Source organism: Populus nigra, chromosome 19, assembly GCF_951802175.1.
Source record: "Populus nigra chromosome 19, ddPopNigr1.1, whole genome shotgun sequence".
Classification (NCBI taxonomy): Eukaryota; Viridiplantae; Streptophyta; class Magnoliopsida; order Malpighiales; family Salicaceae; genus Populus; species Populus nigra.
This window is the reverse complement of record NC_084870.1, coordinates 1,381,949-1,444,007: the sequence shown is the minus strand read 5'-3', so window position 1 is coordinate 1,444,007 and position 62,059 is coordinate 1,381,949. Positions and strand designations below refer to the sequence as shown.

At 36.8% G+C, this 62,059-nt stretch overlaps 1 pseudogene; it reads left to right on the top strand.

The window, feature by feature from the left end:
* The first annotated feature begins 33,145 nt into the window (after positions 1-33,145).
* On the top strand, positions 33,146-47,505 carry LOC133680086 (uncharacterized; annotated as a pseudogene).
* The last annotated feature ends 14,554 nt before the right edge of the window (positions 47,506-62,059 follow it).

Genomic DNA, 62,059 nt, shown 5'->3' with positions numbered 1-62,059 from the left:
TAATAAGCACGAATGAGGGAGACGGTTCCTGCTAGGACCCGGACGCGAAGTCTAATCCTTATCTCGCCGGGTTGTGATTATTATGAAGATAAAGATTGCTCTTCTGTGTTTCGATAGGATTAGGATGCTGGTGTTTCACACTTTTCTTTCCTTCTTTGCAAGCGGACGTTCGATGCTTTGAATATGAAGACGACGAACAACGCCTGATTGAAACGATGTTGTTTTGGGGTTGGAAATGGCTACTTCCAATTTGGTCCTTGAAGTTTCTGAATCCTTGCATTCAAACCCCTTGTCTTTTAATTTCAGATTTTTAACCCCTTTATCATTAAATTAAAAAAAAAAACAAAAAGGGTCCAAATTTAAGTTCTTGCCCCCTCTTTACAATAATTACGCTGCAAAGGCATTGGAAAATTTATTTTTTTTGGTTTTGTATAGTAAGTTTGTAAAGAAAAGTAAACTTGAAGACTATTTTTTTTGCAACAGTCTCATTGTAATGTGTGACTTACCCAAGTCAAAATAAATAAGCAAATAAATAAAATACAAAGAAAAGGTCTCATTGTAATGGGCGACCTACCCAAGAAAGGGTCTCATTGTAATGGACAACCTACTCAAATGGAAAAAAAAAGAGTCTTATTGTAATGGGTGACCTACCTAAGTGGAAAAAAAATGGTCTCATTATAATGGGTGACCTACCTAAGAAAGGGTCTCGTTGTAATGAGTGATCTACCCAAGTGGAAAAAGAAAAGGGTCTTATTATAATGGGCGACCTACCCAATAAAGGGTCTCATTGTAATGGGTGACCTACTCAAATGGAAAAAGAAAGGGTCTCATTGTAATGGGTGACCTACCCAAGTGGAAAAAGAAAGGGTCTCATTGTAATGAGTGACCTACCCAAGAAAGGGTCTCATTGTAATGGGTGACCTACTCAAGTGGAAAAAGAAAGGGTATCATTGTAATGAGTAACCTACCCAAGAAAGGGTCTCAAGAAAGGGTCTCGTTGTAATGAGTGATCTACCCAAGTGGAAAAAGAAAGGGTCTCATTATAATGGGTGACCTACCCAAGTGGAAAAAGAAAGGGTCTCATTATAATGGGTCACCTACCCAAGAAAGGATCTCATTGTATGGGTGACCTACCTAAGTGGAAAAAAAAAAGGTCTCATTGTAATGGGCGACCTACCCAAGAAAGGGTCTTATTGTAACGAACAACCTACTCAAATGAAATAAGAAAGGGTCTCATTGTAATGGGTGACCTACCCAAGTGTAAAAAGAAAGGGTCTTATTGTAATGGGCGACCTACCCAAGAAAGGGTCTCATTGTAATGAACGACCTACTCAAATGGAATAAGAAAAGGTCTCATTGTAATGGGTGACTTACCCAAGAAAGGGTCTCCTTGTAATGAGTGACCTACCCAAGTGGAAAAAGAAAAGGTCTCATTATAATGGATGACCTACCCAAGAAAGGGTCTTATTATAATGGGTGACCTACCTAAGTGGAAAAAGAAAGGTGGTGGATAAATACTAAGAGACTTTTTTTTTTGCCTAATTCTTACGGGCGGCCTGCCTCGGTCACAAACTTCTTAAATGCGAGAAACATTCAAAAGAATTTTCAATTCTTGGCCATTTCAGGGCGGGCTTCCATTTTGATGGATCTCATTAGGGATTTCTCCTGTGAAATTTTGCAAAACTCACTATCCAATGTCTCAAAGTTTGGATGATATGCATGCATCTTTACCTGGTTTGAAATATAGGCCCCCATTCCTTCTTAATCTTCTTGTTGCTAGATTGGTGAGGAGTTGCTGCCTCTGATTTGGGTCATCTTTGTCGTTTGGCTTCTAGCCCCTCGAGTTGGCCCATGTAAGTCTCCTCCCAAATTTGTTAACATAACTCAGCCTTCATGGTGTCCATTATGACCCACTTGCTTGCTTACGTCAAATAATTTGAGAGGATCATTTATTACTCTTTGTCTCACTTCTAAAAACATTCAATGTCACTTGCTGAAAGGATTAAACCGCCTTTTATAAACCAAAATGCCCCCTTGTCTTGTTGTAGGAAATGTTCCTCTCTTTTTTCCTATAAGAGATTAATTCTCCTTCTAAACACAATGTTGCCCCCTTGTACTGGTCATTGCCCCTAAGTGTGCTCTGTCCGCGACTTAGACAAATAATGGTTTTCAGAGACTATTCTCTTATTTCTATCCTTTTCAGTTTGGTGGAGGAGTATTTGTCCAGAATAATTATTGAAATATTGATCTTGTATGTTTGATAATTTTATCTTTGGTGAAAGTATCTCATGAGGTAACTTTATGTTTTTATGGGTTTTCAAAGTGAAGGGCTCGAGAAAAAGCTCGAGGTTTTGTTTCAGAAAAAACTTGTCTTTTTTTTAATACTCATTTTATCAGCATGAATAATAATGAGTAGTTTGTTCTCGATGTCATGACTCCTATGAAAAAACTAATTTTGCATTTTGAGAGTATTGTTTATTGTTCAAGATTGCTTGCTTGCTTGATGAGAAAGGACTTCTATAGGCATGTTGACACGATCAAAATATTGATATCTTATTCCAAGTGCATGAGTGTCAAAGTAATAAATAACCCGGTAAGACCGGGGTCGAACCACAAGGAGGTGAACTATATAAAATTATAAACAAGAAATGAAAATGAGTTGAAGAGAACTTGTGAGATGTGATATTGATGTAAGGATTAAATAAGGATAAAATAATTATCAAGGTTAGAGGATTCAGTAATGGTATTTCAAATAAGTAAACTATGAACTCTTTTTATTACTCAACTGGAAACCACACACAAAGGAGGTTCCAATTGGATAATAAATTATTAACATGATTATATTAATTATCTTATTTGAGTAATGTCAATACTTGTAAATATGGCCAGGTATTCATAATGATAACTTATGTTAACAACAAATCAAGTTCCTTTCATAGCACAAGTGTCGATTATACCATACAATAGGCTATGAAAGTGCCAAGTATTTGTTATACCAAGGGTTATACAACACATATCTAGATTAACCATTTAACAAGTAAGGTAGTAAGAGTGAGTAAGATAACAAACACAAAACATGTTAGTATCAAACATTAAAGTCCATGTTGAGTTTATAGTATACTTATTTTTACACTATTAGTGTACCTTTTTCACATTGACAAAATTAACTTAGCTAAATATCATGAAGAAGAAAAACATAAATAAACAATATAAGAACATAAACATGATATAAGTTAACTAAGTATAGTAAAGGAAATGAAAAGCATAAACAAGAGATTAATATAACATAAAATGAAACTTGAACATTACAAAATACAAAGAGAGAGAGAGATCTTGATATGAACACCAAGATGTCTAAATGTATGGCAAATGCCTCTTTTTATATGCTAAAATTCAGAACTATTGATTTGATGACTAATTATTGAGTGGGTGGCTACCTCTTGACTTGGTGACAACCATTATCTTCTTATCTAAACACAACGTCATTGCTAACATCACAATTTGAATAGATAATCCCCATGAAAGTTTTATGCATTTGTCTCAGCTTTCCAACAAAACAAGAATGAGCTCATTTGGACTTCTAGAACTCAAGATATGGGCTGAACACTATACAATGTCTGAGCTACAGGACATATTCCGACTTCTCTTTTGTTGCTACAATCTAAACTTGAAAACGGTCGTTTTGAATCTTGGACCCTTCATGAAAGTTTTAGGCCTATGTCTTAGCTTTCCATCCATATAAACCAGACCTAAATCCATGTTCTACAGCTCCAATTATGATCCAATAACCGAATGATGTTGCAGTTTGAATTGAACCAGGATCTCTTCTTTAAGCTTAGCCCTCTCTTTGTCTTTTCACTTTCAATAGTTAAAAATATCAATCAATCCTTTAAATTGTGAGATATGTCTGCATTCAAAATGAGTATTTACCATAAATTAAAGATATCTTATGTTATTAGACTTGTTATTATAAAACATGCTTAAATTAGGAAATTTAATGATACTTTAAGTGCAATATGATGATATAAAACCTTGATAAAAATACACTTTTAAGTACTAATCACACGTAACGTAGGTTGTGTTTTTTTTTCTATGAAAAAAAAAGGATTTGTAAGGCTAAAAGAGTGTTTCAGGGTTTGAAAAACTGAGGATCACTATCAATAGTTTGACTATTTATGTCTTTCATCTTTTCTTTTACCGCTTTTCTTTAATTCACCCTTTTCCTTTATATATATATATATATATATATTACTTTTCTTAGGGCATACTCACTTTATCTTGGTTATTACTCCTTCTCATGATTTGGGCATGCCCCTTAGCATTTGAGTTTCTTGGGCTCCTTTGTTTTTTCAGCTTTCTCACGGCTGTTTCATCTTTTGAAATTTTTAGTTGCCCCTAGTGTGGGGTGTGATCTTAGTCGGGATTTTTCATGCAAGAAACATTATTCTGGCTAAAAAAGGACCGCAAGGGATATACTTTTTTAGAATGTGAAAGGAATAATAAAGATGACCTTTCCTCATTTCAAGCACAAGCATTTAAGATCAATAAACTTTGACCTCATCCAGTGTGATGATTTGGAATTTCACAAAGAAATGCATTTCATGAGTTTATGAACAACAAGTCTACTACATGCCATTATGTATACATTTAAAACACAGGGTTCAAGGGTCATGGTATAAGGGTGAAAGTTCATATTTTATTCGTGCACTTTTGGTTCAGAGTTTAGTCACCTCAATGAAAGAGTTGCTTGATTCATGTATCATTCTACAAATAGAATATCAAAAATATCATTTCAAATAAACATCAAATTACTTTTGAAATCAAAACGCAAGTTCAATTATTTTTTTAAAAAAACTCCAATGTGGAAAGGATTTTGGGTAGAAGAAATGATTTGAATCTATGAGATCATGCGAGGTTACAAGGGTAAATTTATAGGTTCTTTGGTACTTGCAGGCACTTTCTATGAAAAAACATGCAAAGAGAATTTATTGGCCCAACCTTTTTTTCATTGATTTGATAAGAACTTATACATCATGGATAATATTTCTTTACAGAATCAGAGTTCACAGTCCTGACTACATCTTCTCCATCCATTCTTGTCAGTATCAATGCTTCTCCTGAAAATACCTTATTCACTATGTAGGGACCTTCATAATTGGGCATCCATTTACTACGATCTTCTCCTAGTAGTAGTAGGATTTTCCTCAACATGAGATCTCCTTCTTTAAACTCCACTGGTCGAACTTTCTTATCATATGCTTTAGCCATCTTTCTTTGATACAACTAGTGGTGACAAATTACAGCTAACCTTCTCTCGCTGATCATGTTTAGCTGCTCATATTGTTTCTTGGCCCACTCAGCCTCATCGAGCCTTGATTCCATGAGGACCTTTAAAGAGGGAATCTCTACTTCCAATGGTATCACTGCCTCCATTTCGTATACTAAAGAGTATGGCGTAGCCCCCGTTGAGGTCCTCACTACTATTTGATATGCATAGAAAGCGTAAGGAAGCCATTCATGCCAATCTTTGTAAGTAATCGCCATTTTCTGAACAATCTTCTTTATATTTTTATTAATAGCTTCTACGACGCCATTCATCTTAGGTCTGTAAGGGGACAAATTGGAATGCTTGATCCTCCACTAGGTGCATAACTTTGCTATCATCTTTCCATTGAAGTTTTGGGCATTACCGGTCACTACTCTTTCGGGTACCCCATATCTACAGATTAGATCTTTCTTGATGAATCTTTTGACTACCTTCTGAGTCACATGGGTGTTTGAGCAGGTCTCTACCCATTTAGTGAAGTAATCAATCGCTAGTAAGGAGTAAGTTAGAGAGAGAGGGTCTCGGTTGTAGTGAGAGAAAGCTCACTAGCGTTTTGCTTATGTGCGTCTGTTCTTCTCCCACTATGCAACATCTTATTCTCTTGCTCTCTATACTCTAATGGTCTCTTCTTCAGAATGAGCTTCTCATCATGCAGTTTAGTTGCGGTGGTGCTTTCAAACCCTAGGTGCACGAGTAGCTCCCGACTGACCTTTGCGTCTAGCAATATCCCGATTGTCCGGTCCTTGAAGGTTTTCTCTTGGTTCAATCATAGGGAAATCTAAAAAGAAAATGATGATGTTTCGCGATGCCTAATTTCATGATCCCTGTCTTACACCATGAGCTTCCCCTACTGGACATCGTTGCTTTCGATCTCTTCAACGGGATCCCCCTGCCCCCCAGGTGTCCTAGATGTTGGGTTGGTTTGTTCTACTTCTCCATCTTTTGCTTCACAGGTACCAGATTCTGAAGCGGCTATGTTGGCAGAAACCCTAGCTCTCCCAGCAACAACCAATGTCGTGCTAGCAACTTCCTCCGCTACTGGACTAGGCAGGTACTAGGACCTTATAGCTGATGGAAATTTAAAAGCTTTGACAAGTGCTGGGTTGTCAAAGGATAAAGATATGGTCACGCATCCCCCCGTTGTGACATCCCCTGGTGGCTTTGATGGTGGCTCGTTCGTGACCCTGACACCCACCCGTTCCCCCTACCAGGTATCTCTTTGTCCATTATTGATGATGATCATCCTAAGGTTTCTACGCTGCCTGCTGCTAAAGGCCCTGATCTTATGTATGTTCACCCCTCTAGTAGTATTGATTCCTGCTCTCTGTTATCTAAGGATTTTGGTGAACTTAAAGATATCTGGAAACTGTGTTTGATTGGCTATTCTTTTGGTAAAACTCCTGGATACACCATTATTGGGAAATTTATGGCCCATGTATGGAAATGTAATGTCACCTTGCATCTTCATGATTCGGGCTGGCTGATTTTTCGCTTCTCATCAGAAGCGGATATGTTACATGTCTTGCACAAAGGTCTTTACTCTGTCCAAGGTCAGCTGCTGGTGTTAAAACATATGCCTCTTTTTTTTAACTTTGGTAAGCCAGACCTGTCATCTGCATCGGTCTGGATGCACTTTCCAAATCTTCCTTTGGAATGTTAGTCGCAGACATGTCTGTCAAAGATTAGTAGTGTCATTGGCAAGCCTATCCGCGATGATGATCCAACAAATTCCATGTCTCGGGTGTCCTTTGCCAGATTCTTGATAGAGGTTGATCTATTTTGCAGACTTGCTACGCCTTGTAAAGATATCTATGTCAGATGGAACAACAATCAACCAAAGGGTTGTCTATGAATTCCTATCGAAGCTCTGTTCCTACTGCCACATGCCTGGGCACTCTAGTTCTGCCTGTCTGAACCTTGATATTGGCACTGAAGACTTGCCCACCCCTGCGCTGGCTAAGAGAGCAGATGTATCTCCTAGCCCTTCAGAGGATGTAGTTGAAGTGAAACATTTCTTAAGCCCTTCCCAGTGTTTCCTGTCCCATTGCTGGGGCTGTAACTAGGAATCGGGAAGTTGATAGAAGGAGGAAAAAGGAAAAACTTCCTCCTCGGGATGCAACGTCCGACCTGCCTGTTTTGTCCTCTCCTAGCAATTCTGAAGATTCATCTGGGTCTGACTCTTCTAGGAATGGGAAACCTAGGAATGTACCTCCTGATCCTCGCTTTAACAAGAGCAAGGGGCGTTATCCGTCTCATCGTACAGGCTTGTTGCTACAGGACACTTCTTCTATTCTGTCAAGTATTGCTCTAGGTGTATCTGCTGGACAAAGACCAGGAAACTCCTGTCTGTGGACAGCTGGTCAACCTCCCGGCCTTTCTTGATTGTTGTAGATAATCTGCCAGTTTAGCTATTGTGCAGCTGGTGGTTGCTGTTATTTTGTTAGGGTTACCTCTATGGTTTGGAAGTGCTCCTTGTGTTATGGTCTTGTTGGTTGTTGGTATTTGGAATTTCCTTTTGGTGCTATGCTTGGTTGGTTGTTGGTGGTGATGCCTTTGCGCTTGTGCAGGGTATGTTTTGGGTCTCTTCTGTTCTCAATATTGGTTGTTTGGTTGTGCTGTAGCTAGGGCTGTTTGCTTTGCAAAGGCTTTGTTGCGGTTCAGGGGACGTGGATCTGGGTCGCCTTGTTTTGTGCTGCTGTTATTTGTTGTTCTGGTGTTTTGTGCTGCCTTGGTGGCTTTGTGTTTTTTCGGCTCAGTAAGCTCCTGTTAGCGCTTGCTTTCTAATATTGTTGCTGGTTTTGCTTTTGTTTCTGGATAGCTTAGCTAGCTAGTTTGTTTCAGGGAGTATGTTTCCATCTGTTCAAGAGAGTTTGTTTCCTTTTTGTATATGCCTGTACATATTATTTGCTGGTCTCCAACTATGTTTTTTGATCTATATAATTTTTTACATTTGATAAAAAAAAAGTAATCAATCGCTACAAGGATAAAACGATGCCCATTACTAGCTTTCGAATTACTAGGCCCAATCATATCTATTCCCCATATTATGAAGGGCCAAGGGGACACCATGTTGAATAATAGTGCGGGTGGTGCATTGACTTTGTCACTATACACTTGACATTCATGGCACCTCTGGACAAAATTTATGCAATCTTTCTCCATAGACAACAAAAAATATCCCACTCTTTGCATTTGCCTAGCCATCATGTGTCTGTTTGTGTGGGTAGCACAAATTCCCTCGTGCACTTCTTACAAGGCTTTGTTGGCTTCCAAATTGCTCAGACACCTTAGCAAAGTCCCATTAAATGACCTTTTATACAAAATCTCCCCGTTTATGTAGTATTCCATAGCCATTCTTCTCAAAGCCCTTTTATCTATCTTCAAGGCTCCCGATGGGTACTCTTGATGTTGGATGAACCTTTTTATATCCGTGTACCATGAGTTAACGCTCTCTTCTTCTTCTATTGAACAATAGTGAGCGAGATAATTTCTTATCTCTATGCCTATAGGTTGAATTTTTGCACCACCACCAATTGTAGCCATAGAAGCTAGGGTATTTAAAGCATCAGCGAACTGATTTTTGTCCCTCCCCAAATGAGTAAATTCTATTTCATCGAAGCTTTCAGCTAATTTGGAGAGGTATTCCTGGTATGGTCTCAATTTTTCATCTTTTTTCTGTCATTCACTATTTACTTGACAGATTATCAACATCAAGTCTCCATATACTTCTAATTTCCCTACCCTCATCTCTAATGCTCCTTCCAGTTCGTGTATACAAGCCTCATACTCAGCTGTGCTGTTTGTGCAACTAAAATGCAGCTTTATTGAGATGGGATATTGCTTTCCTTCTAGGGAAATTATCACAGCATCTGCCTCGTTGCCAGATACATTCACTACGCCATCAAAATACATTGTCCACCAATCACTCTTCTTTTCTCTTTCTTTTACTAGCACATCTTCATCAGGGAAGTCGAAGTTCAATGGTTCATAATCCTCAATGGCATTATTGGCTAAATGATCGGTGATTGCGCTACCCTTTACTGATTTTCTTGTCATGTAGATGGTATCATATTCAGCTAGCAGTACTTGCCATCTGGCTATTCTGCTTAACATGTATGGCATTTCAAAGATATACTTCAACAGGTCTATATTTGAGATCAACCAGGTGGTGTAGTATAACATATATCGCCGCAGTCTTTTCGCACTCCCCACCAGACTACAACATAATTTCTCTACCATATTGTAACGGGATTCACACTCCGTGAACTTTTTACTCAAATAGTAGATGGCTTGCTCTTTTCTTCCTGACTCGTCCTGTTGTCCAAGCACACAACCCATGACCAATTCGGTCACAGTTAAATACAAGATGAGAGGTCTTCCGTGCATGGGTGGTACCAATAATGGTGGTTTTTGCAAGTATTGCTTGATTTTTATCAAAAGCTTCTTGGCAATCTTCATCCCATATTCCAAGATTCTTCTTCCAGAGTAGTACAAAATCAGCTCACAAGTGACTGTTAGTTGTGAGATGAAACGGGCAATATAGTTCAAGTGCCCCAAAAAGCTTTGAACTTCTCTTTGTGTCTTCGGAGTGGGCATCACTTGTATGGCTTTTACTTTATCAGGGTCTACCTCTATGCCTTTATCACTCACCACAAACCCTAATAATTTGCCTATTTTCACATCGAATGTGCACTTCGCGGGATTCAACTTCAACTGATACTTTCTCAGCCTTTCAAACAATTTCTTCAGAGATGGAATGTGGCTTCCTTCATCTTTGGACTTTGCGATCCTGTCATCCACATAAACTTCAATCTCTTTGTGCATCATGTCATGAAAAAATGCTACCATTGCCCTTTGGTAAGTTGCTCCAGCATTCTTCAACCTAAATGACATCACTTTATAATAATAAGTTCCCCATAGGGTGACAAATGTTGTCTTCCTTATCTGGTTCAGCCATTTTAATCTGATTATACCCGAAGAATCCATCCATGAAAAAGAAAGTGGAACTCTTGGTAGCATTGTCCACTAGCACATATAAGTGGGATAACATGAAGTTATCCTTTGGGCTTGACTTGTTTAAATATCAAAAATCCACACAAATCCCTGATTTTATTGTCCTTCTTGGGCACTACTATAATGTTAGACACCCACTCAGAATATTCTACTACCTCCAAGAAACCAACATCCCACTGTCTTGTTATCTCTTTTTTTTACCTTGAGTAGCACATCAAACCTTGTCCTTCTTAGCTTCTACTTGACTGACTTGCAACCCTTAATTAAAGGTAGCTTATGTACCACTATTTCGGTATCTAGGCCTGGCATATCAGCGTATGACCATTCAAAAATGTCTGTATATTCTCGTAAGAGGGCGACCAACTCATTCTTCACGTCTGCAGCGATTAACATCCCTATTTTCAACTTCTTTTTGTTATGCTCAGTGCCTACATTTATTAATTCTTCATATTGCTTAGCGATTAACACTCCATACGTGTTTAAACTGTTCTATAAGCTTCGTGAACTCTTCAATGTCTTCCTCACCACATTCCTTCTTATCCATTGGAATTATGATTTTATCAAAATTAGGCCAATTATTCTCAATGCTATGGGTTTGTAAGTTTATCGATGATCCGTTTTTAGATTTCCTAAAAGCGAAAAGTCTCTTAGTTATGAGTGCAAAATGAAATAGGTGAAACCAAAAGGCATGATGAAAGGAAAAACAGAACGCGTGATCTCATTAAAACTTGAAAGGATAGAAAGGCTTAATAACAGAACCTCATTGCCAACATCTTGAGCCATGATTATTGGCAACACATAATTACTCAAACCAAATACAATAATAATGAAAAAGAAAGCAACAAACAAATATTACTTTTTAAGGATAATCGGGACTCCTTGAATTTCCCAATTGTTCAACTCTTCCATTTCCGCTAATCTTCTCATGAATTCGAGCGGGCTATCTTTTAGTGCACCCACCGTGAGTTGGGGTAGTACTTCGTCGGGGTTGTCTTCAGCTTCCAACCCTTACTTGGGCTCTTGTTTGCTGACCTTTTCTAGATAATGAATGGTAGTGCCACTAAATTCTTTGTTCATCCTTTCAACTTCCCCCTCAGCCTTGATTACTTGTGCAGGTCGTGGGAACGTCAAGTGGATTGGAGGGATTTGTATCCAGTCTTTATTTGGCTCCCTTCCTTCCATCCGAGCTAACCTCCTTTCCTTCTTAAGCTCAAATGCTCTTTTGAAATTTGCCTTTCCAGGTTTAAAACCTAAGCCGAACCTTTGATCGGCGCATTTCATCTTTATCACGTTGATCCTCTTAGGCATTCCCGTGGTATGATCATACTAGAATGGTAGCCCGTGCTTCAGAATAATAGCCATTTTTGCAGCCTTAGAAACCTTTTGTTTCTTTCATGTCGTATTCTTAGGTACCCATTCATCATTCACTACCTTAAATGCATGAAGATTTCTATCCTTAATCTCCTCCGCCTCTACATAAGGAATCGACACGTTTCTTACCGTAGTTAAAACCTCCTCACCCTTCACTGTCACCAAATTTTCATTGATGATGAACTTTACCTGTTGGTGTAATGAGGATGTAATAGCTCGGGTTACATGGATCCAAGGCCTTCCCAATAACATGCTGTACGACGGATGAATATCCATCACTTGTAAATTTACTTGAAATGGTTGGGGACCAATTACCGGTTCGATATCGATATTTTCAATAATTGGCCTTTGAGACCCATCAAATGCTCTAGCCGTCATAGTACTTGGCTTCATATGAGAGGTGTCCATAGGAATTTTATGAAGCACATGCCTTGGCAACATGTTTAAAGCCAAACCATTATCTATTAGCACCTTTGCGATCATGCAATCCTTGCATTTCACTGTGATATACAGTGGGTTGTTGTGACCGATTCCCTCATGATTTAGTTCATCATCGGTGAAGTAGATATAGTTGGTCGCATGAATCCTTCCTACCAAATGTTCTATCGAATCCTGCGTGATATCTTTAGGAACATACACTTCATTGAGGACCTTCTGGAGTGTGATTCTACTCTAAACTCAACATTAATGTAGTAGAGAGATCTTGATAGAAGTGTTCTTCAGCTAATCCATCACACTATATTCACTATGTTTCATCAGCTTCAGGAATTCGTTAACCTCTTCATCACTCACTGATTTGTTGACCTCCTCCATCCTGAGCAATTCCACCATATCTTTCCCTCTAGTCCTCCTTTGGTCTTCCAATTCTTTAGGGGTAAAACATCTCCCACTTCGAGTTAATCCTCCTATTTCAGCATGAAATACATGAGCGGGTTTTGTGATATGAAAGGAATGCCCATAATGATGAGGTAGGGCATTATAGTTCCCACTGATTATGTTTGTGGGTTTGGCCAAAATCATTCTTGGAGGTCCCCCTTTTGTTGGGTGGTACCTACAAACTTCCTCCTTTTGGTTGAAACCAGCCACCATCCCCACTTAATTATTTTCATCGGGTGTTGCTACTCTTAACAATCCCAATGTCATCTTGTCTTGCACCTCTGACTGAAATTCTTCATAAGAGTTTATGTGGTGTCCTATATGCTGATGGTATTCACAGTATTTATCCACATGTTCTACAACATATGTTTGGGTGAGTGTTTTGAGGTGCCCAACCAGTTTTAGCATCCCGTAAAATCTCTCATTTGTTAATTGCATCTTTTTTTCTACTACTTTTAGAACATTCACCCCCCACTTTTGGAAGCATGGTTTGGTAGCGGGTTGTTCTTACATTGGGAGATTCATAAAAAAAAATCCATCCTTCCTTGATGAGTTGAAGGATTTTTCTTTTAAATGCCAAACATTGTCAATATTATGGCCAACTGTGCCAGCATGGTATTTGTACTTTTGGCCTGGTTTGTACCAATTAGGGAATGGTGGTTGTAAAGGTTTCAATGGCACGAATGCCATTTGACCAATACTGAGCAGTCTTTGGTACATCTTAGTGAGTGGAATTGGTAGTGGTGGAAGTTACTCTTGGTTTGGAGGGAAATTTCTACGTGGGCGAAAGGTGTTGTCGGCTTGGTTGTTAGGTTATTTTGAGTGTTTGTTTGGTTTCCAAGAAGACGTGATGTGAAATTTAGGTTTGATATGGAGGAAGTGGGCATAAGGGCATGAAATTGTAGTTATCTTGGTAAGTTTTCTTCTTCTCTTTGCTCCCATCTCCAACGTTGTGAATTTTGGCTTCCTTTCTACATCCAACAAAACCCCTCTTTTTATAAGGATTTGTAATCCTATCTATTCGAACAGCTGGCTCGATTCTTTCAGCTATAAAAACCAAGTCAGAGAAGTTTTGTGCAGAACTTCCAACCAAGTATTCAAAGTATGAGACTTTGAAAGTATTAGAGAATAGGCCTCTCATCTTCTTTTCCAATAATGGTGGATTAACTTGTGCTGCCATTTCGCGCCACCTTTATGCGTACTCCCTATTGCGATGTCGCGGTCGCACAAATTAATTACCCTAGCTTAAAACACACAAGATAGTATAGAGCAAGCAAGGGGTCGATCCCACGAGGAAGTTTCAAGTCAGATTTTTATGTTGTACGTTATGTAATTGGGGGGGATTTGGTTTGTGATTATCTAAACTATGGCAGCAATTAAACTAGCAAACAAAATCAATTAAAATCAAAACTTATCAAGAAAACAAACCTTGGTCGCAAGCACACATCCACCAACGAAAATTAGAACCGATCCTTGAAACGAAAATTGCAGTTTATGTTCAGAAATTTTATCTTTTCTTAACGTTGATTAATTAACGGACCCGCCGTATAACTAATCCTAACCAATAAACAATCAAAGTGTCTGCACTAATGATTCAATTTAATGGTAGCTTTAAGAACTAGATAATTTCATCAAGATTAACATACAAGCTGTCCGCAGCTTGTGTCACTTTGTTCTAATGTTCTCCCTAAGTTCAATAACGTAGTTCCGCCACAATTATTAAGCTTAGTTGCTTCACAAGTTCATATATCACAACTCCGGTTTTGATATTAAACTAGCAATAGATTGTTCACAACAATAACTTAGAGTCCGCTCTAGCAATAATCAACAACAATCATAGGAAATATGCATAGGAAAACAATCATACTCATTCATAACATAAGCTGAAAATAGAAGGAAGAATAAATCTCATGGTTCTTGAAATCCGAAGGTTTGTTGTGTCCTTGCAACCAAGAAAAGAGCTTAGCCTTGCATAACTATTGAACAACTACTTCTAAAGAATGAAAAGAGCATGATTTTTTGGGTTTGTAGAGGAGAGAATTTGTGTTTATTCTTTGCTGGCTGCTGCCTCCTTCTGCTCTCCCTCTTTTTTGCTGGCTGCTGCCCCTTCTCTCTTTCTTTTTATATGCTAAGAAACCCTAGTCTCTATTTTACAAAATAGTCCTTCCTTAAGTTGACAGTTTACATTTAAGTACTTCAATAATATTTTTCCTAAAAAGGAGAAATAGCCTTGCATGAAATCTTCAAACTCTGACTTAGAGGAGCTAAATTGCTGATATAAAAACTTGGATGTCGGTTTAGATGCTTCGGAATGTAATTTGGACTCGTTTCTTCACGAAACCTGTTTGCTGGCAGAATTCAGTTGTCATCTTTGGAAAATCATATCTCCTTCACATGACATCTTTTTTGGCTGAAATTTTGAGCGTGGATAGGTCTTTGAATTCGGAATCCAAGAAAATTGAGTTTGCATCAATTGGACTTTTGTAACTCTAGATATTAAATTTTGAATGACCAAAGGTCAACACTGGCAGAATACGAGATTTGACTTTGAAGGATGTGATTTCCATGATCTTTCTCCTTTTATTTTTCTTGCATTACATTTCCAGAAAGGTATGGATGTTAGCTTTTTAGTTCCACTGGAATCACTTCATCTCGATCTCTAGAACTCACGCTCTGCACAAAACATCGACTGAACGTCAAATCTGCCAATTATCTGCCAATTTACTCCTTTTTGCATCTTTCATCCAAAAATGCCTTCAAAACATAAAACAAAGAATATCAAGGCATTTTATATATAAAACATGGACAAAACATTAGGTAGATGTGGGTGAAACTATCGAATAATATGGTTACATCACTCCCTCAAGGATTCCTTATGACCTTTTTCCAAGGTATGCAAGCTGGATCTATTAGGGGCTATATCCATATTGAATTTGTATTGTCTAACAAAGGCTTTGACTAGGTCTTTCCATCCTTTCACCTTGGTGTTGTCTAGGCGCATGTACCAAGTAAGAGCAACATCACTCAGATTATCTTGGAAGAAATGAATCAACAACTTCTCATCATGTACTACTTCAGCCATCTTATTACAGTATGCCTTAAGATGGGTTATCGGGCATTGAGTCCCGGTGTACTTGACAAAATCTGGCACCTTAAACTTCTTAGGAATGACTACGTTTGGTATTAAACATATCTCGATGACTTTTACAGGGTCATACAAATTATTTCCTTCAACTTCCCTCACCCTCTTTTCTAAGGCAGGCCATTTCTCCATACCCTCATCTCCTACCATTTTGTCATGGTGAGACTCTGCCAAGGTTGGCTCAACAACATGAGGGATCCTCATTGGGTATACAGGCTGAGTTGGGAAATGCATAATGTCTTGGGGCTCAGGTGAGGTTCTACTTGCCCCTAAATTTGGTGGATTGAAGAGAGCTGCTGGCATCAGCAGTATCTGGGTTGTAAATGCTAGTTGGGAGGATGTCCCTTCTCCCAACTTAGGTCTCAGAGTCTGTTCGAGTAGGCTAGTAAGACTGATGACATCTTCCTTTAGATTATCTAACTCCTTTTGATGTTGGGCATCAAATTGAGCTCTTTTTTCGTTTTCCATTTTTTTTCCGCAACCGTATGTTATAAGTGTGTTTTAATGGGGGACCTATATTTTACCTGGAGTATAGTATTATGACAATTCATAAGTGTATGTTCAAACATGCATGGATATGAATGCAACATATTGGGTATGGATTCCTCCTTGGGAGGGTGACATAACAATTGTTATTCTTTGGATGTGTGGTCAGATCTGCATCTGATACTTATTGCAATGCTGAGAGGAGATCTGTTGAGCCTTTTGCCATCTAAGCTTTCAGCCATTTACACACATATCGTGAATCAAAATAGGGGTCTCAACCCTTTTTACTTAACTCGTCAAAAATTTTCATTACAAACAATGATTGTTCTAATCTATTACAAGAGTAAAGGCACTACCTCTATTTGTGATAGCTTTTAGAAAAATATTGGCGTTATCCATGCTCCTTCGATACCTCGCGATGTCTCCCCCAACTTGATGAGCCTCCAATCTTAACCAATGGGCTTCGGCTGCAGCTTAGTCAATTTGCTCTCGTAATTCCCTTATCCTTTCAGCATGGATCAAGTTGTTTCTGGATAGAGAATTATTAGAAGTATCTAATGTTTGATTGTGATTATCCATCATTTTTTGGCTTTTTAGTAACTGGAAGTCTTCGCTTCTTCTGCAACCAACTTAGTCCTCAATGTTTTTGCCTAAACTTTACTACTATTGAGTTCAGCTCTTAAATTCTGAGTGGCTTTGATTATCTTCTTGGTTTTTCCCAACTCCGCTTCAGCTTTTTTTAGTTGTTCTTGAGTTCTCTTATATTTGTTAAACGCTTGCTTGCTACGACTTGGGTTTTGACGGCCAGTTCCTCCCAATACTAGGCCTTTTCTACTTGAAGCGTCTTGTCCTGATTGATGGCTTTTAGTGATTCCAAATCATCCATTTTTTTCATCCAGTCTTGGCCTACATAGTCTCTTTCTTCCTTAGCCAACTTCCTCATAGTCTTTTCCTCGGCTAACTGATGTTCTAGGGACCTTTTTAACTCTGTTTTGAGCTCGGCTTGCAATAATTTTACTTACTCTCCCAATTCTTCTTCACAACTCGCCCTCTTTCTTTGGATGCCCACAGATTCAGAAACTTTTACCATCTTGGTAACTCCTTTGTTACGCCATTCAGGATATTTTTCGCTAACCGTGGGATTCCTCAATCCATTCTCCTTTTTTATCAGTAACAAAGATTTCCAATCCTGCTTAATGCTTTCTAGCATCTCCATGGTGGCCCCTTTATAGACCTCAGTAAATTGAGCTATGTTGACTGTCTTAGGGATGCTCTGTATCTTCCCGTGCTGCCTTGCAACTAAGGTTGGTGCGTAACTGACATAACCTGTTACTCCAATTAATGGCACCCAAGGCTTTTCCCTATAACTCATCAAGCTTGCCATATTCCTCATCCACGAAGCTCTCTAATTAAAAACGCTTAATAGAAGTCTTTGTAATTTTACCTTCCAATCATTTTTAGAAAAACTCTCCCACTCCTTTGACACGAACAACTCGAGTGGCTTTTGGTCGAACCATTAGAAATTTTTGAATATTGGCGTTTCCATTTCTATATGGCTTACTAACCAAATGAATAGTAATGAGACTGATGCAATCATATTATTCGATAATTTCACCTACATTTAACTAGTGTTTTGCCTATTTTTTTTTTTTATATATAAAATGCATTGATATTCTTTATTTTATGTTTTGAAGGCACTTTTGAATGAAAGATGCAAAAAGAAGTAAATTGGAGGTAATTGGCAGATTTGACCTTCAGTCGATGTTTTTGTGTAGAGCGTGAGCTCTAGAGGTGGAAATGAAGTGATTCTTGTGGCATTAAAAAGCTAACATCCATACCTTTCTGGAAATTGAAGGCAAGAAAATAAAATAAAGAAGAGCATGGAAATCGCAGCTTTCAAAGTCAAATTTCACAATCTGCCAATGTTGACCTTCGGTCATTCCGACTTGAATATCTTGAGATACAGAAATCCATTTTATGCAAACTCAATTGTTTTGGATTTCTGACTCATAGACCTATCAACGCTCCAACTTTCAGCCAAAAAATATGTCATATGAGGGAGATATGATTTTTCAAAGATGACAATTGAATTTTGCCAGCAAACAAGTTTCATGAAGAAACGAGTCCAAATTATGTTCTGAAGCATCTAAACCAACATCCAAGTTTTTATTTCAGCAATTTAGATCCTCTAAGTCAAAGCTTGAAGATTTCATGCAAGACTATTTCTCTTTTTCAGGAAAATAGTTATTGAAGTACTTAAATGTCAACTGTCTATTTAAGGGAGGACTATTTTGTAAAATAGAGACTAGGGTTTCCTAGAATATAAAAAGAATGAGAGAAGAGAAGGGGGGACAACCAGCCAAGAAGAGAAAAACACCCCCTTCCTCTAAGAAACCTAAAATCATGCATTCCTCCTTCTTTTTGATTAGTTGTTCAACAAACATGCAAGGCTAAACTCTTTTTCTTGGTTGCAAGGACACGGAAACCTTCAGATTTCAAGAACTGTGAGATTTATTTTACCCTTTTTTTCAGTTTATATAATGAATATATTTGTTCTCCTATGCTTATTTTTTCTATGATTGTTTATTTTAATTGCTAGAGTGGACTCTAAGTTATTATTGTAGACAATCTATTGCTAAGTTTGATATCAAAACTAAAGTTGTGGTATATGAACTTGTGAAGCAATTGAGTTTAATAATTATGGCGGATCTACGTTATTAATATTAGGGAGAACATTCAATCAAATCAAACATAAATTGCGGACAATTATGTTTTTTTAATTAATCAACTTATCTAGTTCTTAAGGCTGCAATTGAATTAAATTACTAATGCGGACACCGTGGTTGTTTGATGATTAGGGTTAGTTATACGGCAGATCCGTTAACCAACCAATGTTAAGAAGAGATAAATATTCAAAATATAAATTGATGTCTCGTTTCCATGATCAGTTCTGATTTTTGTAGGTGGACGTTTACTTGTGACTAAGGTTTGTTCTCTTGAAAATTTTTTGATTTTATTTGAATTCGCTTGATAGTTTTCTGTTTTCTTTTGCTTTAGCCGAGATAACTTCATAACCCCCCCAGTTGCATATCATACAACATAAAAATCTGACTTGAAGCTTCCTCTTGGGATCAATCCCTTGCTTGCTCTATACTATATTGTGTGTTGTGTTTTAAGCTACGGTAATTAATTTGTACAACCGTGACATCGCGACATCGTAATAGAGACACAACATCTCATGGAACTTTTACCTGTTTTCTTGTAATGATTAAGAGACAAGAAGGTTTCGGCTAAAATCACCGCACACGGGTTGATCTTTGTCTTTTCATACTCCACAAACAAATTAGCGGCTTCCAGACTGATAATTCCGATAGTAGAGGGACATAGAACTAATCCAAATAGTCCCAAGATGAATATTCTGTGTTTCTCTATTTTCGCACCAGGATTAGCCTTTTTAGCAATCAACAACTCCTCCAGCCGTTTTCATCTAAGACCCCCAGAGTTATCCTTCTCTCTATACGGGATTAGCAGAGGGATTCCTAACAATTTGGCAAGCTCATCTATTGTGTCATTGATTCTCTGGCAAAAGTACACTTTATAGGCATCTTTGGGGAATTTAGTCAACACACTATACTCTTCAATGGTAGGTGCCATATCGACATTTTAAAATGTGAAACATCGGTAATCAGGATCCAAAAAATAGGTCAAGGCTTTTATAGCTAATGATAATATCGACACTTTCAAAAGCTACAATATCCTCCCATATTTCATGGAAAATTCTGCTTCGTCTATCTGATACTTGGTGAGCGAAAACAATCGGTTGGGTCATTTATTATGCACCTAATGTCTTTGAGTAGCGGTGTCTCACTGGCGTTCAGTTTAGGGCAGTTTCCCTCAATCATTTGCAAGGATTCAGATTCGAGTCCATACTCAATAGTTGTTAACTCACGAATAATAGCCATTATGTCACCCGAAAGCCCTGTAATAAGAATGTTTACATGTTAAGCTTATCTCAGTGAAATTATACAGGGATTTACCTAAAGGATAGGTTCTAATCATTAAATACATCAGGGTAGTTTTGCTATCTAGTCTCAAAGGTCTTTTACATGCTCAGTGATCATCCTTGAAAGGTCGATATGAGGTTTACAAGCAACATGAAGATAGAGGCCTTGAGTAATATCAGTTCGGCAAATCGACCACTGTCAAGCAAATAATCACATGAGAGTTCGATAGTTTTGCGAGCCTTACCCAAGCTAAAGCCATTGGGGGTGTCGTTACTCCACTTATCTTAAAATTGATACCCATATAATTTTAAAAATGAGATGAGTGATGCGTGAAGACCTAGATCCATATCCAATATATATGTAAGATATACATGAATAATTATGCATGCTAAAATAGTAAAAAGAGCAAGAAAATAAATCTTGATAAACACCACATAGCAATAATAAAAGAAAACAAACAGTACGGTGATTAATACTTAAAAGTGTATGTTTATCAAGGTTTTATATCATCATTTTGCAATTAAAGTATCAATAAATCCTTAACTAGAGCGTGTTTTATAATAATATGTCTAATAATATAAGATACCTTTAATTTATGGTAAATGTTCATCTTAAATGTTGGCCTATCACATAAATCAAAGGATTGATTGATGAGTTTAACTACTGAAATTGAGAAGACAAAGAAATGGCTAATTGGTTCAGTCCAAACTAAAACACCATTCAGTTATTAGATCATAAATGGAGTTGTAGAACTTGGATTTAGGTCTGGTTTATATATATGGAAAGCTAAGACATAGGCCTAAAACTTTCATGAGGAGTCCAAGATTTAAAGTGTCAATTTTGAGTTCAAATGGTAGCAACAACTAAAAAGTTGGAATCTATCCTGCAGCCTAGACACTGTTCAGTGTTCAGCCCATATCTCGAGTTCTAGAAGTCCAAATGCACCGATTCTTATTTTGTTGGAAAGTTGAGACAATTTTCCAGAACTTTAATGGGGACTATCTGTTCAAATTCTAATGTTAGCAATGACGTTTTCTGCAGACAAGAAGATAAAAATTGTTACCACGTCAAGAGGTGGCCACCCACTAAACAATTAGTCATCAAATCAATAGTTCTGAATTTTAGCCTATAAAAGGAGGCATTTGCCATGCATTTAGACATCTTGGTTTTCAGATCAAGATCATGTTCTTGCTCTCTCTCTTTATATTTATGTAATGCTTAAGTTTTGCTTTCATTAATCTCTTGTTTATGCCTTTCGTTTCCTTTATTATACTTATATAATCATGTTCTCATCTTGTTTTTCTATGTTTCTCTTATTCATAATGTTCAGCTAAGTTTATTATATCAAGTTGAAAAGGTTATACTAATGGTGTAAGAATAAGTATAGTATAAACTCAACATGGTGTTTAATGTTTGATATTAACATATTTTGTATTTGTTATCTTATTCACTCTTAATACTTTGCTTGTTGAATGGTTAATCTAGATTTATATTGTATAACCCTTGGTACAATAAATACTTGGCACTTTTATACCCAACTGTATGGTATAACCGACACCTGTGCTATGAAAGGAACTTGATTTGTTGTTAACATAAATTAACATCATGAATACATGACAACATTTACAAGTATTAGCATTATTCGAATAAGATTATACTATACTTATTGGAACCTTCTTTGTGTGTGGTTTCCAGTTGAGTAATAAAAAGAGTTTATACTATACTTATTTGAAATACCATTAGTGGATCCTCTAACCTTGACAATTGTTTTATATTTGTTTAAATCCTTACATCAATATCACATTTTAAAGCTCTCTTCAACTCCTTTTTTGTTATTATCTATTTCTTTATTTGTAGTTTATACAGTTAACCTTCATGTGGTTCGAACCCGGTCTTGCCGGGTTATTTATTACTTCGACACTCCTACACTTGGGAGAAGACATCAACTCTTTTGGTCGTGTCATACAGCAAACATTGTTAAGCAATAAAAGACAAATAGCAAAGCATAGTCCTAGTGGTCCCCAATAGAGTCACCATTCTGTCACACCCGGACATCGCGGCGACCGATTAAAAGTTAAATTCAATTTTGGTAACAATTCTAACACAAATATGACACTAACTTTGGACAACAATTCGACCCTCTTAGAAGCCTCTTTTGGAAATGTCTATTAGAGACATATTTATAGACAATTATGTTAGATTTCCAGATCATTAAAGAAGAGTTCATTTGGATCTCTAAGTAAAAAGTTATGGCTACAACACCGAAAGGTGTTCTGGAAAGTCAACTTAGGCAGCTTGGAGAACACTTTGGTGCATGTTTTTTTTCCTCCCTTATGAGCTGACTCTTTCTTTTTTTTTTACTCAAAATAATGTAACAATCTTCCCTCCAGCTTTCCATACATGTGCTTGCCCTCTTGGATTAATAGATTGCTCAAAATAAATCAAATGTTATTGTTGTGTGGACTTGTAAGATCATGGATTGTGCTTGGGCTGATTTGGGGCTGAATTTAAGCATCAAATAAGGATACAAATGTACCTATTATTTGGGCTAACATTGACATTGAAACCTTGAATGTTTGATGGTTGAAGTTTGCATACAACATAAGGCAAGTTTGGGCTTGAAATAGATCATATGATAATCTTTTCTAGAATTGGAATAAAATTGATATTTGGGGCAAATTTGGAGCACTTATTTGAACCAAGATTTGCTTCAATCTTCAACTAAATTTCTCTTCAATTCTTTGTTTCGAATTCCAACGTTGAATTTTCTGAAATAATTCATTTAAGCTCCAAAAACCTATCGAAACATTAAAAGAAACTTCATTAGGAAAAAAAACACATCAATTATTATAAAAAAACCCAAACAAAAACAATAAATACATATGTAAAATAAGAGACTTAATGACACTTTTGATGCACAATCAATTACCTTCGCACTGTTTTCTTGCAAACACTTATACAAGAACAGAGAGAAGGAAGAAGACTTTACCTGGCGAAGACGAAGGTGAATATGCATGAAAAACTTTTAGGATTTAGTCGTATACACGAAAAAAAATTGTTTTTTGAAAAAATGTGATTTTTTAAAAGTGTTTGATTTTTTTACTTATAGTGTAAGTTTATAATCCGATATTATGCAAAGTTATTGGAAAAAACATGCAAGGACCTATAAATGGTTTTAAAATGCCCTTTAAAAAATTGAAGTTTTTTTTTAATATTATTATATTATTTTATTATGAAATATATGGGGCTGGACTTGGCCTAGCCATCCAGACCGTGCTGGAATGGGAGTTACGTCAACTGACGGTCTAACAACCTTCCCTCTCTATTTTTTTTTTGGGTTTGGACTCGGCCCAACCATTTGGACTAGGCTGGAATAAGTCCAACCCATTGTTGCATCTGCTGGCAAAAGCTAACAGTAGTAGGACGAGAAATATTTCATGTTTTGCATGCAAATGGGAGGGGGGAAGAAGAAGAAGAAGCTCACCTAGCATAGGGGTTGCAACATCCGTCACTGGTCTGGATGAGGATGCTGGAGATGTTGGTGGCTGGGTTGTTGTGGTGCAGGAAGAAGAAGAAGTTTACGGTGGAAAGGGAGAAGTTTGTGGTGGTTGTTCCTATCATCGATGAGGAGATGGGTTTGCAAGGATGCTACGTCATCATCGGTCATGATATGGGGGAGGTTGTGGTGGCTAAAGAAGCTAAAATTATGGTGGTGGAAGAGAAAAGGAAAAGGCAGACAATTAAAAAAAAATTGAGGCGACAAACTTTTTATCAACTTTGGACCTGAATTTTTCATCCCTCAATACTTGGAATCCACCCCTATTTATAGGGGGTGGGAGAGAGACACTTTATCTTTATTGAGGACAAATCTTGGCCCTTGATTCAACTGGGAAAGATCCAAATGAAAAATACTAAGATTTTCTCAAAGTGGTCTTATTGTAATGTGTGACTTGCCCAGGTGAAAAAATACAAAGATATTTTAGGTGAAAAGTGTAGAGAATTTTCAGAGTGGTCTCATTGTAATGAACAACTTATCGAGGAGAAAAATACAATTTTTTTTAAAATAATTTCATTGTAATGGGCAACCTGTCCAAGTGAAAATATGACTTACTTGGCAAAAGAATTTGGCCAGAGATGTCTTGAAAGGACGACAAGATATGGCTTGAAGGCACTATCTATAAGATGGAGCTCAAATGTGCACTCAAAAGAAGAAGATAGGGCCTGAAGGTGCACTATTTGAGAGATAAGGGCTCAAAAACACGCTTAAAATAAGAAGATAGGGCCTGAAGATGCACTATTTGATGGATGAGGGCTTAAAAGCATGCTTAAAAGGAAAGGATAAGGCCTGAAGGCGCACTATCTGAGAGATGAGGGCTTAAAGACGCATTAAAAAAGAAAAAAGATAGAGTTAGACAATACATTATCTGGAAGATAAGTGCTAGAAAGCGCACTCGAAAGAAAATATATAGAGCTAAAAAGCACACTATTTGATATACAAGGGCTGGAAAGTGCACTCGAAAAGAGATAGGATTAAAAAATGCACTATCTGAGGGTTGAGGGCTCAAAGGCGCGCTCAGAAGAGATTTGCTGGTAAGACACTAGACTGTCAAACTAAAGAAAATAGAGCATTCTGAAAAATGATATTTCAAACAAGATATTCCATTAAAGCACATAAATTTTCCATCTTTAATTCACCAATGCTTAACTTCTTTTGATTTCAAGCTTTTTCAACATAAAATCTTAAGAACATAAAGGAACACCTTTTTTTTTTTTTTACCTTTAGCAACTTTGCCCATCTTTTCATCAAGCATCACTTCTTCTTTCTTTTCACATAATTTCCAACCATAATTCCATGAGATATCACTAGTATATGCTCTACTAATCCTTGGTCAGGGAAAAAGGAAAACATATAAAAAGTTAAGGCTTATACATGAATAAAGTAAAGAAAAGATAAACAAGCTCAAAAGGGACTCAATAAGGATAATATGCTTTAGGTTGGCTTTTTGGCTCTAGTGGTTAAAATTCCTAATGCCTTTATCATCTTCATGTATATATGTAATGTGAATGTAATCTCAACAAGATATGAAGCAAGTTCTAGAGATACATATCATTGAAAGAAGGTACAATCAAAGAATATAATGTTGAAGGCTCAAAAGCTTGCATTGGTATAACACTATAAAGTCAATATGACATATTCTCAAAGTCAATCCTTAAACCAACTAAACCTTAAAACTTGTATGCACACTCCTTCATTTGATTCATATCTTCATCTATCTCAATTAATTCTCATATCTAATACTCACATTCACATAAACCAATAGAAGTTCAAAAGATCAAACATAGAAAATTATTTTTTTTTAACAACAAAGAAAATCAAAATAAGAAAACCAACATTCTCCCAATACCCTCATATTTAAAACACGACATTGTCCTCAATGTTAAAATAAAAGAAAAGGAATATAGGAGAATGACAAAAATAAAGTAAACTGCGAAAAATAAAAGATAAGGAAAAAGAAAGCAAATCTTTTTTTTTTTTGTATGTTGGGTTGCCTCCTAGTAAGCATTTTTGTTTTATGTCATTGGCTCGACATGTTGCATGCTCATTCTTCATAGATCGGTTCACCTAACTCCGCAGAAGCGGTGAGTTCTACCATCCAACCTTCATAGAAAGGTTTCAAGCGGTGCCCATTGACCTTGAGTACTTTGTTGGTTTCTAAACTTGTAATTTCAACTGCACCATAAGGAAAAACATTAGAAACAACAAAGGGTCCAATCCAACGAGAGCGCAACTTTCTAGGAAAAAATTTTAAACGCGAATGATGAAGAAGGACTTTGTCTCCAACATTAAACTCTTTTCTTGTAATCCTTCGGTCATGGAGACTCTTAGTCTTTTCTTTCTAAATCCTTGCATTCTTATAAGTATCATATTGTATTTCTTCCAACGTAATTCCAATCTTTTTGGGCACCAAAAGGATAGACGCCACCCATTCACTGTCTATGATGGGGTGAATGACTTCTGCATTATGGGGAACAATTTGCAAAGCTTGCAAAGACAATACTGATTCATGCATGTTTTGAGGAACACATATATGCCTCTCTATTCTATCTTGGTAAAATCATAGCCATAGCTCAAAGCTACGCTTAATCCATCCTCACTATCAAAATCACAAAATTGTTGCACACACTTATCAATTTGGTCATAACATGTCATTGCATCATGAAAATTAAATTTATTTTTTTCATCTCCTACCTCCATAGACAAAGTATCCTTACCACAATCAATTTTTGTATTGGCAGTTTTCAAGAATGGTCTCCTAAATAATATATGAGTGTTGTTTGATGAATCACAAGAATCATGTTCTATATCGAGAATATAAAAGTCGCATGGAATGACCAAACTAGGACATCTTCTATCACACCAAGTGGGTAAACAAAACTACGACCCGCAAGTTGTATTACAATGCTAGTTTTATTCAAAGGCTCAAGACTGAGAGAATCATAAACATGTTTAGGCATAACACTAATGGATACACCTAAATCGCACAAGGCCCTTTTGAAACTAGCATTACCAATAACACTTGAGATAGTAAACACACCTGGGTCCTTTTGCTTCAAAAGCATATTCTTTTGAACAACAGCAGATACAACTTCACCCATACTTACCATTTCATGACCTTTCAGTTTGAAAGCTCTCTTGGTAGTACACAACTCCTTCAAGAATTTGGCATACTTGGGGATTTGTTTGATAGCATCAAGCAAAGGAATGTTGAGTTCTACTTTCTTGAAAACCTCTAAAATCTCTTTTTCTTTGTCCTCTTTTTTTGACCTAGAAGAATTCACAGGAAAGGGTGGAATTGTTTTAAAACTGGAATTCATTGAGTGAGGAGTTACCTCTAGAGTGTTGGTTGATGTTTCAGTTTGTGTAGGAGAAGGATGTTCCTTCTTTGTACTTAATTTGATTTCTATCTCTTCTTCTTCCTCCATCTCAATTTGTTTCGACCTTTTCTCTTCAAGTTCTTTTCCACTTTGCAGCATGATTGCACTAACATTCTTTATTGGATTTAATGTTTGAGAGGGCAATTTTCCATTCATCTATGCTTCCAATTTCCCCACACTTGAAGTTACTTGCCCTATTTGCTTCTCCAAGTTGTGAATACTTGACCTTGTTTCCTGTTGAAAAGACATGATATTTTGTTGCAGGTCACTGTGTTAGAAGCCAAAGTTTTCATCATCTCATGAAGATCATCACTGAATGACGACCCCATAACATTGGAGTTTGTGAATGGAGGGGGTTGTCTTGCTTGATAATTCTGTTGGGGCTAAAATCCATGGGGATGGAACTGTCGGCCTTGATTGCCTTGTTGAGGTGGGTTCCTATAACATAAGTTTGAATGATCTCTCCATCCAGAATTGTACGTGTTGGAAAAAGGATCATATTTACGTTGGGACTGTCCATTGAATCCTTCATCAACTGCATGAACCTGTTCAATGTAATCTTTTTGCATTGCTGGGCAAATATATGAGGTATGTCCTTGTAAGGAACATATGCTACAAACTTTCACCTGCTGTACATTTCCACAAGCCAAATAACGCACAAGAGAAGTAAGATCATTAACTTTATTTTCAAGGTTAGAAATACTTACCTCATTTACTCGTTTGTTTGTGAAGTCTCCACGCGTGCCAAATTGTTTCGAGTTGGTTGCCATGTTTGAGATCAATTGGCGTGCAGCCTCGGGTGTCTTATCTACCAATGCCCCTTCACTTGCAGCATCAATGATACTACAGTTAGTAGGCATCAATCCTTCATAGAAATATTGAATGAGCAGCTAATCAGGTATTTGATGATGAGGACATTGAATGCACAGTTGCACAAATCTTTTCCAATACTCGGAAAGTGTCTCTTTATGAGATTGTCGAATCCCACATATTTCTTTCCTTATGTTGGCAACTCAAGATGCTGGGAAATACTTTTCAAGAAAAATCTTCTTCATGGCATTCCACGTTTCAATGGAACCTGGGAGAATAAAGAAAAACCATGCTTTTGCTGCCCCTTTTAAAGAGAAAGCGAAAGTTTTCAACTTAACTTGTTCTTCATAAACTCCATTCGGTTTCATGCCAACGCAAACCATATGGAACTCTTTGAGATGAGTATGAGGATCTTCACCTACAAGACCATTGAATGTTGGTAGCAAATGTATAAAACCAGATTTGAGCTCGAAGTTTACATTATTGTCGATGTTGATGCATAATGGTTGATTTTTCATGTTAGGAGTAGCAAGCTCCTTGAGTGTTTGTTTTCGTTCAACAGTCATGGTGTTGACGCGAGCTTCCTTTCGTAACCTGCGTAAAGTGTTTTCTATTTAGAGATCCACCTGCACTTGAATCTGGTTAGTAGAATGGGTTACAGGCATAAATCATCAAGAAAACTCAAAAGAAACCAACCACAAAAGAGATCAAAAACAATGCAAATTGTACGAAAATTCTATGCTAAAAAACTAAAACTGCCTAAAAACCCTAGAAAATAGTGGAATTTAGCCTCGTTAGGGTGGGGCTAGTGGTTTACCACTAGTCCTGTTTAGAATGTTGTTTCCCTTTCGGAAATAAAAGGCTGATACCTAATTCCACCAAAAAATCTATTTTGAACAATACCGCTACCGTAATGAACAGTACCGCAACAAGCAAAAATTCTGTTTCTTTTTTTTTTCAGAAAAAGAAATAACAATCACAGCAAATAAAAATAATAGCATAAGAATCAACTAAAATTACTTCCCTAGCAATGGCGCCAAAATTTGTTGTGATGTCGCGGTCGCACAAATTAATTACCCTAGCTTCAAATACAACACACAAGATAGTATAGAGCAAAGAAGGGGTCGATCCCACGAGGAAGGTTCAAGTCGGATTTTTATGCTAGATGATATGCAATTTGGGGGGGTTTGGACGTTATCTAGGCTAAAGCAAAAGAAAATAGAAAACTATCTAACAAAATTTAATAAAATCAAAAAATTATCAAGAGAACAAACCTTGGTTACAAGCACACATCCACCTATAGAAATCAGAACTGATCATGGAAATGAAACATCAATTTATATTCTGAATATTTATCTCTTCTTAGCATTGGTTAGTTAACGGATCCGCCGTATAACTAACCCTAACCATCAAACAACCACAATGTCCGCACTAGTAATTTAATTCAATGACAGCCTTAAGAACTAGATAAGTTGATTAATCAAGAAAACATAACTGCTCGCAGTCTGACGCGGGACAACAAGCAAAAGAATTAAAGCCGGGAAATGAAAGAAGCCTAGAGGAAGAAGAGGAGAAGAAGAAAGCCAAAGAAGAGAGGAGAGGAGAGTAGGGAGATGCAAAAATCTGCAATTTTCATTAATCATCAATAATGACCATGTCTCAAGATGATAGAACATATAAATAGTAAATCTTAGAACATCCCACTGGGCTCGGCCCATCAAATTAAACTGTTTAACATAAATAATAAAATAACAATGAGCAGACCCAAATTGGCTACATAAATAAAATTACAATGAAATAGGCCCAAATGGGCTTAGTCCCCCAACCAAAACGTGACGGGCTGGGCCATCCTACGTCGCCTCCGTCCATATACTCGTGTAGTTTGTGGTGTGGGTCTGGTGTCCCCACCAACTCTCCCGGGGTTAGAGAAACTCGACCCCGTCGAGTGTAATACTGGCCGACTCTGATAGTACTCCCAAAGATCTGGGTCAAGCTGCTGCAAAGTATCTCTAGTAATCCAAGTGCAATCTGAGTCAAGTCGACCCACCCAACGAACTAGAAACCGTTGAACCTCACCATTCCTGTTAAAAACAACTTGTTCATCCAGAATAGCATCAATATTATCCTTTTATGCTGATGTTAAGGTGAAAGGGATAGAGGTTTCAATAGGTTCATTAGGAGGGGAGTTAAGTGGTAGCTCAAATGGATCATCTGGGATAGGAAGTGGTTTGTGGTAGGCAACTAGATCCTCAATATTAAATGTAGAGCTAATGCCAAAATCATGTGGTAAATCAAGAACATAAGCATTTGGACCAACTCGTTGTAGCACTTTGAAAGGCTCGGCACTGCGCGCATGTAATTTTCGATTGGCTCCCGGAGGAAACCGCTCGGGTCTAACCCGTATCATAACATAGTCTCCCACATTAAACTCATTATGTCGTCTATGTAAATCAGCTTGAAGTTTATAATGCGCATTACTTGCTTGAATCTGTTTAGTGATCTCAATATGCAAATCCTGAATTCTACATGCAAAAGACTCGGCTGACTCAGACACTCTAGCATGAAGGGACATAGGAAGAAGGTCTAAAGGTTTCCTAGGCTTGTAACCATGTACAACTTCAAAGGGACTCATGCCTATCGACCTATTGATAGAACTATTATAGGCAAACTGGGCCGTAGGAAGAATCAGGTCCCAATTCCGATTATGATCATTCACACCTTAAAAGGTTGCCCAAACTCCTGTTAACCACCTCGGTTTGACCATCAGTTTGGGGGTGGTAAGCAGTAGAAAACTTCAATTTGGTGCCCACCATATGCCAAAGGGTTTTCCAAAAATAGCTTGTGAATCTAACATCCCTATCCGACACTATGGTTTGAGGGAGACCATACAATTTGACAATCTCGTCAAAATAGAGTCTTGCAACTTTGGAGGCATCTGTGGTCTTAGTACAAGGAATAAAATGGGCCATCTTAGAGAAGCGGTCGACAACCACGAAAATAGAATCATGTTTCTTTACAGTACGTGGAAGCCCAAGCACAAAATCCATGCTCACATCTTGCCAAGGGCAAGTAGGAACGGGCAATGGGGTGTAAAGACCAGTATTTTGTTTTCTATGCTTAGCTAGTTGGCAAGTTCGACATTGACCTACCAATTTGGCGACATCTCTCTTCAAGCTAGACAAAAAAAATTGGCGTTCCACTTCTGCGATGGTTTTATTCCTTCCAAAATGTCCTGAGAGACCTCCAGCATGAATCTCCCATATCAAAAAGTAACGCACAGATGTTTTCGGGATACAAAGCTTATTATCCCGAAATAAGTACCCACCTTGGAGGTGATAACCATTTATAGCACGGTGACTCTCATCCTTCAATGTCAAGTATATTTCTCCAAATTCTGAACAAGATTCATACTCCTCTTTGAGTCTCTCAAATCCTGTGACTTCGACACTCATTACGGATAACAGCGCTACCCGACGACTCAAAGCATCTGCAGCCTTATTCTCTATTCCAGATTTATGTTTCAAAACAAATGAGTATGCCTGCAAATATTCAACCCAATGACCATGCCTATGATTAAGCTTCTTTTGGGAGTTAAGGTAGCGGAGGGCCTCATGGTCGGAGTAAAGAACAAACTCCTGTGGTAGCAAGTAATGGCGCCAATAACACAAGGCCTGAACCACCGCATAAAACTCCTTATCATAAGTTGAGTACTTTTGTTTTGCTTCATTAAGTTTCTCACTAAAGTAGGCTACAGGGTGACGTTCCTGACTAAGTACTCCACCTATACCGACTCTCGAAGCATCACATTCTACTTCAAACACTTTAGTAAAATTAGGTAGCCGCATTACTGGGGCCTCCGTCATTTTCTTCTTAACCTCCTCAAATGCTCTATTAGCTCCTTTACTCCACTTAAACTCACCTTGTTTCAAACAATCTGTAATAGGCGACATGATGGTGCTAAATCCCTTAATAAAATGACGATAGAAAGTCGCAAGCCCATGAAAACTACGAACCTCATGAATAGTCTTAGGCTCAGGCCAATCTACTATCGCTTGGACTTTCTGGGGGTCAGCAGAGACTCCTTTCCATGACACTATAAACCCTAAGAAGACCACTTGATATGTAAAGAAAGAACACTTTTTGACATTTGCAAACAAACTTGCCTTTCTTAGGGTGGTACAAACTTGGATAAGATGATCGAAATGTTCTTCCTTGGTTTTGCTATAAATAAGAATATCATCAAAGTATACCACCAAGAACTTTCCCATAAATGGTCGAAGCACTTGTGTCATTACTCTCATAAAAGTGCTAGGTGCATTGGAAAGGCCAAAAGGCATGACTAACCATTCATATAAACCATCTTTAGTCTTAAATGCCGTTTTCCATTCATCGCCCGGACGGATCCTAATCTGATGATACCCACTCTTCAAGTCAATCTTAGAAAAGATCTGGGCTCCTGCCATCATATCTAGCATGTCATCCAATCGAGGAATTGGAAAACAATACTTGATTGTAATCCTATTGATGGCTCGACTGTCAACACACATTCTCCACGACCCATCTTTCTTGGGTGTTAACAGTGCAGGTACCGCACAAGGGCTTAAACTCTCTTGTATAAATCCCTTTTGTAGCAACTTACCTATTTGCCTTTGCAATTCAGCATGTTCACTCGGGTTCATCCTATAGTGAGGCAAGTTCGGTAGTGTGGCCCCAGGGACAAAATCTATGGCATGTTGAACATCACGCATAGGGGGTAAAACATCAGGTAGTTCAGAAGGGAAAACATCTAGAAATTCTTTCAACACTTCTCTTACCTCTTCAGGGGGCTCCTCTAAAAAGTCTTCGACAATCTCTTTAGCCACTACAGCAAACACAACAGCCTCCTCACAAATCTCCTTATCAAACTCCCTAGGACTTATTATGTTAAGCCCTCCTTCTTTCACTTTATTCTTCTTCTGACTATTATCATTAGACCTTGGAGGTAGCCCAATAAGTTGGATTTTTTTACCTTGAAAAGTGAATGAACAAGAATTTGATCGTCCAAAGATTGTAACGTCCAAATCATACAACCAAGGCCTACCCAAAATGACGTGTCTAGGTTAATTATATTCTCAGCTGTGGTTTTCTTTCTTTCTTCCTTGCTTCCCTAGCTTCTGCGAACTGTGTCCGCTGCTGTCGGCGATGGTGCACGAAGCGGGGCTTCGTGATTCTGCTTGGGGCCGGCGGTGCGAGGGAAGAGGCGGCGGTGTCTGTGGAGCCTCTGCTGGACGGGGGCTGTTGATGTGTGGATCGGTCGTTGCTGCTGAAGGCGATGGCGCTGTGGATGGCGGGTCGCGGTTGGTGCTGGTGCTGTTACTGCGGTGATGCTTCTGTGGTGTTTGGTCGGCGAAGATGGAGGGTATTGTTGGGTCTGTTCCTTTGTTTCCCTTCTGTTTGCTGTCTTCCTTTTAGTTCGTTTCTTCTTTGCAGATCCGGCAGTCGGTTCTCAGGAGTGGGGCTGCTTCTGTGGGCGTCACTGGAGGAAGGAGGACTGTTGTTGGTCGGTGAAGAAGCTGGAAGGCGGAGGCTTGCTCCTCTGGAGGCTGTCGCTGCTAAGGAGTCGCCAAAGAACAGGGACTGCTGGTGGCGAAGAACAGTGACGATGAACAGTAGGTTTTTTTTTTCAGAAGAGTAGGGTTTTACATAAATGTATAGATCGTTTAATTGTAAGAACAATTAAAAGCCATGCTCTGATACCAAATTTGACGCGGGACAACAAGCAAAAGAAAAAGCCGGGAAAAGAAAGAAGCCTAGAGGAAGAAGAGGAGAAGAAGAAAGCCAAAGAAGAGAGGAGAGGAGAGTAGGGAGATGCAAAAATCTGCAATTTTCATTAATCATCAATAATGACCATGTCTCAAGATGATAGAACATATAAATAGTAAATCTTAGAACATCCCACTGGGCTCGGCCCATCAAATTAAACTGTTTAACATAAATAATAAAATAACAATGAGCAGACCCAAATTGGCTACATAAATAAAATTACAATGAAATAGGCCCAAATGGGCTTAGTCCCCCAACCAAAGCGTGACGGGCTGGGCCATCCTACGTCGCCTCCGTCCATATACTCGTGTAGTTTGTGGTGTGGGTCTGGTGTCCCCACCACAATCTATGTTTGATTTGATTAAATGTTCTCCCTAAGATTAATAACGTATATCCGCCACAATTATTAAACTCAGTTGCTTCACAAGTTCATATACCACAACTCCGGTTTTGATATCAAACTTAACAATAGATTGTCTACAATAATAACTTAGAGTCCGCTCTAGCAATTAAAATAAACAATCATAGAAAAAAATAAGCATAGGAGAACAAAGATATTTCATCATATAAACTGAAAAGAAAATGTAAAATAAATCTCACAGTTCTTAAAATTTGAAGGTTTCTGTGTCCTTGCAACCAAGAAAAAGTGTTTAACCTTGCATGTTTGTTGAACAACTAATTAAAAAGAAGGAAGAATGCATAATTTTGAGTTTCTTAGAGGAGGGGGGCGTTTTTCTCCTCTTGGCTGGCTACTCCCCTTCTCTTCTCTCATTCTTTTTATATCATATGAAACCCTAGTCTCTATTTTACAAAATAGTCCTCCCTTAAATAGACTGTTTACATTTAAGTACTTCAATAAATATTTTTCTAAAAAAGAAGAAATAGCCTTACATGAAATATTCAAGCTTTGACTTAGAGGAGCTAAATTGCTGAAATAAAAACTTGGATATCGGTTTAGATGCTTCGGAACGTAATTTGGACTCGTTTCTTCACGAAACCTGTTTGGTGGTAGAATTCAGTTGTCATCTTTGAAAACTCATATATCCCTCATATGGCATCTTTTTTTGCTAAACTTTGGAGAGTTTATAGGCCTTTGAGTTAGGAATCCAAGAAAATTGAGTTTGCATCAATTGGACTTCTGTAGCTCCAGAAATTTTATATATAAAACATAGGCAAAACACTAGTTAAATTTTGGTGAAACTATCGAATAATATAGTTGCATCAGTATTTGATAAATTCAGGAACATAAATTTTTTTAGCACCATCACATTTGGAACTAGACACATCTCTGCAGCCTATATTGGATTATATAAGTCTACTCCTTTAATGACCCTAATTCTGGCTTCCAGTGCTGCCATCTTATCTTGATCAATGTCATTAGATGATTTTCTCTTATCGGACTCGTTGACAAATGCATCCATGATTGTAGGGGTTGGCGTTGATGTCGCTGACTGCACAAATATTGGATTGTGTTAGGGCTCCTGACCATGTTCGCTCATTCTTTCTTCGGGCTGAGCTGTTGTTAGGGTCTGAACAAAGGTGACGAGTTGGTTGCAAGGACCTTTACCAGAGACATTTCTAAGTGCTTACTCGAGTAAGCTATTGAGGCGAGTCACACTAACTTTTAGAGAATCCAATTCTTCTTGGAAGTGAGCATCACAGTGAGCACACTCTTTATCTTTCATGTTTCTTGGTCGAAGTCAAGTGTTGTAGACTTTGCGGATTAAAGCTCTTTGGGGACCTATATTTCAACCTAGTATAGATGCATATTGGGTATAGATTAACCTGTTTGAAGGGCTAATCCATGACGTCTTTGTTGAATATAGGCAAAAATTCATAGTCTGATTAATTTGAAAGGATCTTTCCTAAGTAGAGATTTCAAAACAATAAGGTGGGTCTAAGTCTCTTTTAAAAATAATTTTTACATGGGGTAATTTTGACTTTAGTCTTTAGGAAATTCCTCAGCTAATCATCTCAGATTCTTACCTATATTTAGAAAACAATCATGGTCCTAGCTCAAAAAATCCTGCGAAGTTCAGGATTATTAATCAGGTTTGCTTTGATGCAAAATGAATTATTAGGGAGCCTGTACCCTAAGAGAAGGTTCTAGGTCATTACATGAGGGTAAGCTTTCTACTTGATCTCAAAAAGGTCTATAAACTGCCCAATGACCACTTTACGTGAAGGCAATATAAGGGTATAAGGAATAGTTGGGGTACAGTGTGATCGCCATTGTCGAGTAAACATCATAGTTGGATGTTTCATAAGTCTTCACTGATTAGTACTTAAAAGTGCATTTTTATCAAGGTTTTATATCATCATTTTGCACTTAAAGTATCAATAACTCCTTAACTAAAGCATGTTTTATAATAACATATCTAATTATATAAGATACCTTTAATTTATGGTAAATGTTCATCTTAAATGCAGGCCTATCACATAAATGAAAGAATTGATTGATGAGTTGAAATACTGAAATTGAAAGGACAAAGAGATGGCCAAACTTAGAAAAGAGATGCTGGTGCAGTCCAAACTGGAACACTGTTCGGTAATTGGGTCATATCTGGAGCTGTAGATCTTGGATCTAGGTCCATTTTATATGGATGGAAAGATAAGACATAGGCCTACAACTTTCATGTGGAGCCCAAGATTTAAAAAGGCCGTTTTCAAGTCCAAATTGTAGCAACAACGAAGACATCCGAATCTGTCCTGCAGCCCAGACACTGTTCAGTGTTCAGCCCATATCTCAAGTTCTAGAAGTCCAAATAATCTTAAATTTTTAACCTGGAAAGATGAGACAATTTCCTAGAACTTTCATGATTCAAGTTTGTTCAAATTATGACGTCATCAATGACGTTTTTGGCAGACAAGAAGATAAGAATTGTCACCAAGTCAAGATGTGGCCACCCACTCATCAATTAGTCAACAAATCAATAGTTCCGAATTTTGGCCTATAAAAGGAGGCATTTGCCATGTATTTAGGCATCTTGGTGTTCAGATCAAGATCATGCTCTTGCTTTCTCTCTTTATATTTTGTAATGCTTAAGTTTTGCTTATAATTAATCTCTTGCTTATGCTTTTCATTTCCTTTCCTTGTTTATTTATGTTTCTTTCTTTCATTATGTTTAGTTAAGTTAATTATGTCAAGGTGAAAAGGGTACACTAATGGTGTAAGAATATGTATAATATAAACTTAACATGGACCTTAACGTTGGATACTAACATGCTTTATATTTGCTATCTTGTCCACTTTTAATACTTTGCTTGTTAAATGGTTAATCTAGATTTATGTTGTATAACACTTGGTACAACAAATACTTGGCACTTTCATAGCCCATACTGTATGGTATAACCGACACCTGAGCTATGAAAGGAACTTGATTTGTTGTTAACATAAGTTATAATCATGAATGCCTGACAACATTTACAAGTATTAGCATTATTCGAATAAGATAACTAATGTAATCATGTTAACAATTTATAATCCGATTGGAACCTCCTTTGTGTGTGGTTTCCAGTTGAATAATAAGAGTTTATACTATACTTGTTTGATGTACCATTAGTGGATCCTCTAACCTTGACATTTGTTGTTATCATTGTTTAATCCTTACGTTAATCTTCCATCTCAAAGTTCTCATCAACTTCTTCTTCTTCTTCTTTATTATTATCATTATTAATAGTATTATTGGTGTTATTATTATTACTACTACTACTACTACTATTATTGTTGTTGGTGTTACTATTGTTGTTATATTATTGTTGCTTATAATTTATACAAGTAACCTCCCTGTGGTTCGACCCCGGTCTTGCCGGGTTATTTATTACTTCGACACTCCTGCACTTGGGAAAAGACATCAATCTTTTGGTCGTGTCAAGTTTTTGGCGCCGTTGCCGGGGAGGTAAATTCTTGTACAAATTATAGTATTTACTTTATTTTCTCTTTTCTCTTTTCTTGTATCTAACTTTGTTTCTTTTGTTTTGTTTCTCTTTCTTTTGTTTTCTTCTTCTTTTTATTCTCTTCTTACACGTGCATGAGAGTGTGGTCACGTACATTAAGTGGTAGACTTTGTAGGATATCCTCATCATTTTCAGAAAATATGGCCGAAGAAGATAACCAATCCCTTCATAATGAGAATAATGAGAATATTCGGGTTAGAACTCTTAGAGACCACATGAATCCCACAAGAACAAGTGCACCCTCATGCATAGTTTTTCCTTCTGATGCATCTCATTTTAATTTTAAGACAGGCATTATTCAACTTTTACCATCTTTTCATGGCTTAGATTTAGAAAATCCATACTTGCATTTAAGGGAATTTGAGGAGGTTTGCAACACATATAATGACTCAAATTGTAGCATGAACACCATTAGATTGAAGCTTTTTCCTTTTTCATTAAAAGATAAAGCTAAAACATGGCTACAAAATTTGAGACCTGGATCCATTCGTGCTTGGGATGAAATGCAACAACAATTTTTAAAGAAGTTTTTTCCATCCCACAGAACAAACTCTTTCAAAAGACAAATCATTACTTTCTCTCAAAAACTAGGAGAAACATTTTATCAATGTTGGGATAGGTATCGAGACTTACTTAATACTTGCCCCCATCATGGTTTTGAAACATGGAGATTAGTTTCACATTTTTATGAAGGGTTAACTCCTAGAGATAGGCAAATGGTTGAATTGATGTGCAATGGAACTTTTGAGGATAAAGACCCTAATGAAGCAATGGAATACCTAGACTTGCTAGCTGAAAATGCGCAAAATTAGGACACCACAGGTACTTATGAGGCACCAAGTAAAACCCAACCTCATACATCTAGTGGAGGTATGTACAACCTTAGGGAAGATCATGACCTCCAAGCCAAGTTTGTATCTTTAGCTAGAAAGGTTGAGGCACTAGAATTAAAAAAGAGTGGTCAATTAAAATCTGTTCAAGACATTGCATGTCAAATCTGTGAAACCAACGAACATTCAACCAATGATTGTCCAACCTTGCCTTCTTTTAAAGAATGTCTCCATGAACAAGCCCATGCATTAAACAGTTTTCAAAGGCCCAATCATAACCCATATTCACAAACATACAACCCTGGTTGGAGAAACCACCCAAATTTTAGTTGGAAGAGTGAGAACAATAATGCTCAAAATTCACAGCCACCGTTTCAAGCACACCCTAATTTCCAAAATTCTCATGGATATGCACCTCCTTATGCTCCCCCTCCTAGAAGAAATCTTGAGGAAACATTGCATGCATTTATTTTTGCAAGAGGCAATTAACACTCAACTTGCTCAAAGCATGACAGATTTTAAAGATACTCTTGCAAAATTGACATCTGCCCTCAGTTTCCAAGAGAAAGGTAAGTTTCCATCTCAACCACAACAAAATCCCAAGGGGCAATACAATGCGAATGCAAGTAGTTCGGGAAGCCAACACATGGATCACGTAAAATCAGTCATCACTCTTCGCAGTGGTAAGGTTATTGAAAAACCCATTCTTGAACCTTGTGAGAATGATGATGAATCAATCTCTGAGGGTAAGGAAGGGGTTGAATCTGATCATTGCAAAGAAAAGACTGATTCTCCGCCAGCACTTCCATTTCCTCATGCCATGACCAAACAAAGGAAAGTCAATCACAACTCTGAAATCTTTGAAACTTTCAAACAGGTAAGGATCAATATACCTTTGTTGGATGCTATTAAACAGGTTCCTTCTTATGCTAAATTTTTGAAAGATCTGTGCACTGTGAAGAGAAAACTGAATGTGAAAAAGAAAGCCTTCTTAGCCGAACAAGTAAGTGCCATTCTTCAGAACAATAATGCATTGAAATATAAAGACCCTGGTTGTCCTACAATTTCATGCTTTATTGGAGAACATAAAATTGAAAGAGCTTTACTTGATCTTGGAGCTAGTGTGAATTTACTTCCATATTCAGTTTTTCAAAGTCTCAATCTAGGTGAGTTAAAACCAACTTCTGTGACTCTTTTACTTGTCGATAGATCTGTAAAAGTGCCTAGAGGAATAGTTGAAGATGTGTTAGTACAAGTCAATAAATTCATTTATCCTGTGGATTTTATTGTCTTGGATACACAGCCTGTTGAAGCATGTAATTCATTTCCTGTTATTTTAGGACGTCCATTTCTTGCAACTTCTAATGCATTGATTAATTGTAGGAATGGACTGATGAAGCTATCTTTTGGAAACATGACATTGGAGATGAATATTTTCAACATTTGCAAGCAACCTGGAGATGATAATGATTTACAGGAAGTGGACTTTACTGAAAAATTAGTTCATGATCAATTTCAAACCACTTCCAATGAAATTGAGATTGATGAATCTGATGATTTGCAAATGGTCTATTTTCAGGAAGAATCAAAGGCAAGTAATTGGAGACCACAAATTGAGGAATTGCCGCCACGATCAATTGAGCCAATACCTTCAAGTGTTCAACCACCAAAACCTGATTTGAAGCCGTTACCCCTCAATCTCAAATACTCATTTTTGGAAGAAAATGAAACTTTTCCGGTAATAATCTCTTCCAAACTTAATGCACAGCAAGAAGGTAAGTTATTACAAACTCTGAAAATGCATAAAAATGCATTAGGATGGACCATAGCTGACATAAAAGGAATTAGTCCTTTGATTTGCACTCACAGGATTTATTTGGAGGAAAATGCTAAACCCTCTAGAGAAATGCAACGAAGGCTTAATCCTAATATGAAAGAAGTAGTGAAAAATGAAGTCATTAAGCTTCTAGATAATGGAATCATTTATCCTATTTCTGACAGCAAATGGGTAAGTCCTACTCAAGTGGTACCTAAGAAGTCTGGAGTCACTGTGATAACAAATGAAAAAAATGAGTTAATTCCAACTAGGACTATTACTGGTTGGCGCATGTGCATTGATTATAGGAAACTTAATTCAATGACTAGAAAAGATCATTTTCCCTTACCTTTCATGGATCAAATCCTAGAAAGAGTTGCAGGTCATGAATTTTATTGTTTCCTAGATGGCTATTCAGGTTATAACCAAATTGAAATTGCATTGGAAGATCAAGAGAAAACTACTTTCACATGTCCATTTGGCACTTTTGCATATCGAAGGATTCCTTTTGGATTATGTAATGCACCTGCCACGTTTCAAAGATGCATGCTTAGTATATTTAGTGATATGGTTGAACGTTTTCTTGAGATTTTTATGGATGATTTTTCTGTTTTTGGTGATTCATTTGATGATTGTTTGACTAACTTAGAAAAGGTTTTGAGCAGGTGTGAAGAGAAGAATCTTGTACTGAATTGGGAAAAATGTCACTTTATGGTAACAAACGGCATTGTACTTGGTCACATTGTTTCATCAAAAGGAATTGAGGTTGACAAATCTAAAATCGAGTTAATTGCTAACTTGCCAACACCAAAATCCATTAAAGATGTTAGATCATTCTTAGGACATGCTGGTTTTTATAGAAGGTTCATCAAAGATTTTAGTGTAATATCTAAGCCCTTGAGCAACCTTCTAACAAAGGATAATATTTTTGAATGGACTGAACATTGTGAAGAAGCCTTTGTTAAACTTAAAAACTTGCTTACTTCTGCTCCTATCATTCAACCTCCTGATTGGTCTTTACCTTTTGAAATAATGTGTGACGCTAGTGATTATGCCGTGGGTGCTGTCTTGGGACAAAGAAAAGATAAGAAACCTTATGTGATTTACTATGCAAGTAAAACTTTAAATAGTGCTCAAATGAATTACACCACTACTGAAAAAGAATTACTTGCAGTAGTATTTGCATGTGAAAATTCAGGTCTTATCTTGTTGGCTCACCTGTTGTTGTTTACAGTGATCATGCAGCATTGAAATATCTTCTTTCTAAGAAAGATTCTAAGGCTAGATTGGTTTGGTGGATTTTGTTACTTCAAGAATTTGATATCACAATCAAAGACAAGAAAGGCACCGAAAATGTTGTCGCCGATCATTTGTCAAGATTGACAACAGATTCAAAATCTGACATCACACCAATCGATGACTACTTTCCTGATGAATCTTTATTTTCTGTCTCTACGATGCCTTGGTTTGCTAATATTGTTAATTTTCTTGTTTCAGGACAATTGCCAGCTCATTGGAGTACCCAAGACAAAAGAAAGTTCTTGAACGAAGTAAAGAACTTTTATTGGGATGACCCTTATTTATTCAAATATTGTCCTGATCAAATATTTCGAAGATGCATTCCTGACAATGAGGTAAGTAGTGTCATTAAATTTTGTCATTCTGAGGCATGTGGGGGCCATTTCTCATCAAGAAAGACAACTGCAAAAATCTTACAATGCGGATTTTACTGGCCCACCATGTTCAAGGACTCACATGCATTCTGTAAGATTTGTGAAAATTGTCAAAAGTTAGGATCTATTTCAAAACGTCACATGATGCCTTTAAATCCTATTCTTGTCATTGAGATCTTTGACTGTTGGGGTATAGATTTCATGGGTCCATTTCCTTCATCATTTGGTTTCGTGTACATATTAGTCGCAGTAGATTATGTTTCAAAATGGATAGAGGCAATTCCAAGTCGAAACAATGATCACAAAACAGTGATAAAATTCTTGAAAGAAAATATTTTGAGTCGATTTGGAATCCCTCGAGCCATGATAAGTGATGGTGGAACACATTTCTGCAACAAGCCATTTGAGTCTTTAATGAAGAAATATGGAATCACTCACAAAGTTGCCACCCCTTATCACCCTCAGACTAGTGGGCAGGTAGAGCTTGCTAATAGGGAGATCAAACAAATCTTGGAGAAAACAGTGAACCCTAATAGGAAAGACTGGTCTTTAAGACTTAATGATGCACTTTGGGCTTATTGAACTGCTTATAAAACATCATTAGGTATGTCACCTTATAGACTAGTCTATGGAAAACCTTGTCACTTGCCTGTGGAACTTGAACATAAAGCTTATTGGGCTATTAAAGCTTTTAATTCAAACCTTGATGATGCTGGTCAACTGCGAAAATTACAAATAAATGAGCTTGAGGAAATAAGAAATGATGCATATGAAAATTCAAGAATTCATAAAGCAAGAATCAAAGAGTTTCATGACAAGAAAATATTGAGAAAAACATTCAATGTTGGTCAAAAAGTCTTGCTTTATAATTTTCGACTCCATTTATTTCCTGGAAAACTAAGATCAAGATGGAGTGGTCCTTTCATTGTGAAACATGTGTATCCATATGGGGCCTGTGATATCGAGAATCCAAAGAATGGCAATGTTTTCAAGGTAAATGGACATCGTTTGAAAGTTTACTTTGATAATTTTTCAGTTGAAAATGATTCGATTGAATTGAGTGATCCTGTATATAAAGATTGATTAGTTTTCTCACATTGTTTTGTGTTTCATTTTGATAGTTTCTCTCACCCCGGTCAAAAGGCGGATAACGGTACTCCGTGACTTAAGTCGGTTCTTTCAGTTTCCCATAATAACTGATATCTGTCTATATTTGTGCAATTCTTTACTCTTTCTCTCTTCTTTGAATCTCTTCTCCAATTCTCATTTCAAAATGGACACCATTCTTGAAAAATTAAAAAAGTACTTTCCCGCTCTACCTCAGAATGCGATTACAAAAATTTACCGTGCTAGGTGTGCAAGATTGAAGTTGTTAATGGATCATGGAATTCCTGAAGATATTCGTTGGCTGATTGAAGCAAAGGTCCGATTATCAGGTGAGTCCTCCAATTCTTTCATTTCACACATGCCTGGAACAGGTAAAAGCACTTTTGCAAAGAAACGTCGTGCAAAACGACTGAAAGTCTGTCACAAATGTGCCAGATGGACTTGTAATGCAACATGTCGTTCTTTAGGAATGGTATCTATAAACCGTGAAGATAAAATACAATTCATTAAGGATGGCCTGAGTAAGGGGTCTTTAGATAATCTTTTGTTGACCCTTGAGACGCATCCTAGTGGAGATGTGCATCGTGCAATTCATGATTTATGGCCCCATTTTCATAAAGAACATGATAGACTTAGTCTTGGGAATCTGACTAAAAAAGACCCTGTTTGCCAGTTTTTAAGAAAACTGGATGGGAAGCCTATCCCCGACCCATAGAGGGCGTTTAAGCCGTTCTTGGACGTAAAACCAAGGGAAGATGTGAGCCACAATCACAACTACTTGTATATACACATGCTTTTTCAAAATAAATAAATAAATAAATAAAGAGAGAGAGAGAGTGTGAGATTCCAGCTGGCCTACATATAGGTGGTATGATTGCATCTTCAATTTCTCATCTATAAAATCTTCTCTTCCTTCCCCTCATTTCTACTCATCCTTTACATTAGACAGATATAGAAGCGTGTAGAAATGGCAGGTTCCTCAAGTTATCACATAAAAAATATTTGTGTTTTCGGTGGATCCAGTCCTGAGAAGGAAATAGCATTTTTAGAAACAGCAAATCATCTTGGTCAGGTCCTAGCTGAGAGAAAGATTCATTTAGTGTATGGGGGAGGCAGCCTTGGGTTAATGGGGGGTGTGGCGATAGCTGCATTTTTAGGAGGTAGTCAAGTTTTGGGGGTCGTCCCTGAAGCTTTAACAAAAGGGGACATCATTGGAAGAACAATTGGAGAGGAACTACAGGTCTCCACAATGTTTGATCGAATGAATACAATGTTTAACCATGCTGATGCCTTCATTGCCTTACCAGGTGGTCTGGGCACATTGGAAGAGATCTTTCATATTTCCTCTTGGGCCCAACTTCACATTCACCATAAACCTATAGGTTTGCTCAATGTTAATGGTTTTTATGATACTTTGTTGTCTTTTCTTGATCAAGCTATGGAACAGGAATTTCTAACATCTTCGGCATGACAAATCATAATCTCTGCTGCTACTGCTGAACAATTGATCGACAAACTACAATCTTTCACCCCTGTAATTGATCCTTCCATGAGTCGCATCAATTGGTCAACTACAGAAAGCCGTAAAAAGCTTAGATTGGATTTGAGCCTTCGTTTGTGAATCCTTGTGTCTTTTGGTTTTATTTCTCACATAGTATTTTGTTCTGTTATTTGTTATATTTGTTTAAGTGTGTTTCAGGTTTGTCAGTGTTCGTTGTTTCAGGTGATGTCTTCTATACTCTATCTTTCTACCTTAGGACAATGTCTCGTTTTGGTTGGGGGGAGAGGGTAGTAGTATTTCAAAAAAAAAAAAAAAAAACCAACTAACTGTTTTTGTTTTAAAAACCATTTGGCAAAACTGTTATTACTAGGATGGCAGAGTAAGGGGGAATGACTCTTGAGACGCATCTTAGTAAACATTTTCTAATGGTTATTTGCAATATTCATAACAAGGCCTATTAGAATACTTCTTGAAATATTCAGGTTTACAAACTCTCGCATTGTTATCACTTGGTTCTGCTCCTATACTCATTTAACAAATATTCTTAAACCTTCATTTTCACACACACACTTTAACATATGATTGTGGGTTGCACATTGGATTATTACATTATTTATGTTCTTTTGTTAAAGGTAACAACTAAGGGATAGGGATAGTCTATAATTTCCAAAAAACAAAAAAAAAACGAAAAAACAAAAAAAAAAAGAGAAAAAAAAAACAAAAAACAAAAAAAAAAGAGAAAAAAATGATGATAATAAAAACGTAGATAAGTTTGGTTTCGTAGCCTCCCTAACCTAAGCAATTAAGCCCGAAGGGGTGTTTTAACACCTAATACCCTAAAGTCAACTGACTTGAGAGCTATTGGCCCAAAGCTTGTTACATGGGTTAAAGATGCATTGTGTTTTATGTTATATGTATAGATATTAAAAAAAAAAAGTAAAATAAAATAAAATAATCCCAACCTAAGGAAGTTAACCTTAAACATTAGAACAAAATATTGTTTTCTTCCAACAAAAGCCCCATAATCTATGTTTCATACATTGAGCACATAACAAGGAAGGTTTATTAATATTTTGTTTAAGAGGTATTGAGCAGATATATAAAATTTAATGAGAGTTTGTTTATCTGAATAGATTAATGGAAGTTGAATGATGAATGCCTTGCTTTGTGGAATTTGCAAATTGTTTTTCTATTTTAACGCCTTAATCACTAGGGACTAGTAATAAGCTGGTTGGGGGGGTGTGATTAGTACTTAAAAGTGCATTTTTATCAAGGTTTTATATCATCATTTTGCACTTAAAGTATCAATAACTCCTTAACTAAAGCATGTTTTATAATAACATATCTAATTATATAAGATACCTTTAATTTATGGTAAATGTTCATCTTAAATGCAGGCCTATCACATAAATGAAAGAATTGATTGATGAGTTGAAGTACTGAAATTGAAAGGACAAAGAGATGGCCAAACTTAGAAAAGAGATGCTGGTGCAGTCCAAACTGGAACACTGTTCGGTAATTGGGTCATATCTGGAGTTGTAGATCTTGGATTTAGGTCCATTTTATATGGATGGAAAGATAAGACATAGGCCTACAACTTTCATGTGGAGCCTAAGATTTAAAAAGGCCGTTTTCAAGTCCAAATTATAGCAACAACGAAGAAGTCCGAATCTGTCCTGCAGCCCAGACACTATTCAGTGTTCAGCCCATATCTCGAGTTCTAGAAGTCCAAATGATCTTAAATTTTTACCCTGGAAAGATGAGACAATTTCCTAGAACTTTGATGATTCAAGTTTGTTCAAATTATGACGTCATCAATGACGTTTTTGGCAGACAAGAAGATAAGAATTGTCACCAAGTCAAGATGTGGCCACCCACTCATCAATTAGTCAACAAATCAATAGTTCCGAATTTTGGCCTATAAAAGGAGGCATTTGCCATGTATTTAGGCATCTTGGTGTTCAGATCAAGATCATGCTCTTGCTTTCTCTCTTTATATTTTGTAATGCTTAAGTTTTGCTTATAATTAATCTCTTACTTATGCTTTTCATTTCCTTTCCTTGTTTATTTATGTTTCTTTCTTTCATTATGTTTAGTTAAGTTAATTATGTCAAGGTGAAAAGGGTACACTAATGGTGTAAGAATAAGTATAATATAAACTTAACATGGACCTTAACGTTGGATACTAACATGCTTTATATTTGCTATCTTGTCCACTTTTAATACTTTGCTTGTTAAATGGTTAATCTAGATTTATGTTGTATAACACTTGATACAACAAATACTTGGCACTTTCATAGCCCATACTGTATGGTATAACCGACACCTGAGCTATGAAAGGAACTTGATTTGTTGTTAACATAAGTTATAATCATGAATGTCTGACAACATTTACAAGTATTAGCATTATTCGAATAAGATAACTAATGTAATCATGTTAACAATTTATAATCCGATTGGAACCTCCTTTGTGTGTGGTTTCCAGTTGAATAATAAGAGTTTATACTATACTTGTTTGATGTACCATTAGTGGATTCTCTAACCTTGACATTTGTTGTTATCATTGTTTAATCCTTACGTTAATCTTCCATCTCAAAGTTCTCATCAACTTCTTCTTCTTCTTCTTTATTATTATCATTATTAATAGTATTATTGGTGTTATTATTATTACTACTACTACTACTACTATTATTGTTGTTGGTGTTACTATTGTTGTTATATTATTGTTGCTTATAATTTATACAAGTAACCTCCCTGTGGTTCGACCCCGGTCTTGCCGGGTTATTTATTACTTCGACACTCCTGCACTTGGGAAAAGACATCAATCTTTTGGTCGTGTCATTCACCCTAACTGAAAGTCATAAAACATACTACTACTGCCCACCTAACCTAAAAATAAGTTTATTCGCAAAAATTAAAATGCAACAACGCATTAATCCATACCTGATGTACCTATGCATGAATAAGAAGTAAAAAGCATGTTAAAACAGTAAAAATATGAGCTAATGTAACATCCTCATATCCAGGATTAAGCAACAATTTCATGTCAACTGATACATAGAGTACTTATATATATGTGTGTGTGTGTGCGCGCGCGCGCGGCGCATGGTGTTTATTTTAAATTTTACCAAAATTTTAGTCTCTCTTACATTGGGAGGTCCTAAGTTATCGACATTTAACTTATTTACACTTCTAATATTTCACATCTCATAACTCAATCACGACCTAATCATTTTGGGTCTCAATCCCACAAACATCATCGTCATCACAACCATAATATTTATAACATACATTGAACAACAAATATCATTATAGAGGAATAAATAAGATAAACATGTATACATGAACACATTCATATCAAATTTAGAGTTAAGATTATCTATTCAAGTTTAAACATTGATTATACAAATTAAGTTATATAAAAGTTGTAATATTACAAAATACAAGGGTATACTTCCTAGAACCTAAAAATACAAAAAATGAACATAAGTTAGGATCTACTCCTGTCGTGTATGTGAGGGTCCTGAAACAAAATACATATTATTGAAACATGAATATCATAATAAATATAACAACACAAATATCCAACAATTTAAAAAGGCAAACATGCATTCATATTTTATTCACTTCTCCCTTTTGGTTTTCATTGGAAACTCTTTCTCATTCAACTACTAAAAACCATTTTCTTTTCCATTATCAACCTCCATTCAAGATTTCATAAGATCAACCATGATTATTTCCTCTTTAACACATTACTGATACCAATTTCACTGGTATCATCATCACCCCGTAGGAGTCGATGCAAGGTGATCCCCTTCCCCAGAATCCTAATATACATACACTAAATATATGCTAGCCAATACATGTTGATCCCCTTACCCGGGATCCTAACATACACTAAATCTATGCTAGTCAAAACATGATGATCCCTTTTCCCAAGGATCCTAACATACATTAAATGTATGTTAGTCCAAATATGATGATGCCCTTACCCGGGATCCTAACATACACTAAATAATGCTAGTCCACGCCTTATATCACACTTCTCATATTTCCATTGTCAGTGATAATTTTATCACTTAGCAATTCACACAACAACCTTTCACCTCGAATACATAAACATTCAAAATACTATCAAAATCTCGACATCGTTACGTAACTTTCCTCTTTCCACATAATATCCAACATTTGATAATTCACTTTTTACATCAATAACATATTAAATTATGGAATTTAACTAGAAAGTATAGGTGTGGATCACCTACCTGCAATAGAAGCTTTACTCGTGCTTCGCCGCTATTGCTGCTGCACCACTCCAGTGGTCCCTTTTGCAATCATAGGCTCATCTCGTAAATTTTCCTCATTCAGGGATACATTTTATAATAACCATATCAATAGCCAATAGGTCTTTCTTTCAATCATTCCTTTCTTTATATTTGGATCGTTACTATTTAAATTTTGAACTGTTACTATTTTGAATCGTTTCTCTTTTGAACTTTTACTCTTTTGAACTGTTATTCTTTTGAACTGTTACTGTCTGCAGAGCTCGCAGTTTGACCTCTTCTCATATTTTTAACTATATTTAGAGTTCTAGTACTCCGTTTCAAGTGAGGTTGGTCGCGTTGGAAAGCTAAGACAAGGCGCTACAAGTCCCCTGAAGGAAGGAGAACCCAATTTTGCCCCCAAGATAGTCAAAATTGCTCATCAACAAATCACACTCACTGCCCTATATGGTCTATCATGACCCGGTCTCGGTTGGTAACCCATAACTGGAGTTCTTTAGCTCCAAATTAAGCAAGACCAATTGCCTAAGTTAGTTAACATCTAAAACTATAATTTCCATGTAGGAACCCGATCCTAATTCCCTCATCCTCTTACCCAAAATCTCACCGAATGTCAGGAGACGAGCCTGTCCAGATTCGTCACCCCTACCATTCACACATAACATTCACAAATTACATTTTCTATGTAAATTTTCATGGTTTCATGCCCCCAATCATATACAACACATGAATTAGCTTAATTTTAACATCTATTATTTTCCCCTAATTCAAGTCTAAGAACCCTAATCTATAATTCAACATCAAGGCATTAATTCATAATTGAATTTGAAATGAATTATAAGATCATGTTTAGAACACCTTACTCGATAAGAATTAAGGTTTCAATCTGATGCAACCATATTATTCAATAGTTTCACCCACATTTAACTAGTGTTTTGCCTATGTTTTATATATAAAATGCCTTGATATTCTTTGTTTTATGTTTTGAAGGCACTTTTGGATGAAAGATGCAAAAAGGAGTAAATTGGAGATAATTGGCAGATTTGACCTTCAGTCGATGTTTTGTGCAGAGCGTGAGCTCTAGAGGTTGAAATGAAGTGATTCTAGTGGAATTAAAAAGGTAACATCCATACCTTTCTGGACATCTAAGGCAAGAAAATAAAATAAGGAAGAGCATGGAAATCGCAGCCTTCAAAGTCAAATCTCGCAATCTGCCAGTGTTGACCTTTGGCCATTCCAACTTGAATATCTGGAGCTACAGAAGTCCAATTGATGCAAACTCAATTTTGTTGGATTCATGACTCAAAGTTATATAAACGCTCAAAATTGCAGCCAAAAACGATGTCATATGAGGGAGATATGATTTTTCAAAGATGACATCTGAATTCTGCCAGCAAACAGGTTTCGTGAAGAAACGAGTCCAAATGACATTCCGAAGCATTTAAACCGATATCCAAGTTTTTATTTCAGCAATTTAGCTCCTCTAAATCAAAGCTTGAAGATTTCATGCAAGACTATTTCTCCTTTTTAGGAAAATAGTTATTGAAGTACTTAAATGTAAACAGTCTACTTAATGGAGGACTATTTTGTAAAATAGAGACCTAGGGTTTCCTAGGATATAAAAAGAATGAGAGAAGAGAAGGGGAGCAGCGAGCCAAGGAGAGAAAAACGCCCCCTTCCTCTAAGAAACCCTAAATTATGCATTCTTTCTTCTTTTTGATTAGTTGTTCAACAAACATGCAAGGCTAAACACTTTTTCTTGGTTGCAAGGACACGGAAACCTTCGGATTTCAAGAACTGTGAGATTTATTTTACCTTTTCTTTTCAGTTTATATGATGAATATGTTTGTTCTCCTATGCTTATTTTTCCTATGATTGTTTTTTTTAATTGCTAGAGTGGACTCTAAGTTATTATTGTAGACAATCTATTATTAAGTTTGATATCAAAACCGGAGTTGTGGTATATGAACTTGTGAAGCAACTGAGTTTAATAATTGTGGCGGATCTACGTTATTAATCTTAGGGAGAACATTCAATCAAATCAAACATAGACTGCGGACAGTTATGTTTTCTTGATTAATCAACTTATCTAGTTCTTAAGGCTGCCATTGAATTAAATTACTAGTGCGGACACTGTGGTTGTTTGATGGTTAGGGCTAGTTATACGGCGGATCCGTTAACTAACCAATGTTAAGAAGAGATAAATATTCAGAATATAAATTGATGTTTCGTTTCCATGATCAGTTCTGATTTCTGTAGGTGGATGTGTGCTTGTGACCAAGGTTTGTTCTCTTGATAATTTTCTGATTTTATTAAATTTAGTTTGATAGTTTTCTGTTTTCTTTTGCTTTAGCCTAGATAACGTCCAACCCCCCCCCCAAATTGCATATCATCTAGCATAAAAATCTGACTTGAATCTTCCTCGTGGGATCGACCCCTTGCTTGCTCTATACTATCTTGTGTGTTGTGTTTGAAGCTAGGGTAATTAATTTGTGCGACCGCGACATCGCAACAAATTTTGGCGCCGTTGCCGGGGAAGTAATTTTAGTTGATTCTTGTGCTATTATTTTTATTTGCTGTGATTGTTATTTCTTTTTTCTGAAAAAAAAAAACAGAATTTTTGTTTGCTGCGGTACTGTTCATTACGGCAGCGGTACTGTTCAAAACAGATTGTTTGGTGGAATTAGGTATCAGCCATTTGTTTCCTGAAGGGAAACGACGTTCTAAACAGGACTAGTGGTAAACCACTAGCCCCACCCTATCGAGGCCAAATTCCGCTGTTTTCTAGGGTTTTTAGGCAGTTTTTGTTTTCTACCGTAGGATTTTCGTACAATTTGCATTGTTTTCGATCTCTTGTGTGGTTGGTTTATTTTGAATTTTCTTGATGATTTATGCCAGTAACCCGTTCTACTAATCAAATTCAAGTGCATTTGGATCTCGAAATAGAAAAAACTTTACGCAGGTTACGAAAGGAAGCTCGCCTTAACACCATGGCTGTTGCACGACAACAAACACTCAAGGAGCTTGCTGCTCCTAACGTGGAAAATCAGCCATTGTGCATAAACATCGACAATAATGTAAACTTTGAGCTCAAATCTGGTTTTATACATTTGCTACCAACTTTCAATGGTCTTGCAGGAGAAGATCCTCATACTCATCTCAAGGAATTCCATATGGTTTGCGTTGGCATGAAACCGAATGGAGTTGATGAAGAACAGGTTAAGTTGAAAGCTTTCCCTTTCTCTTTAAAAGGGGCAGCAAAGGTATGGCTTTTCTCCATTCTCCCAGGTTCAATTGGAACGTGGAATGGCATGAAGAAGATCTTCCTTGAGAAGTATTTCCCAGCATCTCGAGTTGCCAACATAAGGAAAGAAATATGTGGGATTCGACAATCTCATGGAGAGACACTTTCCAAGTATTGGGAAAGATTTGAGCAACTGTGCATTCAATGCCCTCATCATCAAATACCCGATCAGCTGCTCATTCAATATTTCTATGAAGGATTGATGCCTACTGACCGTAGTATCATTGATGCTGCAAGTGGAGGGGCATTGGTAGATAAGACACCCGAGGCTGCACGCCAATTGATCTCAAACATGGCAGCCAACTCGAAACAGTTTGGCACTCGTGGAGACTTTGCAAATAAACGAGTAAATGAGATAAGTATTTCTAACCTTGAGAATAAAGTTAATGATCTTACTTCTCTTGTGCGTTCTTTGGCTTGTGGCAATGTACAGCAGGTGAAAGTTTGTAGCATATGCTCCTTACAAGGACATGCTTCAGATATGTGCCCAACAATGCAAGAAGATTACATTGAACAAGCTAATGCAGTTGATGGAGCATTCAATGGACAACCTCAGCGTAAGTATGATCCTTTTTCCCACACGTACAATCCTGGATGGAGAGATCATCCCAACCTACGGTATGGGAACCAGCCTCAACAAGGCAATCAAGGCCGACAATTCCATCCCCATGGATTTCAGCCCCAACAGAATTATCAAGCAAGACAACCCCCTTCATTCACAAACTCCAATGTTATGGGGTCGTCATCCAGTGATGATCTTCGTGAGATGATGAAAACTTTGGCTTCTAACACTGTGACCTTGCAACAAAATGTCATGTCTTTTCAACAGGAAACAAGGTCAAGTATTCACAACTTGGAGAAGCAAATGGGGCAAGTAGCTTCAAGTGTGGGGAAATTGGAAGCACAAATGAATGGAAAATTGCCCTCCCAAGCATTGAATCCAAAAGAGAATGTTAGTGCGATCATGCTGCGAAGTGGGAAAGAACTTGAAGAGAAAAGGTCGAAACAAATTGAGATGGAGGAAGAAGAAGAGATAGAAACTGAATTGAGTACAAAAAAGAAACATCCTTCTCCATCACAAATTGAAACCACGACCAACACTCTAAAGGTAAGTCCTCAATCAATGACTTCCAGTTTTAAAACAATTCCACCCTTTCCTGTGAGTTCTTCTAGGTCAAAGAAAGAGGACAAAGAAAAAGAGATTTTAGAGGTTTTCAAGAAAGTAGAACTCAACATTCCTTTGCTTGATGCTATCAAGCAAATTCCCAAGTATGCAAAATTCTTGAAGGAGTTGTGTACTACTAAGAGAGCTTTCAAACTGAAAGGTCATGAAACGGTAAGTATGGGTGAAGTTGTATCTGCCGTTGTTCAAAAGAATCTGCCTTTGAAACAAAAAGACCCAGGTGCGTTTACTATCCCATGTTTTATTGGTAATGCTAGTTTTAAAAGAGCTTTATGCGATTTAGGTGCATCCATTAGTGTTATGCCCAAACATGTTTATGATTCTCTTAGTCTTGAGCCTTTGAATAAAACTAGCATTGTAATACAACTTGCGGATCGTAGTTTTGTTTACCCACTTGGTGTGATAGAAGATGTCCTAGTTAAGATTGATAGTTTGGTCATTCCATGCGACTTTTATATTCTTGATATGGAACATGATTCTTGTGATTCATCAAACAGCACTCCTATATTGTTTGGGAGACCATTCTTGAAAACTGCCAATACAAGGATAGATTGTGGTAAGGATACTTTGTCTATGGAAGTAGGAGATGAAAAGATTGAATTTAATTTTCATGATGCAATGAAATATCCTTATAGCAATGTTTATTCTATCACATGCTATGACCAAGTTGATAAGTGTGTGCAGCAAGTTTTTGATTTTGATTGTGAGGATGGATTAAGCGTAGCTTTGAGCTATGGCTATGATTTTACCGAGATAGAAGAGATGGAGAGGCACATATGTGTTCCCCAAAACGTGCACGAATCAGCATTGGCTTTGCAATCATTGCAAACTGTTCCCCATGGTAATGTCTTTGTTGATTTAGTACTCTCACATAAAAAGCTTTTGCCATCTATTTTACAGGCACCCGAGTTAGAATTGAAACCTTTGCCCGATAATTTGAAGTATGTATTCATTGGCGACAACAATACACTTCCCGTTATTATAGCATCAGGTTTGACAAATACGCAAGAGGAAAAACTTGTGAAATTGTTATGTGATCACAAGACGGCCATTGGATGGACTTTAGCTGACATCAAGGGCATTAGTCCCTCAATGTGTATGCATCACATACTATTGGAGGACAATGTGAAACCAACAAGGGAAATGCAAAGGAGGTTGAACCCGCCTATGATGGAGGTAGTGAAAGCTGAAATTTTAAAACTGTTAGATGCAGGAGTCATTTATCCCATCACGGACAGTAAATGGGTTGCGCCAATCCATGTGGTGCCTAAAAAGACCGGAATCACGTTGGTGAAAAACAAAAATGATGAGCTCATTCCTACTCGCATCTCGAGTGGATGGAGAATGTGTGTTGATTACAGAAAGCTAAATCTTGCTACACGCAAAGATCATTTTCCATTACCATTCATGGATCAAATGCTTGAACGCCTAGCAGGTAAGTCTTTTTATTGCTTTCTTGATGGATATAATGGATACAATCAGATTGTTATTAATCCTGAGGATCAAGAAAAGACTACATTTACATGTCCATTTGGTACATATGCATATAGGAGAATGCCCTTTGGTCTCTGTAATGCACCTGCAACTTTTTAAAGATGCATGATGAGTATTTTTTCTGACTATGTTGAAAGAATAATTGAGGTTTTCATGGATGATTTCACGGTGTATGGTGATTCTTTTGATAAATGTCTAGAAAATTTATCTTTGATCTTGAAAAGGTGCATTGAAACTAACCTTGTCTTAAACTATGAGAAGTGTTATTTTATGGTAGAACAAGGAATAGTTCTTGGGCATGTTGTGTCTTCACGTGGATTAGAGGTTGATAAAGCTAAAATAGACGTTATTTCATCATTGCCTTACCCCTCCTGCGTGAGGGAAATTCGTTCTTTTCTTGGCCATGCAGGTTTCTATCGACGCTTTATTAAAGATTTCTCAAAGATTACAGCACCCTTGTGCAAACTATTAGCCAAAGAAGTGGATTTTGTGTTTGATCAAGCATGTAAAGATGCCCATGATGAGCTTAAGAGGCGTGTCACATCTGCCCCTATCATCCAACCACCAAATTGGGATGAGCCTTTTGAGATAATGTGTGATGCAAGTGACTATGCGGTAGGGTAATTAATTTGTGCGACCGCGACATCGCAACAAATTTTGGCGCCGCTGCCGGGGAATGTAATTAAGTTGTGAATACTTGACCTTGTTTCCTGTTGAAAAGACATGACATTTTGTTGCAAGGTCACAGTGTTAGAAGCCAAAGTTTTCATCATCTCACGAAGATCATCACTGGATGACGACCCCATAACATTGGAGTTTGTGAATGAAGGGGGTTGTCTTGCTTGATAATTCTGTAGGGGCTGTCCTTGGGCAAAGAATTGGGAAGAATTTGCATGTTATCGCCTATGCTTCCCGCATGTTGGACGGTGCACAATGCAATTACCATACAACTGAGAAGGAACTTTTTGCAGTGGTGTTTGCTCTTGAAAAATTTAGGTCATATCTACTTGGTACAAAAGTCATTGTTTTTACTGATCATGCAGCTTTAAGGTATCTTTTGAAGAAAAAGGAGTCCAAACCAAGATTGATTAGGTGGATCTTGCTTTTACAAGAATTTGATCTTGAGATCAAAGACAAAAAAGGTGCCGAAAATCATGTGGCTGATCACTTGAGCCGACTAAGGACTGAGGATATACAAACCGAAACAATAAGAGAGACATTCCCCGATGAGCAGTTGTATGTGTTACATTCCTCTACAAGACCATGGTATGCTGATTTGGTGAACTATTTAGTCACCAAAGAATTCCCTCCAGGTTTGTCTACATCCCAAAAAGACAAGTTACGAGCTGATGCTAAATATTATTTTTGGGATACTCCTTATCTGTGGAAATTTTGTGTGGATCAAGTAGTTAGGAGATGTGTACCACAAGATGAATTTCATTCCATTCTTACCTTTTGTCATTCTCATTCTTGTGGTGGGCATTTTGGAGCAAAAAGAACGGCCCACAAGGTACTTGAAAGTGGTTTTTATTGGCCTTCTATTTTTAAGGATGCATATCATTTTTGCAAATCATGTGAAAAATGCCAAAAAACAGGTAATATCACTCACAAGAATCAAATGCCTTTAACAAATATTCTTGTGAGTGAAATTTTTGATGTTTGGGGTATTGATTTTATGGGTCCATTTCCTTCTTCTTTTGGCAATCTTTATATCCTTCTTGCTGTTGATTATGTGTCCAAATGGATTGAGGCGAAAGCCACACGAACTAACGATGCTAAGGTTGTTTTAGATTTTGTCAGGACTCACATAGTTGACAGGTTTGGAATCCCTAAAGCTATCATTAGTGATCGTGGCACTCATTTTTGCAATCGTTCAATGGAAGCATTGTTACGCAAATATCATGTGACTCATCAAACTTCCACAGCATACCATCCTCAAACGAATGGCCAAGCTGAAATTTCAAATCGAGAAATCAAGTCCATTTTGGAGAAGACAGTGCAACCTAACCGGCGAGATTGGAGTCTACGACTTGGTGATGCACTTTGGGCTTATCGGACTGCTTACAAATCACCTATAGGAATGTCACCTTATAGGATGATTTATGGAAAAGCATGTCATCTACCGGTGGAGCTTGAACACAAAGCTTTTTGGGCCATTAAAAAATATAACATGGATTATGATGCTGCTGGGATTGCAAGAAAGTTGCAATTGCAAGAGTTGGAAGAGATTCGAAATGATGCTTACGAGAATGCAAGGATTTATAAAGAAAAGACTAAGAGTCTCCATGACCGAATGATTACAAGAAAAGAGTTTAATGTTGGAGACAAAGTCCTTCTTTATCATTCGCGTTTGAAACTTTTTCCTGGAAAGTTACGCTCTCGTTGGATTGGACCATTTGTTGTTTCTAATGTTTTTTCTTATGGTGCAGTTGAAATTACAAGTTTAGAAACCAACAAAGTACTCAAGGTCAATGGGCATCGCTTGAAACCTTTCTATGAAGGTTGGACGACAGAACTCACCGCTTCTGCGGAGTTAGCTGAACCAATCTATGAAGAATAAGCATGCAACATGTCGAGCCAATGACATAAAACAAAAGCGCTTACTGGGAGGCAACCCAACACAAAAAAAAAAACAGATTTGCTTTCTTTTTCCCTTGTCTTTTATTTTTCGCATTTTACTTTATTTTTGTCATTCTCTAATATTCCTTTTCTTTTATTTTAACATTGAGGACAATGTTATGTTTTAAGTGTGGGGGTATTGGGAGAATGTTGGTTTTCTAATTTTGGTTTTCTTTGTTATTTTTCAAAATAAAAAAAAAATTATGTTTGATCTTTTGAACTCCCATTGGTTTTTGAGAATATGAGTATTATGTATGAGAATTAGTTGAGATAGATGAAGATATAAATCGAATGAAGGAGTGTGCATGCAAGTTTTAAGGTTTAATTGGTTTAGGGATTGACTTTGAGAATATGTCATGTTGACTTTATAGTGTTATACCAATGCAAGCTTTTGAGCCTTCAACATTATATTCTTTGATTGTGCCTTCTTTCAATGATATGTATCTTTAGAACTTGCTTCATATCTTGTTGAGATTACATTCATATTACATACATACATGAAGATGATAAAGGCATTAGGAATTTTAACCATTTGAGCCAAAAAGCCAACCTAAAGCATATTATCCTTAGTAAACCCCTTTTGAGCTTGTTTATCTTTTCTTTGCTTTATCCATGTATAAGCCTTAACTTTATATATGTTTTCCTTTTCCCTTGGCCAAGGATTAGTAGAGCATATACTAGTGATATTTCATGGAATTATGGTTGGAAATTATGTGAAAAGAAAGAAGAAGTGATGTTTGATGAAAAGATGGGCAAAGTTGCCAAAGGTAAAAAAAAAAAAAAAAAAAAACAGAAAAAAGAAAAAGAAAAAGAAAAAAGTGTTCCTTTATGTTCTTAAGATTTTATATTGAAAAAGCTTGAAATCAAAAGAAGTTAAGCATTGGTGATTAAAGATGGAAAATTTATGTGCTTCGATGGAATATCTTGTTTGAAATATCATTTTTCAGAATGCTCTACTTTCTTTGGTTTGAACCTTTTTCTTTTACTCTCTTTTACCTCACCTTTACCTTAGCCCCATTACAACCAGAAAATAAGACCTTTTGATTCATGCATTGTTTGTAATATGTTATTAATGGAGATGAGATTGAAGAGCAAGCTTATAGTAGAACATATTCATTGATTGAATTTTAGAGATTTAAACACATAAGCCCTAAACACGTGAGTGTTGGAGTGTATATCAATGAGAGGACCTATCACTTTGGCATGGCATAGATTTCATTTAAATCCCGACGATTAATTAAGTTTTGAAGTTTGCATGTAAATAAATTCATGAAAATTTATACTCTTTATCCTTCTTAATTGTGTTCTTGTTTATAATGCATATATTCTTGGATATTGATGGGAGATTAGAAGATTAGTCATAGTGATTTCATTTAATTTAACTTCAATTTGGTTTTACCTATCCTTTCTCGAGGACGAGCAAGAGGTAAGTGTGGGGGTATTTGATGCAACCATATTATTCAATAGTTTCACCCATATTTAACTAGTGTTTTGCCTATGTTTTATATATAAAATGCCTTGATATTCTTTGTTTTATGTTTTGAAGGCACTTTTGGATGAAAGATGCAAAAAGGAGTAAATTGGAGATAATTGGCAGATTTGACCTTCAGTCGATGTTTTGTGCAGAGCGTGAGCTCTAGAGGTTGAAATGAAGTGATTCCAGTGGAATTAAAAAGGTAACATCCATACCTTTCTGGACATCTAAGGCAAGAAAATAAAATAAGGAAGAGCATGGAAATCGTAGCCTTCAAAGTCAAATCTCGCAATCTGCCAGTGTTGACCTTTGGCCATTCCAACTTGAATATATGGAGCTACAGAAGTCCAATTGATGCAAACTCAATTTTTTTGGATTCATGACTCAAAGTTATATAAACGCTCAAAATTGCAGCCAAAAACGATGTCATATGAGGGAGATATGATTTTTCAAAGATGACATCTGAATTCTGCCAGCAAACAGGTTTCGTGAAGAAACGAGTCCAAATGACATTCCGAAGCATTTAAACCGATATCCAAGTTTTTATTTCAGCAATTTAGCTCCTCTAAATCAAAGCTTGAAGATTTCATGCAAGGCTATTTCTTCTTTTTAGGAAAATAGTTATTGAAGTACTTAAATGTAAACAGTCTACTTAATGGAGGACTATTTTGTAAAATAGAGACCTAGGGTTTCCTAGGATATAAAAAGAATGAGAGAAGAGAAGGGGAGCAGCGAGCCAAGAAGAGAAAAACGCCCCCTTCCTCTAAGAAACCCTAAATTATGCATTCTTTCTTCTTTTTGATTAGTTGTTCAACAAACATGCAAGGCTAAACACTTTTTCTTGGTTGCAAGGACACGGAAACCTTCGGATTTCAAGAACTGTGAGATTTATTTTACCTTTTCTTTTCAGTTTATATGATGAATATGTTTGTTCTCCTATGCTTATTTTTCCTATGATTGTTTATTTTAATTGCTAGAGCGGACTCTAAGTTATTATTGTAGACAATCTATTGTTAAGTTTGATATCAAAACCGGAGTTGTGGTATATGAACTTGTGAAGCAACTGAGTTTAATAATTGTGGCGGATCTACGTTATTAATCTTAGGGAGAACATTCAATCAAATCAAACATAGACTGCGGACAGTTATGTTTTCTTGATTAATCAACTTATCTAGTTCTTAAGGCTGCCATTGAATTAAATTACTAGTGCGGACACTGTGGTTGTTTGATGGTTAGGGCTAGTTATACGGCGGATCCGTTAACTAACCAATGTTAAGAAGAGATAAATATTCAGAATATAAATTGATGTTTCGTTTCCATGATCAGTTCTGATTTCTGTAGGTGGATGTGTGCTTGTGACCAAGGTTTGTTCTCTTGATAATTTTCTGATTTTATTAAATTTAGTTTGATAGTTTTCTGTTTTCTTTTGCTTTAGCCTAGATAACGTCCAACCCCCCCCCCCCCAAATTGCATATCATCTAGCATAAAAATCTGACTTGAATCTTCCTCGTGGGATCGACCCCTTGCTTGCTCTATACTATCTTGTGTGTTGTGTTTGAAGCTAGGGTAATTAATTTGTGCGACCGCGACATCGCAACACAATCTTCGACCAGTTAAAGATTTTCGACTCCCTCCTTCCTTTTTTTCTAATGACAGCCAGCCCTTCTTCTTCTCTTCTTGTTCAAATTTTCTTGTTAAATCCTTGCCCACAAGTTTTTATTCCATCTATAAACCCTTAATCTTGGATGTGTTCTTGAAATCTTGGTGTTTCTCTCTTGATTTTGCAAGAATGGATACAAAAACTCCCTCTTTTCTTTTCTTTTGGTTGCTGCCGATTTTTGGTGAGAAGAGGAGTATTTATACTCTATAATGTTTCTCATTTGTACTTAGGCCTCATTTCCTTTAAGTGTATTCTTTTTGCCCCTATATCTTTTTCTTCTTATAATCAAGTTATACCTCTTTTCATTTCTTATAACTTCATCCTAGAACTTTTCGTTTAGTTTATTTTATTCAATTAAATCTAACCCTCAACATTACCAGGTTAATTTATAATGTCTCAAATTATTTTTCCTGGGAAATTTATATTCAAAATTTCTGAATTCCTGTTTTTATTTAACCCTATGCATGAATGTCTTCACTTTTATTTCTCATGTAGTTAGTTTGTAATTTAAGCAACCTTTATTTTTCCCGGGGTTTACAGGTAAAGTTAAACAAACCAAAACAAATAGGCAAATAATCAAACAAGCAAAACTTAATCCAACCAGACAAGACGTTTCTCAATGGGGTTGCTATCTTGTCACGAGGCTCATGACGTCGAGAATGGTGGGTCTGCAACTTGAGTGATGGTGAAAAAGGGTTTTGAGTTTAATAATAAAATTATGATTATGAAGTTCAGGATTCGCCACATAGTATTATGGTTACTAGGAAACCTAATGGTCTACGAAGGTCTAAATAAGAGACTGGTTGTGTAAAGGGAAGATGCATCACTTTTAGTGCACCCTACCTATGATAAGCTGCATTGTTGTTTGATTGTTATTCTAAATCATGTTTCTATCTGTTGGTCTTGTCTAAGGTTCAAGGTAGATCTTTCTTCATGAGGAAGTTTCTACCTTATTGGGTTAAAACCTAACTATTCTAAGTTTCAAATTTTAACATTGCATTTATTTTTTATCTTTAGTATCCGAGTGTATACTCTACAGTGTAGTTTTATACCCCTAAATACTAAAGTTTATAGCTAAATCTTACTACTCCAAATTTTAATTAAACAAAATAATTGTGAAGAGATTTTTGATATTTTGACTAAGGCCTAATGGATAATCATAAACTAGTTTTAATTTTCATTTTAAATTATGATAAAAATAATTTTATCTCTTTTTTAGAAAATATGCATGAAACTTTTTTAGGATTTGGTCGTATTCACGAAAACAAAATTTTTTTTTTTAATTTGATTTTTTTGAAGTTTTTTATTTTTTTAAAAAAACATTTTAGAGAAAACTGAGTATATTTAATATCGAATCCATATTTTACGGTGTAAGTTTACAGCTTAATATTA